Source organism: Nymphaea colorata, chromosome 9 (assembly GCF_008831285.2).
Source record: "Nymphaea colorata isolate Beijing-Zhang1983 chromosome 9, ASM883128v2, whole genome shotgun sequence".
NCBI classification, from domain to species: Eukaryota; Viridiplantae; Streptophyta; class Magnoliopsida; order Nymphaeales; family Nymphaeaceae; genus Nymphaea; species Nymphaea colorata.
In genome coordinates, this window is record NC_045146.1 from 2,954,115 (window position 1) to 3,026,203 (window position 72,089).

Genomic DNA, 72,089 nt, shown 5'->3' on the forward strand with positions numbered 1-72,089 from the left:
TAAATATTGACTATTAGAGACGCCTGACCGCATCAGTAATAATAATTATTTCCGACATCTTAGAGGCCGTTATTAAAAACTATACGGACAATGGACATAGATGTCAGTAAAATTTTTTACCAACGTATAACCTGACGTCGATAAAATTTTTTTATCCACAAATAACTGGACGTCGGTAAAACATTAACTAACACCTGACTAACGTCGTTGTTATAATTTATCGACGCAAATTTATGCATCGGTGAAAGTCTTTTAAGTTTATTTTTCTATCCGAGTATGACATAACTTTTCCAAAAATCGAAAATATATATACAATGTACCTGCTTGTATTTTTCATCTATCAAACAAAATAATTACATATTCATGAACCAAACATATATTTATAACAAATGTGCACACTTGTATTACAATACAATTGATTCGTTATAGTTTAAAGTTTTAACAAGCATTAACATGAATAGAAAGCACTCCCACAATAATCTCATCGTTGATGTGGAAATCGTATAATATTTGATGGTGTCAGCATGTTTATAATGAACATTAAGAAAATATGTTAGTTCTACTAGAAATGAAGTTTAACAAATATAACTCATTATAACAAATAAAATGTTATGTAACCTAGCTTTCTATCACCTTGTTGTTGTGCCATAAATTGAATAACTTGAACCTGACATTCATACAATTATTAGGGTACATCAATTTTTTTGGCAATTGAACCTCAACTCTCTAATAATCTTCTTTGCCTCATAAATTGATTCAACATTTCTACCTCTATAACAACTCAAGTAACAAACCAAAGCTTTTGTCAGTTATCTTCGTATATTTGTTGCACCATGGATACAATAGATGTTCAACATCTTTAATCAATCGTTCGTAATCATCGTTGATCTGACCATCTTTCATATTATCTGCTATTTGAGAAGATGATGCATCCAGTTGTATATAGAACATGTTTGATAATAACCCTTGAATGTTTTTCACAGCTGTTTCCAATGCACATTCATATGAATTTCTTCTCTCCCCATGATATTCTCAATAAAGATACGTCTGTACAAAATCATTACATATGATGTGGTCGATGACATCTTTGGCAACCTGAGTGAGCATTATTGCATCTTACATAAGGACATCTCGTTCTTCCATTTACTATTACATTATGTGCAATAGCATAGCCAAAAAACTATTTCACATCAATTACATATTTCAATTTTTTTTTTTGTAATCCAAGTTCGATTATGCATATTTTAATAAGCATGTACAACCAACTTCAATATGATCAACTCTCCATATTGTCAATGCTAAATTTCAACCATTTGGTTTCTAATTCATGCAAATGAATGCTCGTTGCATAGTTCATCATGAAATTTTTCAAACAAGTACCTACATGTTTTATTTAGACAATCCTACATCATTCGAACAACATCAAAAAGAGACACTTTAACATATATGCAACATAAATATCATCTTATCCTTAACTCAAGTATCCGTAACAAAATATTTATTGCATCTTAGTGTGATGTAATATGCTACATAATTCCTAAATGATGCTAGAATCTAAACGGTTCAAGAAAAATATAACTTTTCACTCGTTTAAACAATTTGTCGAACACTTGATGGGTGGCTAAAAGGTTAGGAACTGAAAACATTCAAGCATCTAAAAAAGAATTTAAATGACAACTGATCAAACTAATAATTTGCAAATAAGTATATGTATATTTGAATTTACGTCCCAAACTGGCGCGGAATCCGGCCACAATGTGCCGAAATCTAGTGATGACAAAAATAGGGAAAAAAATTGAGTGTTTTATAATTGTGTGGAGATTTTATGCAATTAATATATCAAATTGACTATCCCAAGGTCAACAAACATGCTTACAAAGTTTGACGGCCTAATATTACCGAGATCCCACCCAAAAAAATTAGATATATACACTACAATCATGTTATAACTTCAAATCATATAGAATTAGAAAAAATGGAAGAAGTGATCAAGGAACCAACCTTTTCACGACAGTCCAAAAACAAGATGAAGAAAAACAGCTCAAGAAAAAGTTACTGGAAAATCGCTAATGGGAGCAAGAGGGATGTGAAAAGAAAAGAGGAAAGAAGTTGGAATAAGAAGAAGAGTTTGGGTGGAGGTAATAAGTCGGGAAAACCTTTACCGACAAGTGAGACACGTCGATAAAGGTATTACCTAAAAACATCAGCAACATTAATGCAATAAACATTATCGACTTTCGAGATGCACCAGTTAAAAAGGCATTAGTAACATTCGTAGCAACATGTCTATCAAACTAGAGTTTCAACGATGCGTGATGCTCATGTCACTAATGTTTCAATGGAGATACATTTCAACAATGCCAAGAATGTCATGTGTCGGGCAAAACTTTAATTGACGCAAAAACTGTCATGCGTCAGTAAAGGTGATACTTCAACGACACAATAGCTGCACGTGTCGATGAAGGCTTCTTTTAACCCACATCCTCCTTTGGACATCGGTGAAAATTTATACTTGTGGATATTTAGTTCTGAACTTCGATAAAAATCAACTTTCACTGACATTATATCTTCCACATGTCAAGAAAACCTTTTTTTTTTTTGGTAATGGAATGGCCATCTATAATTGTCGATCAGAGTTTTTAGCTGAATAACTTTGCATGCAACATTGTCCTTGCCTGATACTGAACTTCAGCTTAAGATCAAAATGTTGTATGTTCCTCGTTCAGTTTCTAGCATATGGGAGTATGATTCTAGCATATGGGAGTATGAATCGAGAAAAGTTTTGTATGAAGCTGCCCAATTAGAGTCACAGGAAGGGGTGATATGCACCATAATATGATATTAAAAGAATACCATGTCACAGTTTGCATTTTAAGTGGAGGTATGAAGATTCCTCGAAGAGGCCAAAGCTTTCCCTTTCCCCATGCCCCAGTATCCAAAGCTGCTTCCAGACCTATTTAGGAAGCAGGATACCTGTCAATTAGAGTACAGTGTGTCCAATGTTTACAGCATAAATGAGTAAAACTTGTGGAAATCGTACTGATGATCGGACCTTCACCGGGCCCGCCAGCCCAACCAGATGCGCTACACCCCTCAGGCTAATTTGCTTTCTAAGTGATGAGCAGCCGGGCAATTATATGAAGCTTGAAAGGGTTACACTTGTAGTGACAAAGCACATGGGGAACAAAGAATGCCGAGAATTTATTTACAATGAAATGGGAAAAAAAAGTTCCCAGCTGGAGAACAAGCCAGCTCAATGGCACATAAACATTCAGGGGGCTCCAAGTCCTTGCTTCAAGGTCCTCAATACTTTCATATCAAATAAATGATTAATGCAAACTACGGACTTGGTTATTTTTTATTCACAATAGCTAGCGATTATCTCACTAATCGGATCAGAGATACTAAGAAGAACACAGAAAAATAGATCTTTGGTGAGAACGAACAACGAATAGCCTGGTTTTGAATGAACAAATCCACAAGTACTTAGAGCGTGTGAAACTTTGAGAAACAATTGAGTCAGCCTTGTTGGAAAAATGACTGCTACCGTGTGGTTCAAGGTCCTTGTACTTTAAGCTGTTTTTACAAATAACCTAACTATGTGATTTCTAATATTTAACATAAAAAAGCCTAAGAAATTATTATACTTTTGTGTAAAATTGTATTTGGTAAACTGAAAATCTTCAGATAAACCAAGGCGGTGAATTCAAGTTTGAAGTCATGTTTCCGTTGGTCCATCACGTATCTCGAATGGTTTGACAAAGTTATATTTGTAACCTAGATAAATGGAACCACTCTTGGCAAGCACGATTTGTGTTCATGCTAGTCCAGTTATTGGAAATTGAAAATGAGTAGATAAATCCCGATAACGTAGGTCCTTCATTTCCTAACAACAACTCCAATAGTGTAGTTAGGGTAGTGCATCAGGTTGGCCCGGCCCAGCCCGGCCCGACCCGATAAGTAGCTGAGCTATAGTCACTAACCACAGGCCCAAGATTTAGAATAAAAAATATATTTTTAATATATTTTAATATATAAATATAATTAATTATAATAAAAATAATTGTGGTACCAAATCGTGCCAGTCCAGCCTAGCTCAATAACTTATCGGGCCAGCCCGTATGCCTAACTTGCCTAACTTTAGAATCCGGGCCTGGGCCCGAGTCGCCTAGGCAATTAAGGTATACAGTACATCTTAATGCAATTACTGAATGGATCACTCACTGGCAATAACCATATCTAGGGCTGCACAACGAGTCGAGCCAGCTCGGGCTCGACTCGAACTCGCCCGGTTAAACTCGGCTCGAGCTCGACTCGTTTATAAACGAGTCGAGTTTGAGCTTACAATGAAACTCGAATGAGTAAACGAGTCGAGTTCGAGTTTTAAGAACTCGACTCGTTTATACTCGACTCGACTCGTTTATACTCGACGAGTAAACAAATTTCATCCCACGTCATGAAATTTATTAGATATTTTAAAAAGAAGGATCATATTTTATTTAGACGAGCTAATCGAGTTAATCGAGTCGAGCTCGAGCTCGACTTTATTTAATCGAGTCGAGCTCGAGCTTGTGTTAGGTAGCTCGACTCGAGTTCGAGTCGAGCTCGAGCTGGGCAAGCTCGAGCTCGACTCGGCTCGTGTGCAGCCCTAACCATATCTCCTAGGATATAATATGTCTTCCCTTTTTTAACATAATCATGGACTTAATTAGTACACATCCCAAACCAGGAAACCAAGTTTGCAACATCAAGTTCGCCATAAATAGTGTCTTCTTTATTGGCAAATTGAGGGCGACGCCTACCATGTTATAAACATTAAAGAAACTACTTAGGTCGTCTAATTAATGTACGTTGACATCCTTCAACTTCATAAACGTAACTACTCCTAGACAAACGTGGATGGAAGTACACTTGTAGATTGCATCGACGTTTTTATTTTTTATTTTTTCATAAGGCAAGCTTAAGATGATGCAAATGGTTAAGAATTTATGGTAAGGTATGCACCTCAAGAATTGATCCTCTTGGAGGGCCTTAGACAAATCCCTAACCAAGGGAACCAAACTCTTATTTGCTTGCATTATTTAATGTTAGTGCAAATATGACCGTGATCACATGTGCGTGTGTTGTGTGTGTGTCTATATATATATATATATATATATAAAGAGAGAGAGAGAGAGGTAATATTTGACAACTATATAAAAAACCTTTTCAATGTTTACGACTTGAAGAAAACTTGATGTGAGTTTACGAGACAATTAGGGATTGTAAACGAGACACAACGATGTAGTTAGACTTGTTCAAAAAGCTATTGGAATTCTTCAAAAGACAAGATGGGCCATACATTTGAATAGTTACAATTATCCCCTCCAACCCTCTCACCCCCAACAGAGGAAAAGAAAAAAGAAAAAACAAGACACAAAATCATGCATGATGGATTAAGGATGTTGGTAATTCGAATCTGATATGCTCTTAGGCTATTCATATATTTGGATTCAAATATGAATGAGAAAACGTCAGATTGAATCAGAAATCCGAATTCATAATCCAAATTCAATCAAAATTTGATTTTTCTATTCATATCCGAATCTGAATCCAAATTTTGAATCGAATTTGACCCAGTTTCAAAATATGAAAACATTGGATATATGATATTTATTTAAAACTAAATCCGATCATATATACCCGAATCAAATCAGATGCCATTTTTTAAATCTGAATCCGATTCGGTTATTTAGTTGGATATTAACTTTTTTTTAATATCTGATTTTTTGAAACAGTTCAGTTAAATATCCAATCCAAATCAGATACATTGACATCTCTATTGACGCAAAAGAAATATATAGATGCAAAAGAAATATAGTATTGAGGAGAGTATTTGCGTAGGTGTGGACGCGAGTTGGTATGTGATTGGAAGGCTTTTCCTATCCAGGCCTGCCGTGTAAGTTTTAAAGGCTGCGAGAACATACTCAATGTGTCCACTTGTCTGTCCAACCTGAGAAGACCAAAATAGCCCCACCATGCTCATAAAGGAGTTAGATTAAAGCTAAATTAGCGATGTTAATGGATCCGATTTATAGAACAAAAATTAAAACCTGATTAAGAAATTGGATTGGTTTTGACTTAATTTAATGACATCCCATAAATAAATATTTGATTACATTATATTTAGTTTAGTTTATATAAATATGCTACATCCAATATCCATACATTTTGAAAGTTGGTTCTTTAACATATTCTAATGAGATTCAAATTTGGGTTAAATTTAGATTTGGTTGTGCATTTAAAGGTTGGATTCAAAGTAGGTTGAGATCGCGAATTTGGATATATATTTAGACACGGTATAAACTTTTCTTGATTCGTATTTGAATCTGAATCTAGAAGCCGAGCACATTAACATCAGTAAAATTGGATATGGCAATGAGTGCACCGAATTGGAATCCAATCAGCCGATATCGCCTTAAGCGATCCTTGAACCATAAAAAGAAAAGCAAGAAATGAAGCCTTGAAACTTGGTAAATTGCATTTGGCCAAAAGCTTTTGCCTGCAAAACCAATGTGAGCAAACATGCATGATCGTCTTTCTCCTTGGAAGAAAGCAGAGACCATATCAAAAATTCATCATGCTGAAAACATTTTAGAAGTTAAATGAGATACAAGAAAAAAAAAACATTGCGCAAACAATGTGTCTAATACCAATAAAAATGAAGAGTAAGGTAACTAATTGCTTGGACAGAGCAACAGAGTTCAGAAATTCTTAAATCCTGCAACTTTGAACAACGGATCCAGAAACGGACAACCATGTACCTTTCCATCGAGCCATCAAAATTGACCCAAAGAGACACTTTGATTATTCCACAAAAGCATATCAAATTCTGATCAAGTATAGATTTTTTTTTACTCATTCATAGAACAATAACAAACTGTTACTATTGATTTCAAATAATAAAAATAAAAAACCATATGTTTCAAATATCCATCCGATTTGGGAAAAGATTGCTTATTGGTTCTGAATTTTCTACCACTACTTAAAATCACATACAAGTTAAATATCAGATTAGATCCGAAACATTCATACCCGTATTAGATTCCTCCTTAACCAAATAATTCACATCCAATCGGGCGCTCAAGTTTAAAAACCAAGCGTTCTATATGAATCGGGTCAGAATGAAAATCATGCATTCTACACGAATCGGGTCCGGACTTCCTAGGAATCCAACGTCTTGGCCACTGCCATCGGCTACCTGACTGCCAAGCTGGCAGCCGCCGGCCAGCGATAGCACCGATAAGAAATATGTATCGGTACAGACGAGTCGTACACTGTATCGGAAAATGGGCCTCACTGTTCACACGATTCCAGTGCGTTCCGCTACAGATCGACGATATAAATTCCCCACTTAAAAAAATGGAGCGAGTGGGGAAAGGCTCGGTGCTCTCTCTTTTTCCTTCTCTCTCTCTCCCTCTATCGCTCTCTCTCCGGATTTTCGCATCGACTTCATTAGGGCGAGGGGCTTCAGACAATCGGGGTTTCAGATCTCTTGGCGAGTCTAAAAATTTGCTTTTATCTAGTTTTCGAGCCCTAGACTGGCCGATCTAGGGTTTCGAATCATCATTTCCCGGAAACCTCAGAGGGCTTCTCCGGCTTAATTTCGGTTGTTGGATCTCGAATTGCGCAATCATGGCGGCAGCTAGCGCGCCGATCGCGATGAAGGAGGCTCTCACGGTAATAGTCTTTCCATGTGATCTAGTTTTGTTAGATCTTTCTCTTGTCGATGATCTGGGAAGTTCTGCTGTCCTGGACTCGGATTTGTCCTTTTGTCAAGTTCTAACCTTCTAGCTGTCCGAGTGTTTGATAATGTGGTCTTCTCGGGGCTGGATAGATGATACGTTGTTTGATCTGTTTGAGCTGCTTCTTTGCTTCGGAGTGTGCATTGATCTAGGGTTCGGAATGCATTGCGTTTCTGCCTGTGCTGTGTTGTTTTCTGAGATGAAAATCTTTTTTGTGATCTTATTGAGTGTGCGCTCTTAAGAGATCAGTGAGATCTTTGCTTTCTGTGTTTTTTACAGAATCTTAGGGACGATCACTTTTACAGGACAAGTACAAAATGGCGTAATTTTGTACAATTTGGTAGCATTGCTGTTAATATCTTATGAAATTACGAGATCTTATCACTATCTTGACTTTGTTGTTCTGAGGTTCAAATCATAGCATAGATCTATCTGATTCCTTTTTTATTTAGGCTGGATATATTTGCATTTAATTCTGTTTCCATGTCCTTGTTAATTGGTAATCCTACTTTGGAGATCAGGATAATATTTTAAATCGTACTTATCAGGATTATGCTTGCTCTATGAATGAAACGCTAACGTGTGCTTTCCCTTATACCGTAGTTGCATTATCATAATAACTTTTTTTACTAAAGCTGCTTGGATCAATCGTGTTGATTGTTTTCTTATTCCCCTTTTCAGTTGACAAGCCTCGGAATCAATCCCCAGTTTATCACATTTACACACGTGACGATGGAATCAGACAAGTACATCTGTGTGCGAGAAACATCCCCACAGAATAGTGTGATTATCATTGATATGAATATGCCCAATCAACCGCTGAGAAGGCCTATTACCGCTGATTCAGCATTGATGAACCCAAATAGCAGAATCTTAGCTCTTAAAGGTAATTATTGTTCTTATGTATGGCTTCTTTTACCCGTGATTCATTCATCAGAACAAGCAATATGCCCTGTAGGTTAATGTTGATGGTCATATATTCTAAGGTAGCAGTTCTGATTGTCATTCTAACCTGGTTCCTTATCTACACTTGCACTTTTAGTGTTAAATTCCCAGGCTTATTTGGTATTACTTGTCGGCCTTTTCGTCGACAGCAATATTGACAGCATCAAGCCTGTGTTTGTAATGTATAGGATTTTCACTGCTTTCAATGACTTTACTTGATTGATTTGATTATTGCATGTATTAACTTTGGGCGCTCCTTGGAAGATTCCAAAGACTATGATAGTTCTATAAATAGCCTGCTGCCCATATCATACATGGTCACTACTATCTAGGATATATTTCACTTTACTTATTCTGTTTTAAGAAGTTTTAAGTTATTATATGCTCGAGTATCTGTATCAAAACAAGGAGCTTTCTCCTATTATATATTTGTCTTTTTTTATCCCTGGTTTCTCTTTTACAGAGGTGTATGTTCTTATGTGGAATGGTTAAGAAAATGGAATATTGATAGGCATGACATAGATGAATCTAGGAGAAGTTCAAAGGACTTGAAAAGAGGCAGATAATGAATCACCTAGGTAAATGAAGGGGTGCCTACCTTTTAGCAGGTTCATTTTGGTTGATGCTTTGATGTTGTGGCAGAATGCTCGGAGCAAGAAAAGGAGGAAAATGTTCTTGTTTGATGACATTGTAGGTGAACAAGGTCTATTAGATGATAAATAGTGGTAGATTGGCCAGCTCCAACAGTGCAAATTATAAGGAATGCAAAAGTGTTATAAACAGGTGGAAGCTATGTCACACGGATGCTGCATTTTTAGTGCCGCACCCAAGTCGGGTGCAGCTCCGACACACACCCAAAGCCAGTCTACGAGAATTGAGTGCGGCTGACTGCACTTGACCAAGATTGTCTGATTTTGGTGCACACCTGACTCGGTCAAACGTGAGTCAGGTGTGGACAACTGTGTCAGTGTCGAGTCTACTTTTGTCTGTTTTCTTAATTCTTTAATCATTTGTTAAAACACAAAACAAAAAAGGATTAGGGTTTCGACTTAGTCGAAAGCACTTTGTTCGCTCTTGAGATGCCTTGCTGTTGTATGTGTGTCTTGGCGATCCTCACAGTTTTCCAACGACATGAGGCCGGTGTGCTATCTTTCAACAACCAGTGGCAACCTTCAGCGATCTGTGGCACAAGGTAGCCGGCGCAAGACCATCCGGTCCATCTCCGTTTGGTGTTTAGAGGTGCTGGTCGCTGGGTCTCCACCCAAATGTGTCAAAAATAAGCTGGGAGTCTGCGATCCATCTAGTTGATTTCTTGCTGCCGCTTGTGCGTTTGACTTTCATTGCTGTTTCTCTTTAATTCAATTATTGTTTTTGGTGCCCTTATCTTTTGGGAATGATGGCTGCAATTTCGTTTGGCATTTGCTCATATTTGCAGCGTGTTTTACTGTTTTTCAGTTCTTTTTCGTGGTGTTCAGGATTTAATGATTATTTTTTGAAACGTGGAATTGCTTCATCATTGTTTTCATGGTAGACACTATACATGCTTGACTTTGACTGTTAAAGTGTTCATATCTGTCACCTAGATCAGTTTTTTGTTTTGCTGCAATGATGGTTATACTGTTGTTTAATGTTTACTTGCTTAGCATGTTTTTATGACTAAGTTCTGCTGGGTTTTGCTGTTTTTTGTAGTGTCCATAATTTGATCAGTTCTGCTGCAATGACTATTAGCACCGAATGTTTGAACTTTGACGTATATTATAAACATTTACTCATTTACCATTTACAGATTTAGATTTTAGTATTTTACTTAGCACCAAATGTGGATAGTGTAAATTTGTAATTTTTTTTTTTGTTTATAGACAATTTTGTTATGTGTGTGTGTGTGTGTGTATATATATATATTATAGTAATAATAATAATAATAATAATAAATTACCCTTGCCGCACCGGCGTACCTAAATTTTTTGGAATGTGCCGCTCTAGCACCTGCACCCCACACCTATGTGACATAGTTAGTAATTGAACATATGAATCATATTCTAATTATGCTGTTTCCTTGTCTTGTTTGTACGTGACTATACTTTATTTTGACTTTGAAGCTCAAATACCGGGAGCTACTCAGGACCACCTCCAAATATTCAATATTGAGTTGAAGGCTAAGATCAAATCCTATCAGATGCCTGAGCAGGTGGGTGTTGGTCGTTATTAATTATTGGGGCACTGTCAAACATTAGTCATAATTATAATTTATGCTGAACATATTATTGTGTTTTTTGTCATTTCTTTGTAGGTTGTCTTCTGGAAGTGGATTACTCCAAAATTATTGGGATTAGTTACTCAAGCCTCAGTCTATCACTGGTCTATAGAAGGTGAGCTAGAACTGCCTTTTGTGAGGTGCAAATTACATTATGCTGATCTTATTGGAAATGATTTCTTAATGGTATTCATCTGCTATCTGGTTTACCTGCAGGTGAATCGGAGCCTGTAAAGATGTTTGATCGAACAGCTAATCTGGCCAACAATCAAATAATCAACTATCGGTGTGACCCATCTGAAAAGTGGCTTGTCTTAATTGGAATCGCACCTGGTGCACCAGAAGTATGTCTGTCCAGCAGCGTTATATTACGTTTCCCGTCCACTTCTGATGCTTTTACAAAAGCTGTTTAATTTCCCCAAGCAACCCCACCTGACTGCCCCCACCCCTCTTCCGCGCCTCCTCTTTTCTGTCCCTGCTGGTATCAGGTTAACCTGGCTTGGATCGTCTGCCACATTTTAAATGTTTTGTTGTTTTATATTTTAAAGTTCATAGAAAAAAGGAGATTATAGCGGTTGAGCTGCTATGTTTCCCATGTTATGTTGAGCATACCCAATACCTTGAGTTGTTAAGCTACTTCATGACTTGTGCTTTATCCACGTAGTGCCTTTCTTGTCACAGATGGACGAAGTTTCTAGACCAAACCATTTAGGTGTTGGTTTTGGTTTGGAATTTGGGTAATTGTCTGGTTTGATAGGGGAGACCTCAATCATGTCTGACAAGAGCGTTATTTTAAAGGATTATCCTTCATGTCTAATATCAACTTGGGAGATGATTCAGTCAAGGTTTTTGGTGGAGATATGTTTAATGTGAGATTATATTTGAGTTTTTTTTCTGAAACTATCATTCAGTAGTAAAAGTTGGCTAACGTGCATTGCTTTCTTCCTTCATGCAAGGCAAGTTCCAATCTCATCTTGAAGTTTTAGGTTGATTATACCATTCCAGATGGAGTGGTTAGTGGATAGTTAATCTGGTTCTTTATCAGGTTGCGTTTTCACTGGATTGGGTACTTATCTGGGGCACCCATAATCTGCTGATATTTGATATGAATGGACATATGGATGGATCGTACAGGGTTACTGATTTGATTGAATACCTAGTAATTGCTTGAACTTAGTTGGATTACAAATCAGTGCTGCTAACGAGGGATAGATTCAGTTGAGAAAGGCTGCCTAGTTGTAATTTATATCATTGTTTGCTTGAACTCACCATGTCTTAATGTAGCAAAGTGTGTTGAGTTGACTAAGATGGCTAACTGAAATGACTCTTTAGAATTTGTTTGCTTCAGAAAATAGTATCCGTCTCAGTCTCCAACTTTAGATCAATGGCCTATCTAGGTAATGTGAAAGATGCTAACAATGTCTTAGCCTCTTTAACCTTTTAAGCAAGGGAAGTGCTTTTCCTTTTCGGACATATCAATGGCCTATCTAGGTAATATGAAAGACTCAAATGCCTTAGCTTCTTTAACCTTTTAAGCAAGGGAAGTGCTTTTCCTTTTCGGGCATACAGCAGCAGAAAGTTGTAAAGAATTAATGAATGTAACTTCTTCCTGGTAGGGAGGGGATGGACAAGAATAACAATGCTGAACTACTTTACAATCTTAATTTTCTTCTTTAGATATTGCAATATTGTGGTTAATCACTAAGAACTGATGCACTTTGGTATGTTGAATATGTTGTGACACTTTCAGAGGCCTCAACTTGTTAAGGGGAACATGCAGCTCTTTTCTGTAGAGCAACAGCGTAGTCAAGCTCTGGAGGCTCATGCTGCTGCATTTGCAAGTTTTAAAGTGAGTTATTTTATCTACAATCTGCCATCTGTTTTTGTCTTCTCTAGGAACAAAAAATGCCATCATCTTGAGTTTTTTTTTCTTTTTTAATATAAATAAATGCAGGTACCTGGAAACGATAATCCTTCTATTCTTATCTGCTTTGCCACCAAGACGATGAATGCAGGCCAGATTACTTCAAAGTTGCATGTCATTGAACTCGGTGCACAACCAGGTTCGTTTGTTGCATTTGTGAATTGTGGGCTTGTAGATGCACATTAGGAGGAGAAGGATGGGGCCTTTTTTTTTTGGGGGTGGTGGGCAGGAGTGGAGGGCTTCTATATATGTGCTATGTCATGTTCCATAATAGGCTGCCAAACCTGAGTTGGGTAGGCACAAGGTGCACAAGGTATATGGTGCGGTTGTTAATAGTTGGTGGTTATTGATTATTATGCTTTACTTCAAATCATAGCCACAAATGTCACGATATTTTGAAAATACCGTGATATTAACGAGAAAAATACAGGAAATGATAAGAACGGGAAAATATTGCGACATATAGAAAAACGTTAAAAAAGAATTTAGCGCAATTTTAACGCAATTTTTTCCCTTTTTTCATTTATTTTTTATTTCACTTTCTGTTTTTATTTTTTGCAACCTTTGCTTCTTTGTTTTATTCCCTCTTGTTTTAGGTATTTAACATAACCTCCTAAACGCAATACAAATACTTATTAGTTTTTCATTTCTTGTATTTTTACCTAACATTTTGATTTTTTATGTTTTTAAAAATTTCCAAGACTTTCCTGAAAAAAACAACTTTGCAAATGAATACCCGAGAGAAACCTAGCCGATAAAAACCCAAGTATTTGTGGCTATGATTCAAATGCATATATATATATATATATATATATATATATATATATATATATATATGAGGCAACTACTGTTTGACTAGGCTGTGATTTTGTGCGCACAATTTAAGAAAGTCTTAAAAAATTTCTTTTCTTCTACTTTTACCTTCTCTTCTCTTATTTCGTTCTTCATTTTACTATTCTGGCCCGCTCAGGCCTCTGTCTAGGGGCTGCTTGGTCCTTTTTGAAGGGCCACGTCTTGGGCCTGCTTGGCATTTTTGACTATATAGAGAGTTGTGTCTGTGCTATCCATTATTACAGTTAACTTTCTGGGGTTTTTATCAACCATGTTTTTCTCTGGTACTAATCGTGAAATTGGTTTTTCTCCCAGGAAGTTAAAAAGTTAAAACATATAAGAAATAATGAGAAAATTACAAAAAATAGAGTATTTTACTATTTTTCTACAGAAAATAATTGATAACATAACAAAAAACAGTTATTTAATGTTAAAGGGAAACCTCAAAAATTTAAAATATGTCAAAAAACAATTTTTTCCTGAAAAGGGAAGAATATGGGAAAACACTGAAATGTCATTTTGGCATTTTTGTAAATACTAAATTTCCTTTATTATTCTTTTTTCTGCATTCTTTTTGAAAAATAATGATATTTGTAATCGTAGTTCATAAACACACGTAGGGATGCTAGATCTTGATTTTTTACCAATTATTAGCATTCCTAACTACTGAGTCTTTCTCATTTTATGCTCAATAGTGAAGCGTTTGATATATACAAACTTTCTTTCTGAAAAAAGTCGGACCTGCACCATATCCGTATTCTGTACTCATTTGACTTAGTTAATATTGAATTTAGTTTTTTATCATTTGGTTTGATCGGTTGATCTATTTTTTTGGGTCAGGGAAACCGAGCTTCACAAAGAAGCAAGCAGACCTTTTCTTTCCCCCAGACTTTGCTGATGACTTTCCAGTTTCCATGCAGGTGGTATTCTTTGTTTGGTTTTCGCGTTTGTCATTTGTTGCAAAAAAATTGGTGCTAACTCTTTCCTACTGTTATGCAGATATCACATAAATATAGTTTGATTTATGTGGTTACCAAGCTTGGACTTCTTTTTGTGTATGACCTTGAGACTGCTGCTGCAGTTTACAGAAATCGAATTAGTCCAGATCCAATATTTTTGACTGCAGAAGCCTCATCAGTTGGGGGATTTTATGCTGTCAATAGAAGAGGGCAAGTATTACTTGCTACTGTTAATGAGGCAACTATTATTCCTTTCATCAGTGGTCAGGTGATTTTCGACTCATACAGCTGAGCGTTTGACTGAATCAAAGTATATATTGGTTATGTTGCTGACCAAAATATCATACAGTTGAACAATCTGGAGCTAGCAGTAAATCTTGCGAAGAGGGGAAATCTTCCAGGTGCAGAAAATTTGGTATGTTCTTGCCTCTTTGTACATTAGACCAAGCATGGTTTTGCATTACATGGATATTTGATTTACTCAGTATGTCATGCACCTCATTGGGTTTGTTGTGATCTTGGATTCCCTTTCTGCTCATTGAAGACCTGTACCTTAACTTGTGGATGTGTACAAATGAGTCTTATCAATCTACCCATTGGCCTTTAAGTGATTACACCAGTATTTTTGTTTTCTAAGAGCTAGTCTCTTGATTTTTTTTTTTTCGTTGTATGGAAGGTCACAGCATCCTCTTTAGATATTCCTTTCCTAACAGTTCTCATCTTCCCATTGTCTTTTGAAATTAAACTGACATGTGGCTATATAGAAGTGAATTTTTGGTTGCATCATTGCTCTTTGGATCCAGGTCCATGCTTAGTAGTCAAAAGCACGCTTGGTGCTCACCTTTTTGACTAGGTTGGCACCTAGGCACCCAAGTTCTAACATCTAAATTTCTTACAAGTTGGAGGTTGTAGGACTGTAGGCCCAGCTGTCTGTGGAGATTAAAAATGATATAGATGCTTCATGGTTGATGTAAGGAGCTTTAATGTGATTATATGATGAATGCAACATGCATTAATTCTTGAGGGCAGCCACTTATTGCAATATTCAGAAGCTTAACTGACTCCATTGTGCCTGTCCAGAGGATCAGAATGGTTACGCATGCCATTGTATGGCACTTGTGCAGTATGCACTCTTTCCCCCAGAGATTAAAACTTTATCTGTTGGTGAAATCAGATCTAACTGTTAAAACATCGAACAATGAGTCCTGAAGCTGACTTGTCAACTGGTCAATCAGCTTCGCGCCCTCGTACCTGTGCACTTCGGTCAGTGCTCCTTGTCCATGAGAATGGATAGCTTCCTACGAACCGATAACGGCAAAAAAACCATCCGTCTGTCTTTTCAGTATATGCACCAGTCTGATCAGTTAGGGGCTTCCTCTTTGGCTGGAGTTTGGTTTTGTTCATTCTGCTGTCATAGCTGGTTGGGGATGCATTTCTATGCTTATTTGTTTCTTTTGCGTCTATTAATCATGTTCTTCTTCATCTGCTATAAGCCGAAGATCTATTCTCCACTTTCCTTGCTCTTAAACTCTCTGCCTCATAAAGCCATCAAAATGTTAATGTGAATGTTCTCCTTCTGGGTCATTACAGATTTCATACATTCTGTCATCTAAAATGTTGTGGTGCCTTGCTTAGGGTAAAGTGCATCAGTGTGTTTTAGATTCATGGATTTGAATGTTACGGTGGCGTATGGTGCTCCTCAAGACATTCAGCAGTGAAACATGGCCTATTCTTGCAATCTATCTAACTGGTTTGCAGATAATGATTTGGCCAGTTTGATAATTTGATTGCTCTTGTGATTGGGAAAGAAACAAAGGTTGAAAATGGATTCTCATAGGCATGTCAATTGCCGAATGATCATCATTCAAGGAAACCAAAATTGAGAGTGTAGTAGGATATGATTTGGATTTAGGATCCCAATCAACAAGTGGACATTGTGCAGGTATTAACAGTGCTCTTTCATGGTGCAGGTTGTTCAACGATTCCAAGAGTTATTTTCCCAAACAAAGTACAAGGAGGCAGCTGAGCTTGCTGCAGAATCTCCTCAAGGAATTCTGCGCACTCCAGATACTATAGCAAAATTTCAGGTTTATTGCTAGTTCCAATTTCTTTCTGAACTTTTTATAGGTTTCATGAGGTTTTGGTATACAACATGGTTTGCATTTTCGATGAGACTTGGACCTGGCTCCCCATTGTGATGGGCATGGCTCTCATGCTCTCATCATTTGTTTTTCTTATTCTTCCTGAGTATGTCAGTTAATGCTTTGCTCTGACATGCTCATAGTTTTCTATGTCTACTTACATCTTTGAGCTGCTATTTTTTTCCTTTGTTATGTAGAGTGTTCCTGTGCAAGCTGGACAAACTCCACCACTGCTCCAGTATTTTGGGACATTATTGACAAAAGGCAAGCTCAATGCATTTGAGTCACTTGAGTTATCTCGCTTGGTTGTGAACCAGAACAAGAAGAATCTTCTAGAAAATTGGTTGGCTGAAGACAAGCTTGAGTGCAGTGAGGAGTTGGGGGACCTTGTGAAGGTAAATTCCGTCCACATCCTGTGGTTGTGACAATCTGTATATTGGCCTCCTCATTACTCCTTTCATTTGTTCCCTCCATATGGCATGAAATTCAATGGTGTTACTATATATGGCAGTTCACGGATTGTCTGACTATTTAGGTAGTATCTTATTGGAGCAAAAAATATGCTAGAACTCATGCACGATGAAGTGTATGTGCATAGATGTGATTTGCAATTTAGCCATGATGCTCTGCCAACACAGAGTTATTGTCATATTGCCATTGTCTTATGGAGAAATGGTTTGAAGGTGCACAGATATGACAAATAAGAGCTGACTTTATTCTGTTTTGCTTTCCTTGATATCTATGAAGGATCAATGAACCATAACTTTCTTGTCTAAGTAATTTTAATGAGAAATTATGTAGTCAAGGCAGCCTAGGTTCCTGCCTAGGCAGCTGGGTGGCAGCAATGTCGTCTATGCTGAGACACATTGGCAGCCTAGACTAAAAAAGGATTAAAAAAAGAGATAACTGAAACCATATTTTATTGGTTTGTACTTTGTTCTATTTTCTAATGTATGGATCTAGGTAGAGGAGTTTCAAAAGCACCAGGTCTTTCTTCTTCTCCCTTTCTCAAACTTATTTTCATCAAATAAGACTGCCTAGGTGCTGTCTATGTCCAGACTAAGCCTTTTTTGAGGCCTTTCACACACACTGTGCTAAGTCACATGGGTAATTCAGGAAGGTCCACGTACCCGTACCCAAAGTGGGTCCTTGGACACGCTTGGGTACTTTTTAGATCGAAACTGTTTAATTTTACTTGATTTAATTTTTCCAGCTCAGTTTTTATTCTGTTATTAGAGTTATTGTTCATTAACATGTCATGTTTTTATTTGTCGCTTGTTTATTTAAATGTTGCTTTCATTTTAATTTTGTGTGTGTGTGTGTGTGTGTCTATATATATATATATTGCCGTACCCCTGTACCCACATTTTTTAAAGTTGCCGTGTCCATACCCGAACCATACCCATACCTATGTGACTTAGGTAGTGTGAAATCCATATTGGTTATCATGCTCATGTGTTGATATTTTTTTTCTGTTGTTTCTTTATTTAGACTGTGGACAATGATCTTGCACTGAAGATCTACATTAAGGCAAGGGCTACCCCCAAAGTTGTAGCTGCTTTTGCTGAGAGGAGGGAGTTTGATAAAATACTTATTTACTCCAAGCAAGTAAGTGTGTTGCTAATTTGTGCCTTTTCTTGTGATGTTGTTGAAGAATGCATTCTAACATGTTATCTTAAATCTTAGGAGAGATTTTTTTTTTTTTTGCTTTCTTGTGATCTAATTTTCCACTATGTTTTCTTAATCTAGGTTGGTTATACCCCAGATTATCTCTTTCTTCTACAAACTATTTTGAGATCGGACCCTCAGGTACTTGCTTCTTGCTTGATTTGGTAAAACACATTCTAGTTTGTGTATTTCATTGTAAGGTGCTGAGCTTCTGGTTTAACTGGTTATGTGCTTGTTTTTTCAAAATATTTATTACCTGCAAGAACATTACATGCTTATATTGGACAATGATGTTGCTGGTTGGTTCTGACTTACTCTTGTTTGGTTCATTTTATCAACCCTAACTTTGTGGCTGTTTGGACTGCAGGGGGCTGTCAATTTTGCACTTATGATGTCTCAAATGGAAGGGGGTTGCCCAGTTGATTACAACACAATTACGGATCTTTTCCTGCAGGTTCTCTCTCTCTCTCTCTCTCTCTCTCTTTCTCTGTCACGCATGCACACACACACACATGCCCACATATACAAATATGACTGCTGAATTCTCAGTACCATTTTTTTTGTTTTTGCCTGTGGTCTTGACTTGGGTTTCGTTTTTTTATCTTGCCAGATATGTTTTGTTTATATGCTATTCTGAAACCTGCTGGGCATATTGTTTCTCTCATTGCTTGCCACCAAGTTTTTCATTTCCTTGTTTTGCATTGCACACACCATTCCTTATGTTTCCATGACCAGCTCATTCTTTTGTGCTAGAAAAATTTTTGTTCTTTGCTGCTGTTATACTATCAGAGTTCTTTTGTATGGAGTTACATTTTAAGCCACTTTCCTAAAGCTACTCTATTCTATTTCAGAGAAATATGATAAGAGAAGCAACAGCGTTTCTGTTGGATGTCTTGAAGCCAAATTTGCCAGACCATGCATACCTTCAGACAAAGGTAAAACTTGCAGTCAGGCTATGTCTTGTTGCTTCGCTTCACATTTTTTGTTTTTTGTCTCTAATTTTGACTTGAATGCAGGTATTGGAAATCAATCTAGTCACATTTCCAAATGTGGCTGATGCTATCTTAGCAAATGGGATGTTCAGTCATTATGATCGTCCTCGAATAGCACAACTATGTGAAAAAGCTGGCCTTTATATGCGAGCCCTTCAGGTAAGGTTTTGATTTATTCTTCAATCATGGGAATTTTAAGGCGCAATTATTCGCTTTTGCAAGATTTGGACATAATGTTGAGGCATTCAACTAGGATGCTTGGTAAAGAGACCACTGATCAACAATTTGGTCCGAGTCTTCTAGAACTTGGTGAACCTTAAGCTTCAGCTGATTCACAGAGATCAGATGGTATCAACAAGCTGTGTTGTGAAGAACATCTGATTGTTGTATGCTGCCATGTTTTCTTGCAATAGAAAATCTTTGGGACAATGTATCACTTTTATGTTATTTATGATCTTAACTGTTATCCCCGTGCAGCACTACACTGATCTGTCTGATATCAAACGTGTGATTGTGAATACACATGCCATTGAGCCTCAGGTCAGTGTCTTTTTATTATTACCTTTTACTCCCAAAAGCAGAAAGTATTTTGGCATATATTGTAATATTTGTTTCTTTTGCAGTCACTTGTAGAATTTTTCGGCACACTCTCAAGAGAGTGGGCATTGGAATGCATGAAAGACCTCCTGTTGGTGAATCTCAGGGGCAATCTTCAGATTATCGTTCAGGTAAATGCATTTCCATTATATGGAAGTCATCTTAGGAAAATCAATTGTTAATAAGTTGAATATTTCCACAGACAGCGAAGGAATACTCAGAACAGCTAGGGGTGGATGCATGTATTAAGCTATTTGAGCAGTTCAAATCCTATGAAGGGCTTTACTTTTTCCTGGGCTCATATTTGAGTATGAGGTATGTTTTATCTCAGTTCTTTCTAATTTCATTTAAGGATTTGCTATGATCTGCTTGTGCACATCTCTGTCCGTTAATTGAATGATCTTTTTGGTGCCATCATGTAGTGAGGATCCTATTATACATTTCAAGTACATAGAAGCAGCAGCAAAAACAGGCCAAATTAAGGAGGTGGAGCGTGTGACAAGGGAATCTAATTTCTATGATCCTGAGAAGACGAAAAACTTCCTTATGGAGGCTAAACTTCCAGATGCACGTCCTCTCATAAATGTCTGTGACCGCTTTGGTTTCGTACCTGATCTCACCCACTACTTATACTCAAACAACATGTTGCGGTATATTGAAGGCTATGTACAGAAAGTAAGTATCTCAAAGCACTTTATCATGTTTGTTATTTTTCATTTCATTTGTTCCTTGCTTTTATGCACATTGTCAAGACAGAGAAAATTGTTGACATCTTAGCTGGTAGAAGTAGCTTCATTTTAGGAGGCGCAGGAGGACCTGTGAGTCACCATTACTTTAATGAGTGAAAATCGTTATGTTCTTTGCACTTGACTCAGTTTTAGGATACTTACAGATTCATCTGAATTTCATTGAACCTTAGTGTTGTTTTCTAAGTAGCAACAAACTGGGTGTAAAGGAGGGAGATACAAAAACAACTGTTTACACACATAAATTAACAAATTGAACCTGCTGGGTTATCATACCATGGTAACCTATAGGTAGTCAAGGACCAACTCATCCCCACTCTAGGAGCAGCCTTTCATGGGCATCTTGAATTGTTTTTAGCCTTTTGGGCGATTATAGAACTCATGGTTATTCAGAGAAGGGTCAAAGCTTGCTGCTGTGCATTAAGTCATTTTCTGGCGTTGATGGGTAAGAAGTTTATGGTATGATAATTTTTTGCAAAGTCATGCACGAGCAGCTTTTTTTCTTAATGGGCTTGAGATTTGGACTCAAGCTTGGATTTCTCATTGTACGTATTGAGCTTGACGTGCTAAGGAAAGAAGCTAGGGTGATTTTTGCACCGATACTTGTTTAGCTGGTTCTAGCTATTGCACTTGGTCATGAAATGTTATTGATCTCGTCCACTTCAATTGGCGTGTGGAAGTTCTGTGCTACCTTATTTTGGTTAAAATGAATACAATTTTCTTGTTTTGTGTACTAGTGAATATTGCTTTTGCTTTGCAGGTGAATCCTGGCAATGCGCCTTTAGTGGTAGGCCAGCTTTTGGATGATGAATGCCCTGAAGATTTCATCAAGGGCCTTATTCTTTCTGTTCGTTCCCTTCTTCCAGTTGAGCCACTTGTAGACGAGTGTGAAAAGAGGTCTCTCTCTCCCCCAAACACAAACACAGACACACACACACACACACACAGAGGCATGTGTGCCTGCATATACATGCCTACATATGTGAGTTCTAGATCAATGTTTTCCTGCATGTTGGTTTACAGCCTCTCACTCTTTTTCCCCTTTTGTTTGTAGGAATCGCCTCCGTTTGCTTTCTCAGTTCTTAGAACATCTGGTGAATGAAGGAAGCCAGGATGTTCATGTCCATAATGCTCTTGGGAAGATCATCATTGACAGCAACAACAATCCAGAACACTTCCTCACTACTAATCCTTACTATGATTCACGAGTTGTTGGTAAATATTGTGAGAAAAGGGATCCTACCCTTGCCGTTGTTGCTTATAGGCGTGGACAATGTGATGATGAGCTTATCAATGTCACGAACAAAAATTCTCTTTTCAAGCTTCAAGCAAGGTATGTACTGGCAGTCTGGCACCATTGACTATGTCGTATGTAGTAAATGATTTACATCCTCACTAACATCTTGTAACGATAACCTAGGTATGTTGTGGAGAGGATGGAACCAGACCTTTGGGACAAAGTTCTTAACCCTGAAAATGAGTATCGCCGCCAGCTTATAGACCAAGTGGTGTCAACTGCTTTGCCTGAGAGCAAGAGCCCAGAACAAGTATCTGCAGCAGTGAAAGCATTTATGACTGCAGACCTTCCACATGAACTTATTGAGCTTCTTGAGAAGATTGTTCTTCAAAATTCTGCATTTAGTGGAAATTCCAACCTGCAGAACCTGCTGATCCTTACAGCTATTAGGGCTGACAAATCACGAGTCATGGATTATGTGAACAGGCTAGATAATTTTGATGGCCCTGCTGTTGGAGAAATTGCTGTTGAAGCAGAATTATATGAAGAAGCATTTGCTATATTTAAGAAATTCAACCTGAATGTACAGGCAGTGAATGTTCTGCTGGATAATATCCGAAGCATTGATCGTGCAGTTGAGTTTGCTCTCCGTGTTGAAGAAGAAGCTGTTTGGAGCCAACTGGCTAAAGCTCAATTGAGGGAAGGACTCGTCAGTGATGCTATTGAGTCATTTATCCGTGCTGAGGATGCTACCGAGTTCCTGGACGTGATCAATGCAGCAGAACAGGTGAATGCATACCAGGACTTGGTTAGGTATCTTCTCATGGTTAGGCAGAAAACAAAAGAACCTAAGGTGGATGGCGAGCTCATTTATGCTTACGCAAAGATTGATAAATTAGGAGAGATTGAAGAATTTATTCTTTCACCAAATGTTGCTAATCTTCAAACTGTGGGAGATCGGCTATATGATGAAGCATTATATGAAGCTGCTAAGATTATATTCTCATATATCTCAAATTGGGCAAAACTTGCATGTACCCTTGTGAAATTGAAACAATTCCAAGGTGCTGTTGATGCTGCGCGTAAAGCTAACAGTTCAAAGACTTGGAAGGAAGTTTGCTTTGCTTGTGTTGATGCAGAGGAGTTCCGCCTGGCTCAAATTTGTGGTCTCAACATTATAGTACAGGTAAGTGTGCAATGCAGCTTATTTGTGTCTTGCTTATTGCTTTGTTACAGCAGTGTTAACACCTGTACTTAATGTTTCAGTAAGTAACAAACCTAAGGTTCCTCTGTGTTGTCTGTTTCTGAATACATTTTAGGTGGATGACTTGGAAGAAGTCAGTGATTACTATCAGAACAGAGGGTGCTTTGATGAGCTCATCAGCCTCATGGAGAGTGGTCTCGGTCTGGAGCGGGCACATATGGGGATATTTACAGAGTTGGGTATCTTGTATGCAAGATATCGTCCAGACAAACTTATGGAACATATCAAGCTGTTCTCCACAAGGCTTAACATTCCAAAGCTTATCCGTGTATGTGATGAGCAACAGCACTGGAAAGAACTCACATACTTGTATATTCAGTATGATGAGTTTGACAATGCTGCCACAACAATCATGAATCATTCTCCTGAAGCATGGGACCATATGCAATTCAAAGATGTGGCTGTCAAAGTCGCCAACGTGGAGCTGTACTACAAAGCAGTGCACTTTTACTTGCAGGAGCATCCTGACCTAATAAATGATCTTCTTCATGTTCTTGCTCTTAAGGTGGACCACACACGTGTTGTTGACATAATGCGAAAGGTAACACATTTTTTTGCCCTGTTTATTTGAGTTCCTCAACCTTTTTGCCTGCATGGACCTGAGCCTCTGTGATTTTGTGGAGGCTTGATTGCTGATGTTAGATTGGTGATGATTGCAGGCAGGAAACTTGCATCTTGTCAAACCATACATGGTTGCGGTACAAAGCAACAATGTTGCTGCTGTAAATGAAGCTCTTAACGAAATTTATGTTGAAGAGGAGGATTATGAAAGGCTACGTGAATCAATTGATATGCATGATAACTTTGACCAAATTGGCCTTGCACAGAAGGTTAATTATATTTTTTCTCTTGCCATCTTTTTGGTTTCTTTGTCTGTGCTGTTAGTCATCTAGCATCTTTATGAACAGGTTGAGAAGCATGAGCTCCTTGAGATGCGGAGAATTGCAGCTTACATATATAAGAAGGCTGGTAGATGGCAGCAATCGGTTGCACTATCTAAGAAGGACAACCTCTACAAGGATGCAATGGAGACATGTTCTCAGTCTGGAAACCGTGAGCTTGCGGAAGAGTTGCTGGCTTACTTCATTGAGAAGGTCTGTTCCACTAAATTCTTGTTTGCTTACCTCATGGCAAGGCAATCACTTGCTTTTTGTACTTCTGGATAAAAATTGTCTGCTTAACCTGTAACCTAGAAGGTACCTAGCTTGAATGTTCAAATAGACAGGTGGACCATCCATTTTTTCTTTCTTTTGAACTTGTAATTGGCATCTCACAAAAAGAGAAAAAGATTACATGAGACATATTCCTGGTTCACATATAGCAAGCCTTGCCCTCACAGTATGTTGACCTCCTAGTTGATCTAGAGCTACGTGGTGACTGTTTTATAATGTAAATATGACTTGAGAGACAAAAATCTACTGTGCAGGGGAAGAAGGAATGCTTTGCTGCATGCTTGTTTATATGTTACGACTTAATCCGTCCTGATGTTGCTCTTGAGCTTGCCTGGATGAATAACATGATTGATTTCACATTCCCATACCTTCTACAGGTATGTATTTCTTATTCTTTTCAACATATTGTTTACCTGGTAACCTTCAATAATTAAATTTTCTGCCATGTGAGCTGCAGTTCATTCGTGAGTATACTAGCAAAGTAGATGAACTAATAAAGGACAAGCTGGAAGCGCTGCAAGAAGAAAAGTCCAAAGAGAAGGAGGAGAAAGATTTAGTAGCCCAACAGGTAGGCATTGGTTATATAACTGTGTGAATGGGTCAACGTGTATTGCTTGTCTATGCCATGTCGCGTAGGAATTTTAGTAGGGATCTTCATTTTCCGTCAACCGTTTCGCATCACGGTGTTTATATCTGAACAACTAAGTTCTGAACTTGGAGGTGCTTCTGGGTTGATCTGCTTGTGAGTTGCTACGTCCACTTGAGACCTAGGAGCTTAAAATGTGCTTATAATCATATCATGTTTGATACAATAATATGTTTTTTTTTTTCACAGCTTTGTTTTGAATAAACACAACGGTGTAAAAACATTCACAGCATGTAGGGAGACAAGTAATTAGCTTTTTGGCATTTGCTATCATAATAAGTTAATATAGCAACCAGGGCTTTCATACAAGTTTCAGATTTTGGTTTTTAGGGGCCTGGCTAATTTTGCGTTTCTGATTTCTATGCAGAACATGTACGCACAGCTTCTTCCACTTGCATTGCCTGCACCACCATCCATGGGTGGTATGGGAGGAGGATTCCAGCCCCCACCGATGGGAATGCCACCGGTGGGTGGCATGGGAATGCCACCGATGCCTGCTTTCGGGATGCCACCAATGCCGCCTATGGGTGGGTACTGAAGGTGAAGCTGTACCTTTCACAATCTGGGGAAAGAGCTTTTTGGCTTTTGCTGAACGACTTAGACGCCATAGTAAGGCCTGTAAAGAGGAAGAATTTCTACTCGAGGTTACCACTTTGTTGCCACTAGATCTCCTAATTGATGACCTTTTTTGCATGCTGTTCATGGTATGACGCATGCCTCTGTAGTATTCGTTAAACCCTGAATTGTAATTTTTTTTTTCTTTTTTGGGTTTGTGTAGAGGTTGAGAATAGGTTTGTCTGTTCCCATTTGCATTTTTGCTTTCTGGAAGAACTGAGTTTGTTGAGCTTTTTTCCTTCTCCCCTTCTCTTTCCACTTCTGGCGATGGAAGGCTGGATTCTTTTTCTCTGTCTCTATTGTATTGACTGAGATGGTCTTTGTATAATTCATGTTCTATCCAGAAAATTCGTCACTATAACTTTTGATGGATTTGTAATTTGTCGAACTTTTTGGTTGAGGACAGTGAGGATGAGGATCACGGAGTTTCTAGGGGTTTTACTATTGACAGAAGGTTCAGATCTGGATTTATCTGATCCCGTCGTTAGAGAAGGTAAATGACTTCCGATGTTTTTTATTTTTTTGTATATTTCCGATGATAAGGAAAATGATTTACGGTGGTTCAAAAGAAATAAGTCACGTTGTCCCAACTGTGAAGCCAAAAAGGGGAATAACCCGACAGCAGATGGTGCTGCATACAATCATGATTCTCGTAAAGTTCTGCAACCAAGTTTCTGCAACCAACTGTGATCGGTATTGTTGTGGTCTCTCAGTTTTCTTCAGTCTATTTGGTGGCAACAATTTTACTTGGATTGTGAGAGGCAGTGCCACGGCCTTGCCTTTGTAAGGTATGGCGGTCTGAAACCACCAAGTTTTACTTCTCACCGAGAAGATTCATCAGGTGTTAGTTTTCAGAGGGTCATCCTACATGAAAAGACACCAATTAACGTTTTCAAGACAAAATGATACGTACAAGACGCCAACTGCGTTGTAGAAATGGGTGTTTGAGCCAAAGTGGCGGAGTGTCTTTTTACACAAAGAAAAGACCAATTAGTGAGGCAGGAACATATTTTACCAATCATCTACAGGGAAATTGCTAATTTTCTTTCAGTTTTTTACGTGAAAAATTTAAAAGATAATTATAATATTTTATCTGTAATCAATTTGTGGGACCATGTTGCCGATTCGGTTGAACGCATTTCGTCAACTATATCAGGTAATGGCTCCTTCAAAAAATTATGGGTAAATTTTAAAAATTTTAGTTTAACATATATAAAAAATTTGAAAAATATTTCAGCCCCTGTTAAAATTTTGAAAGCATGGTTTGACTTGTAACAAAAATTTCTAACTCTGCCCATGGTTTTTCCACTGATACACAATGTATCGGTCTATAGGAATTTGATGGTTCACTCTTGGCGATTTTATATATATATGACACGGAACGGTTTTTGACTTCCAAGGTTCATGAAAGTTTGATGGTTCATTATTGCCGTCTTTTTTAATTTGGCGATGGAGTTCTTAGATCCTATTACTTGGAGCATGGTATTTATAGTTTAAAATTTTTTTTTTTTGAAAGTCATTCAAGAAATATATTTATGCAGATCCAACCTTTTTCATGTCATTACCCTTTAAGCCCTTATAGGGTCCGATATAGTCACTGAAAGTTATGTCTTATTTGTTAATCTTAGATTCTCTACGTGCAAATCTCATTTTAGTTAGATTCAAACTAACCCCAAAAGTTTTCTTCTTTTAAATAAGAATGGAGTGAAAATGCTGGGTTAGGCATAGTCCCGTCAAATCCCAGTGATACAAGCCACGTAACAACACCAAAGTAATTATGGTTAGTTCCAAATTTTCTAGATGTAATGGACTGCACCCAAAAGAAACTTTCATATATATATATATATATATAAAAGTTTGTCACACACGACCAGCCCACTTTGGAACTAATTTTTCCAACATTTTTCTTTTTTCTCACGCTTAGCTACTTTTTTCTCTCTTTTTCTTGGAACTTAAAAAGGAAAATTAAATTGAAAAAGTAGTCTCATGCTAAGACTGGTTTTACTTATTTTGATATATATATATATATGTGTGTGTGTGTGTGTGTGTGTGCGCACACACACTCATACTTTGGCTTTGTAATAACAATTTTTATGTGACAGCTCCTTCAACCATCAATTAAGTTGATCAGACAACTTGTAGTTAGTGTACATAATCCTTACATTCTGTTAGTGCATATGCTCTGTTAGTGCCTTTGTGGAAAAAGTTATTTGTTGACAGAAATAATCCCAAAAATGGTTTTTTGTAGAAATATTGGAGAAACGCAGTCACCTCTTAAACATCCTCGAGTCAAAAAGAAAATTCAGTTTGGTTTGTGATACGACGAAGGCCATATGAAATCTTAAAACAGTATACCAGGGCTTGATATCTCAAACTCAGGTCAAGCTCTTGAGCAAAAAAGATTCATCAGTGTGGCTGTAATTTTTTTTTTATTTGCCTTGAAGCATGATGACGATATCACCATCATGTTTGTCCATGTTGATGATATTGTCATCATTGAAAGTGATGCCAAAGAGATTATTGCTAAAACTAAAGAATGGCTGTAGTCTTTGATATAAAATTGGGGGTGACTTTGGTGTTTCTTGCGATTGAAATTGCTCACTCTAAAAAAATAATTCGTTTGTCCATAAACAACATTAAAGAATTGTAGGGAAGTTGATTTACCAAAGATTATATCACTGATGTCAATGCTCATACCTCGTGTCATGTGAATGTCATCAAAAATGGAAATCTTAGACTTGGTCTGGTACCAAAAAGAAAAAAAAATCCTCAATCAAGTTAAAGTATATTTAGATGCTAATTGAGGAAACAGTGACCAAAAGTCATATGATAGATTATTATATTTTGGCTGGTGAAAATTTAGTAATCTATAGGAGCAAGAAGCTAGAACTGCTTTAGATCTAATGCTGAGTTTGAATATCATGTTACGGCTGCAACAATGTCTGTTTTTAGTTGGATAAAATCTATCCTTAGTTCAAGATTAAGCTGTCGATGAACAACTATGTTGGTAATTAATCAACAATTCATATTGCCTTGAATCAATTTTACAACAATTAGGCAAAAATATATGGATAGGTTATCACTTCATCAAGGAAAAAATGGGAGGGGACATGAGCACACAAATTCAAGTTCAAAAAAGCTAGTATATCTGCTACATCAAATGTCTTCTTAAATTACTACTTTTAAGTTCATCTTGAACAAGTGGTGACTGCCACAACCGAAACATTACACTTGAGCGTGTATGACAAGACGATACCCTTGGCAACTGGATCTTGTTCCTGATTAGCCGTTGCCTATCTTGACGTTCTCACTGACTTATTTCTTATATGCATCCATTACGGCATTAAACTTTGTTTATTCTTGGTTTACTCTTAACAAATACATCCAGCTGACCGTTGTATATGACATCTAAATAAATGCCTGAATGTAAATCATCATAAGGAAAATTATAATTTAGTTCTTGTACATGTAAGCCTTTTATTACTGAACCACTTAAAATTCATTGTGTATGCCAGGGAGTGTTGTTTTCTTCTACTTTTGCTCCGGGTTCATAGAGATTGAGGCCGCTTCCCTTGACCAGCTTCCACATTCCTTTCTTGGTAACGAAATTCAACTCTTTAATTCGATTCTTATGACACTATGTCATTGTATTTTAAGGTGGTGAAACACAATACTTAAGAAGGTACTCTGCCACAACACTGATGCTGACGCTGATGTAGCTTAGAATCCCAAAGGCAAATGAAGTGAAGGGGCTTTCAAGCCTTTTTATCGCCGATGTTAATGCAGCTTAGAACCTCAGAGACAAAGGAAATGGAAGGGCTTTCAAACCTCTGTTTCAAGTGGTGGATTGTTAACCCTCTCACTCACCTAAAACTCTCCATCAAAATAAAAGAGAAGTAACATGTTTTCACTCCCAAAGAGTTCAGCCTTGGAAATGGACTCCATGTACTAGTAGGTATGAATTTGAGATCAATTTCCTTCTCTTTGACTTTCTGTCAGATAAAATGTTGGTCAGTTTCGATACATTTTGCATGGCTGTGATTAATAGGGTTAAAATACAAATTAATTGCACTTTGGTTATGACACAGTAGAACACACCAAGATATTCTTTCTCCAACTTCTGTCAACAAATGTCTAACACAAACGACTTCAGCAATCGCAGTTGCCATTGCTTTGTATTCAACTTTTGTGCTTGAACGGGCTACAACCTTTTGTTTCGTTTTGCTCCACGATACCAAGTTGATAGTGTATCTTGAGATTGATCTCCGTTCATTAGGATCACCTGTCCAATTTGCATCACTATACACAGTCAGCTCATGAGCACCTACACTCATTTTGTGATTGAGAATGCTTGGCATGGTTATAGGCTTACAGTCTTTCATACCGGCCAAAGAAGTAACCAACATATTATAATCAGGTCCAAGAGCATTGAATACTTGTTGCATCTAATCCACATCACTAATAGAAGAGCCTGCAAGGGCCAACTGATTTGTAATCAGCTTCGCCTTGTTGAGATATTCTAACATTGGCATCATCATCTGAAACTCCCTCTTCAAGAATATAGTTTTTGCCTATGAAGCTTGTGGGTATGTCTCCACAAGCATATTCCAAAGTTCCATGGCTGAGCAAAACTCATTAACCTCAACAAGAACCTGTTGTGATAAAGTTGATGCAATGTATGCCACAAGACATTGATCTTTTCTCTCCATTGCCTCATAGTCAAGATTTCTAACCTGCTTCCTAGAAGTTGTCTCTTTCTCATCCTTTTCTTCTTGATAAATGAACTTTGGTGGGATTGGCGTGGTTCCATCCAGGTGGTCGAGGAGACCGTAACTTCTGATAAAGGGAACAAATTACTTCTTCCAGGTTAAGAAATTAGAGCCATTCAATTTCTTTGACAGAAGATGGTATAAGAAGCTAGAAAGGGAACTAGAGGAGTCCATTGAAACTGAAATGCGAAAGGGAAAGTTTACGCAATCAGGACAAATATAAGCAATGTACTGTCTGATCAGTCTGTAATGTTTGGCCTGTTAGTACTCATCCTCTTATTCTCTGTTTTTTCTGGGTTTTCTTCTGCCCTTTTTTTATATATAGCGACTTTTTTTTCCTTTTTTTTTGAAGGAGGATGTCTATATATTCTACAAAGCAGACCAGAACTGAATTACATAGAGCTGGCAGTCATAATACTTAGAATTCACATATTCAAGTGCTTATGATGATATTTGACTGGGCTGACAATGAAAGTAATTCACAGAACTAAGACAAACATGTATGCTTTCAAGCTTTCAAGATAGCAATTTGAAAGGGGAACTTAGAACCAACAATACACAACAAAGGTGAGGACAGAACAAATATTGAGTTTTGCCCCTGATGTCAGGTCAGAATCCAACTGACAGTCCTAAACCTGACGTCAGATAAGGTCCTGACATTAAACAGGTGTGAGGTTGATGACAATTAGGATATATTAAGAAAGTCGATCAGATTTCAGACAGAGAAATAGGGATGGGACACAATAAGAAAATAACTCCAAGTATGATGGCCTGACTGCTACCTATAGGATTGAGGTTTTTAAAAAGGGGCTTTTCAGGTTTCAGCAGTATGAGGTCTAGAAAAAGTGAAGTAGGATCTGATGGAGAGAAAAGATGGAATAGAAGAAGAATAGAAGGAGAAACGGTGATCTAACACTTATCTGAAGAAGAAAGAATCTCCCAGGCCACTCCTTTGCAATTCACGGTCCCTTGAGCCACCATGCTCTGATACCATGTTGGTTTTCTTGATATCTACAGCCATTCATTCACGAGAGTTGAGATGAGAGAACGCAGGAGAAGTTCTAAAAGACAATTGACAGCCTCTCATGTTGGTTATGTCCTAATCCTCGTTTATTAAGATATAATTATTTAGAAGACAAAAAAAAAAGACCTTACTAAAAATTTACAATACGACACCGGCCAGACCATAACACACAATATAACAATAAAACAATATATTGCATCGGGTTCAAGATGGAACCAGATACTAATATAATAAAAATAACATGATTTTTCAGACACGTGGTATGTGTATTGACTCCTTTTACTGCTCTCTAACTTTGAATGTCATGGATTATGATCTCAGGTTGAACATTTAAATTCTTTATCCTGCAAGTTCCCTGATAGAATATTTGACCCCAGTGGGCTTGTTGTAAATGGGAGAGCTGTATAGGTGTAGCTCTGAAATTTCTGCAGGTTTTCTGTAGGATGCCCAGTCATTACATGCCCAAAAGCATCTCTGCAGTATCATAGTACAGGCCTGTAGTCTGACTGGTTGGTTTTGAAAATTTTCTTTCTTTATCCAACCGGCTGCCTCTTACATGCCTGCCTCCAATTGCTGTCACACTTTTCTATATCAATTCAGATCCTTAATGAGCCTTTGGCTGTTTTGTGCTTTTGAAGTTTGAACTTTTGAAGTGCTTGATCTCAGGCTGTAACATTTTCTTGTGCTGAAACTTTCCTGATGGAATTGATCTCTGGAGTGAGCTGCAAAAAATAGCTCCATAATATCTGCAGATTTTCTGCAGGATCACTAGCAGCTGCATGAAATCAGTTTGTGCCATATCACTGGTTGAGTTTTTTGTAATTGTTCTGGCATTGTGTGTTATCAAGTTCTTTCTGACTTGAAAATATGACTTTGTTGCATTAAGGACCATTAATTTGTGAAGGTTTTTCTAACCCATGTATATGGCATGTTTTAACCATACCAATGTTTATGAAAAAAATAAGAAAAATGAGAAAACGAAAAAAGTCATGATATTTTGAAAAGATCACCAAAAAATGTATATCTCATTTTTATTGATAAAATCACGAAAAAAAGAAAATTTGGGTCTCCATTTAATCCTGAGCTTAAGAACAGTCTTGGTCTTTGTTAAAAAAATTTAAAAACTTTAAATTGCACGTGCTCCATTCTTTTTTAAAAGGGGTAGTATATTTTAAAAAGAAACTTTAAAAGGGCAGTTTTGGACTTGTTTTTTTTTTTTGTTAAAATGGTAAAAAGCGAAAGCTCAAACTTGATTCGGGCTTTTAAGCCAATGTTTTCCCTTTCATGTTTTGTTTTGATTGCTGCTCCTTGGAGACGTGGGAAAAGTTGAAGATGTGGGAGAAGGGAGAAGGTCAGCTATGGTATGTTTCACTTTTTCCAATAGTTTTTAATTTTTTTTTTATAATTTTCTTTACAGATTACACTTCACCCCTAAAGATTTGTCTTTTAAAGTTTTGTTTTATTGATTTGATTATGCTATTGAACTGTAGAGTTTTGTTTTATTGAGAGAGGAACATTTGACACCTACTTCAAGTTCTTTTTTTTTTTTTTTTTTTTCCAAGTTCTGTTTTATAGCTTCATTGAGCCGCTTGATTTCTAGGCGTGTGATTTTTTGCTGTAGGTAGATTTATGGAAGTAAGCAGTTTAGAGTCTCAAATATGCTTTAGTTTAAGTTGATAGATGAGTCATTATGTGGACTCGGTTGGCAGTTTGACTTTCAGTATATAGTTTGAATTGTGATTGTTAAATGTTAGCTTTAGATTTTTAGTTAACTTTGTGAGGATGTACATATATATATGTGTATATGTATATAAATAATGTGTTACATAGTTATTTAACTGTTTAGTAGCTTTATTTATCTACATTTACATTTAAACTTTTTTTATGAGAGTTAGTTATGTACGCATTTAAAATGGTCAGTTTTGGCCCGCTTTAGCTAATGAAACCGGATGTGCTGTGTTCGAAAAACACCAACACCAGTACCGGCGTCAACACTGGTGCAGCAGCGTTTGATTACTACATTATTTATTATCTTTTTTAAGATCAGAAAAACATTAATTTTATAAGTTCATCTTTCTAGTTGGATATTTTTTTTCTTTAGTTTTTTGTTAATTTTATTTTTACCTGACTTTTTTATTTTCTTTATTTTTAAGAAAAATTGCTGAGATTTTCCTGAGGTTTTTTCGAGAAAAATAGTTTTGCAGAAAAATACCCGAGAAATCCCTTGCTGATATTTTCCCAAGAACGGTATTTGTGGCTATGGTTTCAACTCTGACATGATTTTATATATTGGAAACAATTGTTCAGGCAAGCTGCTTCTACATGGACATCTAACATTTTCAAATGTGAATTTTATGCTTTATGAACCCTTGATTATGAAAGGCTCTTAGCGTATACAAGCAATATTTCAGGATCAAAATGTCTCTTGCTAAGTAACCCATAGATCATGTTACAGTCTTGAAATTCCAAGTAGAAAAATGTTGCACATGGCTGTTGGTGTTGGTTTCCTTTTGCCAATATTTGTTGCAATTTTGATCGTGCATGCAGTTTCTAGGTCTTCCATCCGCGAAGACACGTTTGATATGTGTATTGAGATCCTGCTATGGTTCATGCAGATTGAAGTGTTGGGGGAAGGGTATTGGAGCATGATTGAGGCTGCATATTTTCTGAATTTATTCATCCATATCTCTGCTGTCATGTTCAGGATTCATAACTGTTCAACACCAACATGATTGTGTTCAAGAAAATCGTTTCCTGATTTTGATTACATATTCTGATGAAAGTGAACTCTTTGTTCTGATTAGATGCTTAACCACAGGTAGTCCTTGTACTGACAGTCTGTTCTTCACTGAAAATTGATTCCTTTCCGGTCCGGTTTTGTAGTTTCAGAACAATAGCTTCTCAGGTGGGTGGTGAAGTCCCCATACATGGAGCTAGTTCAACTATCTTTGCTTGCCTTTAGCACCACATAAGGCTTGCATCTCTTTGCCAGCTTGAAACTATTGCTTCCAGAAAGCTGTGTGAAAATTTTTCGATCCATTAGTGTGAAGACATTACTTGGAGTCTGGCTGGTGACTGGTACATGTCTCGACTGAACAACCGAACTTTTGGAATGCTTTCCTTTCTGTTTGCTAGGTTTTTTGTTCAGGTTCTTCCTGACCAGTTATTGCATGGGCATCCAAATGGACGTAACACCAAAGGATGTCTGCTTATGTGTTTTAACTTGCGACAAAGTGAGCTTCAAGTTCGGTTATCAATGGATTCAATTATCTGGCTTTTTACTGAATGCATGTCTTGAGTGTCAACTGACTACTAATTTTGACCTCCATTCTTCCTTTAACTTTTTACCCCTTCCCATCAACTTCCCTTTTTACTTTTTTTGGCTGGTGGTTTATCTTCATGGTCAAGGGTGAATAGATCAACCGGGATTTTGTTTTGCAACATTGCCACCCAAACTGTGCATCATGCAACAGAAGTCGGTGCTATGAACGTCATTGTGCCTGTGATAAGATGAGGGCTTTGTATGGCCACAGTAAAAATTCTGCCCACAAATACTGAGGCTGTAAGAGGAAGATCTTTTAGGTGTTGGATGGACACAGTTCCTTGCTTAACTGTGTTATGTTGTAATATTCATGTTTTGGTAGCAATCAAAATCTTCTAAGATTTTATAATGAGGGGGTGAAAGCAGGCATTGTAATGCACGTATCATGGTTGGACTGAACTCTTGTCAATTTCTACTTGATGTAGCTGCAGAGTGGGATAGCATGATCTGAACCGCATTTTCATCTCTCAGTTTGCTTGATTTTGGAGAGGACTTCTGAAGCCACCTGAATAGGAAAAGAATTGTTGCTACATCTCTTCGATGTCATGTTAGCCTTGTGAACATTTTAGTAGACATTTTGTCAGCATTGTGGCTCAAACTTGTTTAGTGTGGTTAAGTTCTTTCTAAGGTGAGAAAATGCCAATTCTTATGGATGTCAAAGCCTGGATCATAAACTGTGAGGTGAACAACTCATTTTCTTACATTTTCCAACTATTTAAGTTTGTGCAGTTGGTTAGAATGTTGCCATGTTAATGTTTGCAACTTATATTTCATTTCTGCGTTCATTTTATGTGACATTAGAAAAAGCGAAAAGGATATATGGATGAGTGCATCTGATTAGGCCTTTGCTATTCATGCGAGATCAAGCTGGTCGGCCATCCATTGGAAAAGATGGCTTGTGCAACAATGACATGCACGCCTTATTTGATGCATTGACATGCAAATGTGAGTCGGGGGGTGGCAAATACAGTACTTGGATGTTAATAAACAAGGAGGTGGTTCATGCAACAGTGACAGCTAAGTGATATCCTAATTATTTATAAGGCCAAGACTTGATGGTTGCTGTGCTGATTAGTCCCTTTGATAACAAAGCAAATTCATACATTTCTGCATTTGATGCCCTGTAAATTCTCTTGTAGCGAACATCATCTCAAATACGAAGGTCTACGATACTGTGCTAAGCTGAAATTAGGGAGACTAATCGGATTCTGTGAATAACTAGTCTAAAATGACTAAATATACAGATGCAGAAATTAGATGGCAAAAACCATGCTTTTTTGTTTCACCATTTCTCGGTAATATTATAGCCGTCAAAGGGTCATCTGTGGTACAGATCCAACAAAAATTAAAAAGAATAGAAAAGATTGTTGTAAAAAAATGGTGAATAGGTTAGATGTATAATTACAACAAAAGAACATGGCACTTTGTTTAGCTCAATATCAGGCCATCATCCCAGATTCAGCACCTTAATAATAATCGCCAAGGGACCCTTTTTAAAAATGGAAAGATATTCACAACATAGTGGCATGTGCATCTTGCTATCAGTTCTTGTTTCCATGGGGGCCATTGCAGGAAACTTCTATTCTCCACTTGATCTAGCACTAATCAAATTAAGTGTGTTTTTGTTTTTCTGGAGGACCACTGAATCATACTTGGACCGCAACTCTGTTATGCGTCAGCGCTGTGTTGGAGTTCCTGTACAAGACTCCATCTGATGAAGGGTCAGTAGTTGCTCTTCTGGATGGCAGAGTCCTGCATGGATGAAGGCAAGAAGTTCTATACTCTTAAACCATCAAGTCAGTTCAGATGCTTCACAAGTAGTACTAACTTCAAAACCAGCAAAAGGAATATAATTGCTCCAATTTAAGCACTTTTGGGCTCCAAAGACAAGCATGGACAGAATTTTTAGCATCGTCAGACCTTTTTCTTAAACTATTCCATCTATGATTCCATGAAAGTTGTGTTTCTGCTAGTAAGGGTGGGTATATGATAGCTTGGACAAGAATGAAGAAAAACGCAGGACCATGAAAGCCTGCCTGACCCACCACGGGATGTTTCTACAGCTTGATTAATCAACTACTGGGTTGATCAATTTAGCTTGTTCAATTTTGGTATGGAATTTCCATTTTGTATTGTTAAAGGGTGTTGTTTTTACCCCCAGAAGTATGTAAACAGAATCTGACAATAACTTGTGAGAAGCTCTGCACTGACATTGATGCAATAACCAAATAGAGTGATTAATTTGCTCATTGGATCAGATCATGGCGTTGCCTTTCAAAACTTACACAAAATGAGAATGAGGTATGAACGGTCATGTTCAGCCACATGCCCACTACTTACCAAGGTCACCGGAGTCAGCCAAAATAAAATCTTTTTCCAGGGATGCACAAATGGAACAGGATAGAACAGATATGAAGGCCTAGCATCATTGTTCCAGGAAGCAGTTCGTGCTAAATAAGTTGCATAATTAACTAAGATAACATGCGTATGCACCTTTACAATGAGAGCATTGAAGATTTCATGTAGAAGATAGATCAGATATGTTTCTGCACAAAGCACACATTTCAAAGGCAACACAAGAATATGGAGAACATTCCTGCGAAGAATTTGATATACATATAAATCTATATCAAGACAAGCAAATTTTTTTCAACGGAGGCAAGCTTATAAATAAAAATATGCATAAAAATCTATAATTCTAACACTAATGCTTCGTAAAAGAATACTCATATATGAAATGAGAAAGGAGGCTGTGCTGTAAGCCACAAAAGAATCCAATATACACTCAAAGAAGCTTGAATAAGGGCCAAAAAGGTCCATAGAAAGTCATCCGGTCCCCAAATGTGCTAATCAGCTGAGACCTTCAGCTGCACAAAAATTAAAAAATACAAAATACAGAAAGACAAGGAAAAGGAAAAAATGGTCTACTATTCCTAACTTCCTAACAATTCCACCCAAGCAAGAACAGAAGAGGTTGAAAAGGAAAAAAAGGGGCTGAGTTTGGAAGTAAAGCCAAGTTAATCACCTAAGTGGTGAGAGAAGCAGAAATAGGAAAATAGTTTGCAAGCAGCATGTGTGAGGCTGACTCCAAGTTTGCTTAGATCTGATTAAGCTGGTACTTGTGCAAGCTAGATCCTGCCTAAGCATGACATGTCACCTACTAGGATGACATTTTGCACAAGAAATTGCTAGTATAACTCATGTTAATTTAGAAGTATAAAGGATCATATGAAGCACCAATGATGCACAAGAAAACATTATAATTGTAGTTGAGGTAAAAGAAATTAGACGCTTTGGCATTTTACTGTTTGAGGAAATAAAAATTCTAGACTAACCTGAGCACGTTGGGATATCCCATACAGCAATTGAAGAAGTTGAACAACTTTTCTCACATAGTGCCATATTGTTTTCATGGTTGACATTCATGGCAAGCATCCACACACCAATTGTAACATCCTCATTGCTAAACATCCTAAAACTGAAAGAACGGAAGAAAAGTCAGCTTTTGCAACAGAATAGCTAGAGAATAGGAAAATCTACACTTGGTATCATAGATGATCCACTAGTTTAACTGAAAATTTTAAAATCAACAAGTTAGCACAAAACATAAATATCAAGTTATCGTTCATCATCTTCTTTTCAAAATGTTTGAAACAAATTATATATTATCCTTAATGTATAGAGGCTCTTTGTCATCATTTCTTATGATCCTTCAATATTGATCCTTTCTACATCTTCCTCTCAGAATGTATCAATAGGTTCTTCTTTAACCCATGCATGTAAGATGAACCTGATCTTTATGTTTTTATTTCTAATCTCTTTTAGTTGCCTAAATGAGTGAAAATAATTAAACATATCATAAACAAGTAAATTGTTAAGAAATAGGGTACATGTATACAGATATTACCTATGTTTATGTATGAACAATACATATATGAATATAGGTTAATATTTGTATTCAGGATGCCTTAGTTTGAATTTATCTTAGTTAGGTTTTCCACTTTTGTTTCTTTTTTGTTTTGTTTTTTCATTTTTTGTTCTAGCCATTGGCTAGTCCCAACGGCTCTTTTAGTAAATAGGAATACTGTACAGATTCAAGCTGTTGTGTACAGCATTCATCCATTCATTTGAATAAAGACTATACTTTTTACTTGGCCTTAGTGCCTATTTCTGCTGTATGTTCCATTAGGGCCCCGTTTGATTGCAGGGGAAAATACTGTTGAGAGGGTGAAATTCGTACGGGCGGGTGAAGTTTAACGCGCTGAAGATGTTGCCTCTCAAACGTCGCGAAATTTCACCCGGTAAAAGGCTAGAAACAGGTGAAATTTAACTTGCTAAAAAGTCCGACCTGTGCAAGTCGGACTTTTTAGCGGAGACATTTTGGAGGGCCATTAGGGCTCTCTCGTTCTCTCATTTTTTCCCCTCTTTTCCCTCTTCGTCGATGGCCTTCTTCCCCTTTCCTCTTTCGCTGCCTCACCTCTCTCGCTCTCTCGTTCCTCTCCTCTCTCGCTCTCTCATTGCTCTCCTCGTCCTCTCTTCTGTCGCTGTTATCTTGCTCTCTCGTTCCTCTTTTCTGTCGCTGTTATCTTGCTCTCTCGTTCCTCTTTTCTGTCGTTGTTATCTTGCTCTCTCGTTCCTCTCCTTTCTCGCTCTTTCGTTCCTCCCGTCTTTTCCCAACGTCGCCCGCTTGCAGCAACAGGTGAGTCCATGATATTTAACACCTTGTCGCTCTCTCACACGCTTGTTGGTGAAAACCCATCTCTCTTCTTCTGTTTTGGCGATTTTTTGCATTGGCTGCTAATCACACTGGTTGCTTCTTTCCCTCTTTCTCCATTTTCCTTACCATTGTTGCCTTTGAAGGCCTGCACTTTTTGTGATGGCTCTGTCGTCGGAAGGTAAACAAGTGATGTGTGTGTGGTTGTTTTGTTTTTCAAAAGACTATGCAATCCTTGCCATGTGGTATGAATGTTCTGTTTGTTGTGTTTCTATACCTTTTCGTTTTTTTCTGAGATACGCTGTAAATTCCCTATTCCTGTTTCTGGTGTTTGAAATTATGAGGTGCGTTTTTATTTAAGGAATCTAATTACTTTTTTGAGAATGACAAATAGTAATTACCGGTTGGCAATTACAACTGTATCAAGGCTCTTTCAACCCTTACCTCAAATTGTGTTTCCTTCACAACTGTATCAAGTGCTCTTTCAAAGATTTCCTCAACTCACTGGATAAACAAATCCTTTAAAAGTTGTGTGTGAATTTCTTTTTCCCTTTTGTGTGGAGATGCCTTCAATTTTCTGGGATCATTTTTTACGATGTGTAAAGATTTTCAGTAGCTTCCACTTGTCTACTCCAGTTACCTGTAAGTATGAACATTTGATTTTCTGTGGAAAAAAAAAAGGAGAAAATCGATCTAGAGATTGCAGGGATCCAAGTATGGTCAGGCTAATGTAGCTTTGTTTGCCTTCGCTATGCATGTCAATTTAGTTTCCACCTGCCTATTCACTTTCTGGTAATCTGCTTGTAATTGTTCTAAGAAAGATGAGAATAGTCACTAGGATGTACAGAAGTGAGAAGTAGCACTGGTTTCATTTACTTCTTTCCTTCATTACTTCTCTGGATTTTTTACGTTGTCTCTTTGGACCACTAGATTTATTAACATTTTTCACATATATGGGATTCTCCAGCGACAAGAGTTTTGAGCAGGTTAAGGATGATGTTAAAAGAGATTTCCTGCCAGCACTTATTTTAGAAGGTGCTGTATGGCCGCTTGCACAGGCAGCGAACTTCCGCTATATCCCAGTCAGATACCAACTTTTGTATGTCAACGTCTTTTGGTTATCGGAAGTGGATTCTTGTCATGGGTTGACCAGCAAGAAGATGCACCATGGAAGCAATGGATTACTTCTCTCGTAACTCTGAAAGAAGAGGAAGGGCAGAGATGACTCTTTTCATTCTTTCCTCTGCTGTTGTGCGTAAATTGATGTTTTTCTTCTCCCCATATTAATTCATGTACATGTGAAAAAACTACATGAATACTTGCTAAAAGTTGTTTCTGAAGGGGCTGATTGTTTTGTATACAATTTCTCTATCGACAAGTGTCCCATTTTCTGGCTAAGTTGTTACTTCATTCATGCTATTGCTTTTTTAGATGAGATGAGCGCTATGGCAAATTCATTCTCTAAAGTGCTGCTTCATCTCATCTGACCTATGTTTCATAACCATGTAAGTTACACACCTGGAGTAACCATGATCATGCAATGGTACAACCTCTTGTACAAGAGGCATCCTAATTCACTGTAACAGTTTCTGCTGCATGTTAGGCACACGTAATTCTCCAGTTGGTCATCCGATGAACGCAAGAAGACGTTCCTCTTAGAATTCACACCTTGACAGATAGATTCTTTCCTCTCAAGCGTATGAACTAAAACCCCCTCCAAGTGGTACCCTTGGCTTAAACATAGCAACTGCTGACAAGTACCGGCAGCGATTGAAGCAAATGCTCTGCATATAACACATCAGTATGTTTACTCTCAAATTTTTTACCTTGTGCATCAAACAGGGTTAATTTTACCCTGCAAAAAACTACCATGTGCATCAAACCTGGTTAACTTTACCACGTTAAATTCTATCCTGTCATCAAATTGGGCCTCAGATTGAAAGAGGGAGAAACTTCATCCTGGTAAATTTACCATATTAAATTCTTCTATGTCATCAAACGGGCCCTTAGTGACTGTTGTAGTCACATTTTCATGGTATTAGAGCCATTTTTGACTGGTTCTTTTTGTGTTGGTTCTTTTTGTAGAATTCTGAAGCTGGGTTGATGCTTTATTTCTGAAAACTGATTCATCAAGAATCCACTTGTTCGTTGTTGTCTAAAGCTAAGTGATTTTTCATTCATTTCTGCTGTTTCAATCGTGGTTCACTGCTGCAACTGGTTATCATCCACCAACTGTTCGGTAAAACGTCCAAAACTATCACTTAGTCCTCTAGAGCAGATTTCATGGAGGATTCCAAAATTTCGATCGAAGGAGGAAGATATCATGCTCCATACAAGCTTGATGGAATCAACTATACGCTATGGACAAAATATTTGGAGATGCATATCAAAGGAAAATACTTATGGGGTTTCATAAGAGGTATGTCCATTCCCCCTTCTCTCAAGTTAACTTAAGTAGAAAATATGATTGTGAAAGAATTAGATAGGAAGGAAAGACAAAATGCTATGAATGAATATTATAAGAAACTAGATGATTGGGAAGCCAAGAACTCTAGGATTAAAGAATTGACTTATGGAAGTATTGAACCTAGAATTACTCAAAACCTCATGTACTATGAAAAGACAAGTGAAGCATGGGAATATCTCAAAGGAATGTTTACTCAAAAAAATATGGCCCGAAAGTATCTATTGATTCAAAACGTCCAAAATATCAAACAAGGAGAGAAAAATGTTAAGAGATTATTTTATGGAAATCTCTAGTGTGTGGAATGAGTTACATCAACTTAGTCCTAAACTAGGAACGGATTATAAGTGCCACGAGATTAGAAAAGATGAAGTTGATGAATTTAGATTTTTTCAATTTCTTCAAGGACTAAGACCCGAATTTGAACAAATAAGGTCAACTCTTCTATCATTAGCTTCTCCTCCACTCATTCATAAACTTCTTACGAAATTAAGTGGAGAAGAAACTAGAATGAAATTATCCAAAGAAATGGATAGTGTTATCATTTCCAAACAAGAAGAAGAAAAAGTTTTAGCCTCTCCTAAACCCGAAAACAACATTAGATCTTTTAGATCCCCTAATTTAAGAATCAACATAGAGGGGAATATAAAATTGTTTGCCACTTTTGTCATGAACTGGGTCACATAAGACCTAGATGTCCAAAGTTGAACAACAATGAAGGACAATCACGAAATTATGAAGGGAATTTTCTCAAAGGAGGAGCTTCATATCCTCAAGGCAAGCAACACAACCCTAGACAGTTTGATCAAAGGAAGGTTGCAAATGTTCAAAATGAAGGATGTGATCTTGCGTCAATCTCCACAACATTGAACCAAATCATGACGGCTCTTCAACCCATAATGAAGGAGTCAAATTTCAGAGCACTAGTGACAACCGCATCCACCTCCAACACTCCCGGTATGATTCCTTGGCTTTTAGATTCTGGTACATCTTTTCATATGACACTTCTGTCACACGGGTACTCCTCCTTAGGAGGAGTACCCGCACGGTACGGGTAGGACACAGGTACGGGTATGGCCCTGGGTACGGCAGGGTACTGCGTTGACCGTACCGGGTGCGCTCAACGCACCCAAGGTCATTTTTGACCTTTTTCAGACTCGGTCAATGTTGACTGAGTCCAAATTTGTCCAATTTTAATGTTAACGATTTTTACATTTTAACTTCTTAAACCATTTTAACGTTAAAATTTTCGAAACCCTCATTTTAATGTCCCACTTCCCTATTTTTTCTTCATTTTAACTTCTATATATGTATGTGCATGTGTGTGTATGGCCGTACCCCCGCACCCAAGTTTTTTAAAAATGGTCTGTACCCGTACCCGCACCCGTACCCGTACCTATGTGACATAGTATGACACCTAATATGTCATGTTTGACCAATTTTGAACAAGCAAGAAAAGAATCAAATGTAGTTAACGCTGATGGAACGTCTTTGAGTGTTAAAGTAGTTGGGAATTTTGAAAAAGAATTTGGAAAACAAAAATTCTTTGTACCAAAAGTTAGTTATGTCCCTAGACTTAATTTAACTTACTTTCTGTATCTCAAATGTCAGATCTTGGTTTTGATATAGTTTTCTCATCAAATAAATGTTTGGTACAGGATCACCAAACCGAGAGATTGATTGAGGAAGGTTTTAGAAAAGGGGACCTTTACTACATGAACAATTTATGTATCCCCAAAGAAAAATTTTGTTACTATGTCAAAAATGTGGACATCAATGTTTGACATCAAAGATTAGGTCATCAAACATTAGAAAATTATCTATGATGACTCCTACCAAGGATATTTGCATTGAGAACTTTAAATGTAATGATTGCATACATAGAAAGATGAAATCTTTATCTTTTGGACAAAGAAACTTCTTTTCTTCTACGCTCTTTGAGCTTGTTCATTCCGATGTATGAGGGTCATTTCCTATCATGTCAAAAGGAGGACTATCTTATTATGTGATATTTGTTGATGATTTCACTAGATATTGTTGGATATATTTTCTAAGATTCAAATCTGAAGTTTTGGAGATGTTCAAAAATTTTTACAACTTGGTAAAAACATAGTTTGGTGCTAAATTAAAAATTTTAAGGACTGATTCCGGAGGTGAATATATTTCCAATGAATTCAAAAAATATTTGAAAAACTATGGAATAATTCATCAAAAATCATGTCCAAGGGCACCTCAACAAAATGGACTTTTTGAAACAAAACATAGGCACATAGTTGAAACAACAAGAAATCTTCTTATAGCAAAAAATATACCTAAAGACTTTTGGGCTGAAACAACCCTTGCTTCTGTTTTATCTCTAAATAGAATGGCTTCAAAAGTTTTAAATAATACAACTTCTTTTGAAAAATTGTTCAAGTATGAACCCGATCTCAATCACACTTCAATTTTTGGATGCAAATGTTTTGTTCTAAATGACAAGACTGACAAACTAAGTTCAAAGGTTATTGAATGTGCCTTCATAGGTTATTCTGAGACACAAAAAGGCTACAAATGTTGTGACCCAGATCATAGTTTCAAAGAATGTAAAGTTTAATGAAAATGGAGAATCACAAAACAACAATGATTATTCTTTTCTATTCAAGTATCTCTCTCAATGTGATGATGAAATGTTTGATATTGATTATAGTAACATTAATAATAAAGATGACAGAGTAGCCAAGGACATAATCACACATCATAGAAGAAACCAGCAACAAGACATTGGTGAAGAAGAACATCATGAAACTATTGATCTCCAACCAACTTCAAGTGAACATAACCTTAGAAGATTCACTAGAAACGTAAGGCAACCCAATAGGTTTGTGTCATATGAGACATTTACCCCTACACATAGAGCTAGAATCAATGTCATTCACTCTCACTTTGAACCATCTACATTTAATGGAACCTTTAAATATACTGAGTGGAAGAATGCTATGTTAGAAGAATAGAATGCCTTGAGAAAAACTCAAACATAAGAAATACAAAATTTACCTATAGGAAAAAAAAACTATTAGATGCAAATGAGTATACAAGGTGAAAACGAAAAGTGATGAATCTCTAGAAAGATATAAAGTTAGGCCTGTTGCTAAAGGTTATACTCAAGAATATGGTATCGACTATGAGGAAACATTTGCTCCTGTAGCTAGAATGCTACTGCTAGGACTCTTATTGCTTTAACATCTATTAAAAACTAGAGTATCTATCAAATGGATGTTAAAAATGTCTTTTAAAATGGAGATCTTATGGAAAAAGTTTATATGGAAGTACCAACAGGTTTGTCTCTCCCACCTCTAAGAAGGCTCTATATGGTCTCAAACAAGCACCTAAAGCTTGGTTTGATTGTTTTAATTCTGTTATCTCTAATTATGAATTTCATTCTTGTATGACTGACACTGCTTTGTTTGTTAAGAATACTACTGCAGGTATCATAATCCTCCTATTATATGTTGATGACATGATCATAATAGGCAATTAAAGAATGTAAGAACCTATTGCAAAAAACTTCTGAAATGAAAGATTTAGGTTTTCTAACGTACTTTTTGGAATTGAGGTTGCATATTCCACTACAAGTTATTTTTTATCACAAACTAAGTTTGCTGCAGAGGTTATTAGTTATTACTAAGTCAGTATAATAGATAAGATTACAGAAACTCCAGAAGCAGTAGGAAGCAAAATGAAGCTTGTGGAATCTTTAATATATCTTAGTATCACTCGCCCTGATATTGCTCATGTGGTTCATACGGTAAGTCAATTTCAACATGCTCCATCAACTATTCATATGGGAGTTGTTATTCGTATTATTAGATACATCAAATGAACAATAAATAAGGGAGTATTTATGGCTTCTTCTTCCTCTCTAAACAAGGGAGTATTTATGGCTTCTTCTTCATCTCTAAACTTGATTGCTTATACTGATGCTGATTGGAGAGGAGATCTAAATGATAGACACTCAACTACTGGGTTTTGCATTTTTTTTTAGGAGAATCACTCATATCGTGGAAGTGCAAAAAACAACAAAAGATATATCTTTCTTCTACTGAAGCTAAATATCGAGTCATAGCCTCCACAACCATGGAAATTGTCAAGCTTCATCAAATGCTCCTCGATATGGGAACAACAATAGAAGAACTCATTGATTTGTGCTGCGACAACAAGATTTCTATCTACATTGCCCAAGAACCAAATATTTCATGAACGAACCAAGCATATAGAAATGGATTGTCACTATGTTCATGAAGAATTTTTGAAGAAAACTATCAAGCTTCCATATGTCTCCTCATAATTCCAGGCTGATTTTTTCACAAATACACTATGTTCTTTCAGATTCAACTTTCTTTTAAATAAACTTTTGATGATAGCATCGTAAGTTTAAGGGGGGGTGTTAAGAAATAGAGTATATGTATACAGATATTACCTATGTATGTTTATATATGAATAATACATATATGAATATAGGTTAATATTTGTATTTAGGATAGTTTGATTTTACTTTAGTTAGGTTTTACACTTTTATTTCTTTTTTGTTTTGTTTTTTTATTTTTTGTTTTAGCCGTTTGCTAGTTCCCAACGGCTCTTTTATGAGCCGTTGGAACTAGTCCAACGGCTAGTTCAGTCTTCTCTCTTGTATAAATAAGAATACTATTCATTGTACAGATTCAAGCTGTTGTGTACAACATTTATCTATTCATTTGAATAAAGATTATACTTTTTACTTGGCCTTAGTGCCTATTCTGTTGTATGTTCCATTAGTGACTGTTGCAATCACATTTTCATAAATATTATTGTATTAACTTATAAACCATATGATATTAGTTTCATATTGGAACTAATAATCACAGAGCACTCAACCTACTACTAGGTTCTCTGCCAGAAAAGTTGCAACTGCCACTCCTTTTTACCTCCATCTTTTCCTTTGGGCCTAAAGTTAGCCACATCTGGTCCTACATTAGGATCAGTAGTGAATCACTAATGGGAAGCTATAAATCCTCATTATCCTCAACCTCAAAGGGTTCACCATATTCATCTCTACATCTTCGTTTTGTCAAATTTTTTTTACTAGAAATTTTCAATCATTTGATGGTATTGGAAAGGTCCACGCGACAACATTGTCATGTGTCCCAACTAGAGATCCCCATAGACATCATATTTCTCATAAAACTACATGTCATGCTTAACTAATGATCAACTTCAACACAAATGCACCAATGGCATAGAGAGTCCATGTGAACGGTTCTTGTCAAAATACCATAATTCATAGTAAAAACTAAAAAACAAGATTGTAGCCTTGTACACCTTTCACAGGGAAAGGCACCTCCTAGAAACAGAATAAGCAGAAGCCTCTTTTCCCAACATGAGTATTTATTTCTCATGCACGGCTTTGACATCAAATTTAAGTTTTCCTCCTCAAAACAGCAACACTCGCCTCTACATTGCTCTTCAGACTTGGGATTGAAGTGTTTCCAAAAACTCAAAATGCAGAAATCGAGGTTCAGGCCCCCTTAAATTTCCAGATAGGCCATAGCTCGTAATATGGTGTGATACAGATATATTACACCTAAACAGGTATAGAGGTGCCCAATAATGCATCATGATCACTACATTACGTATCAGATGACACCAAATGCTATGATATGATATCTGCAAGATTCTTGTAAGTTTGACAAATTTTTTCATCAAAAAGGTCCTTGTATGAAGAGTTTTCATTATTCCTCTTAATAGAACTTAAACTGATTTCTTGCAGGAATAAATCTTCCTTTATTTTTTTGGCCACATTAGTTAAAGCACTTATACATGAGAGATAGGTTCACAGTATGTATTAAGTAACATGGGTACATCATTTGTGCTCACATACCTGTGTCATGCAGAGACACATGGACGCAGTTAATTGTTCCATACCAGGTACGTCTGAATCCATACTGACTCGTTTCTTTTTCCTGAGTTTAAAGTTCTGTCTTTTTTCATAAACCTGATCCCCAGAAAAAGGATGCCACTTCTTCCATGAACTGCAGCTTGCACTAGCCTCTGGTAGCCTGCTACGACCTCTGACAACTAACCGCTAATTCCAGAAACAGGCTGCATTTTTCTGGTAATCAGCGGCCACCCTCTAACAAGGTTGTAACTTGTAATGCATTATTTTTAGTTTTGCTTCTACTTTTGTTTATCTATTTCACCTTAATCTTTGTTTTCAGATTTTCCAACGAAATAAGAATTTAAAGAGTTCTTTTGTTTAGTTTTTCATGTTTTACAGTTGGAGTTGGTTTTACCTCCTTTTTTTAAACCCTTTACTTTCTTTGAAATCCCTACTTTTTGTTCTCCACAAGTTTTAAAAATCCATTTCTTTGATCTTTTGTGGCATAGGATTTTTATTGCTGTGTACATTTTATAAATGTAAACATGGTTTAAAAGAAATCATAGTTCAAAAGTTTCTAAAGCTTCTGTTCACTAATCTCTGACACAGCATTATCTTCTAGAGCTGTTCACTAATCTCTGTCACAGCACTGTGTTTGATCATGACAAGCTCAGCCTAGTGCTCTATTTGCACAAGCTGAGCACAAAACAGTCAACTGCACAAGCCTGACCTCAAGAAAGGTTTCCCTCTTATTCCGATTTTGCTGCACTATTTGTTTAGTTTTCACGGTTTAAGCTTTATTTTTCTTTATTTTTCTGCATATTATTCATTTTATACAACATAAATTTTGTGAACTGTTGGATGGCTTTATCTTTTTTCTATTAAGTGTTGATTGTTATCAGTTAGTTACTCAGCCATGTGTATTGTTCTTGATTACAGGTTGCCTATTGTAATATGGTGCACAAAGGAAATGGAAAAGCAGATCGTATAGAAAAGCAGATCGTATAGACACACACTCCTGGCCATACCCCTGCATTCATATTTCTTGAAAGTGCTGTGTCATAACCTATGTGCTTCTGATGCAAAGCATAACGATATTGAAAATATTTAGCTGTGAAAGCTAATTAATGTCAAAAAGGCTCTTCCCAGTAATTTCTAATGCATAAGCTTTTGGTTGTACTTGTATGAGTTCATGCTATATGATAGCAAGAGTGTTATAGCAATGCATCTTAATGTTGTGTAACGGATTGAGTTACATTTGCAGAGAGGAAGAGTGCATGTGATGACCAATGTTACTTCAAAATTCAAAGTAAAGGAAGGTTCTACAGATGATCGACTTGGTTGAATCACTGGTTTAATGACATCAAATCTGCGTCAAAAGCATATAAATGGAAGCAGTATAAGGGTACTATTTTGCATATCTCAATATGCTATATGAAAATGGGGTGCCTCCCTGAGGGGTTTCTTTATATCAATGTCAAACTAGTACAACCTTGATGATTTTTTATTTACTTAATTTTTATTTTTTTATTTTTTTCTAACACTTGCAATCAAGTATCTTCCTTGCATCCTGCACCTTATAATGAATAAAGAGGAATATTTGTTGAAGAACCTCATGAAATGGCAAAGGACTTCTGGCTGAGGCTTTTTGAAAAAAAAAAAAGGAAAATAGCAGCCAAAATAAAAGAAGAAAAAAATTGCTAAACTTAACTTGCACCATTTGTAAAAAGACGGAGTATTTTGCAAGAGCAGCATGTGTTTAAGTTTGCTGGTGAAACCATGTGAATAAGAGCAAACTGTACTTGCCTGTCATTCTTCACAGCTACCATGCTTGCAACAACATCAGCAGACAGAGCATATATAGGACCATAAGCGTGAAGAAAATACTCTGAACCAAGCAAATAGGATAAAGGCTCATACCTGCAAGAAACAGACGATCATGGACATTGACTTGACTGGTTCAAAACTTATTGGGCAATGTTCAACTCTTAAACATAGAACTATGTCCTAAGCAACTTGATAACCATGACAATAAGAAAGAACTGTGCTGTTGTGCAGCGCAACTTATATGAATTCCTACCATTTGAGCTTCGGATCAGTGAAAACTGGACCTTTTTTCATGCATCCCAGGTAAGTTAAAGGGTGGGACCGTTCCTTTGCCAAGAGTACTGATAAGCGATCTGGTAAGAAAAGGACATCATCAGAGATGATGGAAGATGAAACTCCACTGACCTAGACTCTCGTATGAGCGCCAGTTGGTTGGTCACCATTGTGTGAAATCATCCAACTGATTCTAAATCTTGATTCAAGTGCAGTAACATAATCCTATACGGATTTCCTCAGAAAGCATTTCAATGCACTACAAGTAGGCAGTTGTGAAAACAAGGTGAAATAGAAGATTCATAAGGTCAATTACCTGGCCTTAAATAGATGTCATCATCAGCTTTAACATAGAAGTCAGCATCATAGAGTCCATAAGCAGATCTGAAGAACGCTAACCTAGAAAAGAAAGACTACGTAAGAGTTGTATGTCTTGAGGACACAACTGCAAGTCCCCTGAGGCAGAAATCAAACAGCTCTCACGTTTTGTGAGGAAGGTTGCTGTACATTTCCTCGATGTCCAAAAGCATGAAGTCATCATATTCCTCCACCTCCTTCCTGAGATCTGACATTTTCTTGGCATCACTGGTTTTGCCAATGACAAACCGGAATGCTAAACCTGTTGCTTCTTCTAAACTGCAGAGCAATTCATGTAATCAGAAAAAGAAAGACTGAAAAAAGACAAATTTTACCGACACAGCAAATAAACAAATGCTGGACATCCGTAAATGTCTGGTAAAACAAGCATTACGTTTAGTCAAAAAACTAAAAAAAAAAAAAATTGACATTCCATTCATGATAAGTATCAGACAATTATTAGAACCACACAAGATTCAAGTGTCCGCTACATGATTCCATTTCCAGATATACGTTCATAAATATTTATCGATGATACATATGCAGCAACAATGAATAGACGAAATATCTGTGCCAACTGCAAACTAACAATCCGTCACTCGGATGCAGGTCTTATCGTTGGATTCACAGTCAACAAGGAACAACCAAGAAAGTATAAGGGAAATATCGGTAGCCGATAATGAATGAGGGGATGTTGGAGATGAAGGTTTTCAAAAGCTGAGCATGTAGCGACAAGATTAGCATCTGCAATTTCGAGAAACGCCATTTTTTCTCAACTTGTTGTCCGACAACAAAAATATTAATAAATGAACAATCGTGGGGAAGCATGAGTTGAACGAGTTTTCGTTGTCTGAGAATAGCAATTTCAACCAAAAGGAGAACTAAAATGTGATCCAAGAAAGAACAGCCAGGATACATTGTCATAAAGAACTCTTTTTTCTCTAAGTGGACAAGCTCAGCGCTTCTAGCTATGAAAATCAACAAAGTCCATACTCCGAAGGACAATCTTTTCAGCAACAACAGGTCACAGTTTCAATATCACATTTGCATATTATTCCCTATCAATCAGAAAAGAAAAGAAATTCTTCCACAAAAATTGCACAAATTACAGAAAAAGGAAAGGCAAAAACGAGAGATACAGGATCAGGAAATTTAGGCGAACAAGGTTACCGTTGAAGACCATCGTGATCGGAGGGCATCCATGTCTTCCTCAGGGATCTCCTCCTCCCGAACGACCCGAATCCCGTCTGGATCCCGACGAACCCCATCACCTTATGCCGCTTCGCTCCCGTAACACTGAGCACGCCAGCAATCTGCTCAACTCCACCGCCAGAGACATCCGACAAGACCGACACGGTCCTCACCTCGAACTCCTTGCACTTGTGGCCTGACGTCGGCCTCCACATTGCGAAGAGTCCAAAGACGATTCCGACGATGCCGACCGCGAAGCAGAAAAGTGAGATCGCCGGTCTCCGAAGGTAAGAACGCCAGGATTGGCGGTGGTAGAAAACCTTCCTGTTCATGGCTGCCCGGTTAACACCTGAAGAATCCCTAGAGATCTAGCGCTTCTGTTAGCATTACCTCAGGATCCAGAGGAATGTTTTCCTAATCTGGGGCTTTTCCCGTGAGACGGGACAAAGTTTCAGTTGGTGGGATTTCCGAGAGAGAGAAAGAGAAAGAGACAGTTACTGCTCGAGAAGCCGAATTACAGCAGAGAGAGACAGAATGTCAGTTACTCCTCGAGAAGCTGAAGCACAGAAGAGAGAGAGAGCTCGTAGCTTTGAGAAGGAATTTTGGGACCTCCTCCTTCCGGGACTCTGCCAAATCATATTTGTAACGAAATCTAAAATCTCGCGACCGTCCATATTGGTAGACGTCGCCGCTCTGAAGGCAGTCCAGTGTTGTCAATGACTCAACTTGTTCTCTATCGAAGTGTATCGTCTCCGCCTCTTGTTGGTATCATACACAGAGCTGACACGAGTTTATATATCTCTATTTTTATTTCAAAATAAACTTCCAATATTCTAAATTATTTTTAAATCTCAAAAAGGAAAATAAAATGCTATGAAGGGATATATTACCTTACCAACCAGCCTTGGCGTTGCCAGCACGCATAAACAAGGCACACGTTGAACGCATGTGCACTTCAACGTGAACAACACAATTTATTATTTAATCTGTTAATAAAATATAACTAAATATTTTAAAATTCAAAAATATTTTTTAGACATGTAAGAGCATGTGCATCAAAGTATTTTAAGGGTTGTTTGACATTAGGAGCAATATAGCGAAGTACATTCATTTTACACTTGTTTATATGGTTCATGAATTTGTTTCAAAATTGAAATTGACCCATCAAACATTGTTCGCATATTTCATAAATCTACTCTAATTTTGAAACAGATTCAATAGATACTTGCATGGTATTCTCAAAGTCAAACAACCTTTAAATGGTATGCCGATATAAATAGGTAGATTTATGAAATACTTACAAAGTCTTTTTGTTGTCATAGTCCTTTAAGGAGTCATTTGGCAACATTAACAGGTTGTTATCTCATGAATCTGCACTAAAAAATAAGACCAATCTATTAAATATTATAATAATACAGCATTTCATGAATCTTTCATAAATTTTGGAACAAATTTACGAAACAATAACAATTTGTTACTGTTGCCAAACACTCCCTCACTAGAAAGGGTGGGACGATTCAACCCTATTTGAAGAACATTGTTAAAACCAGCAGGTTGACTGACTCTAGTGTTTGCTTATTTGGATTGCCAAAGTTCATGAATATTCCAGCTGTTCGACATGCCGCCATGTTCGAGCTTGCGGGGCTCAACTCATTCCCTGAAATCAATAGAAAAGCTATCTTAACAAGTATGTTGAAGCTAATTGGCTTACTCATGCAAATGGAAAGGGGATTCCTAAACAACTTTTACAGCTTATTGCTGTAGTCTTTTTTTCTGAATGTGTAATTTGATCAATACAAATTAAGTTCCTTTAAGAACACCAAATTGGTGGTTTTCTTTGTGAATAGGAGAGGTCGAATTGAGGCAGATAACTACCCGTTTGCAATGAATGGATGCTAGTGGAAGGCCTCCTGTACAAATATTGTGTACAGAAAATGAATAAGGGAAAGCCATTCTGGAACGATAAAGAAAATCAAACAGTATAAACTTTGCTGTTCAAACACCACTCCACCCGAACAGATGAAAAAACACCCACTACATGGAAGGACATCAAACAAAATCATCCGAGTTCATATCTTCCATCAGTTTCCCTATAACTGCAGGGCATCATTTCCAAGTTGAACTGGTCAATCAAGCTAAACCTTTCACGGTTACAAGCAATGCATGTCCATCAAATTGGCCACCTTCTTCTTCCTTCCTCCTTTCTGTCAATCTCTTTCTCCAGCTTATATTGTTACATGAGCATAGATATGATCTCGCTTAGGTCGCTGACACACAAGTTGAAGCACAGTACCCTAAGGGGTTGTTTGGCAGCAAAGACACTCTGTGAGTATTCCATGAATTATCATAAGGATTAGGTTAGATTCATGAAACATTAGTTTTAATGTTCTATGAATCTATTCAAATTTTTGGGAGAGATTCATGAAACACTAACATAATATCCCTACTGTCAAACGATCTCTAAAGTACAAAAGTAGGTTTTGTTTCCTAGTTAGGTAAGAGCTTTAGCTTTTTTCTTCATGGTAGAATGAAATACTCATGCTCACCCAAAATAATTCAATCGATCATTCCCCGTGACTCCCTCTTTCATCCCATCCAAGCAACATCCTTCATCTTTCTTCACTAGAACTGCACTAACCCATTTGTTCTTCATTTTCTTAGAAGTTACCACACACACACACACAGTTAAAAGAGCATTTTCTACTATGTGCTTTTTGGGCAAATAATACATAAAAATAGGCTGACATACATTGTTCTTATCACCGATGTGAAAGGGTCCATTGAAATTGTGAATCTCTGATGTGAAGACAAAGCATTGTCGTTATCAATGACGTGAAGAAAAATTGTCACTGTTACAATCGGCGAAGATTAAGCTATGATGCGACTTCCGCCGACGCCCCTGGTGATGCATATTTTGCGTCGGAGCTAGTGACCTCCAATGAAAAAACACCATGAGTGAATCTTATTTTTTCTTGCAGTATGTCTATCAACTCCTCTTTTTTATTCCTAATCCATTTAACTACTTTGAAAATCTCTTGGCAACACTTTGAAACGATGTTTGCTGACACTCTCTTCTACTTGGCCCCATTGGGGGTGGAAAGATGGTTACATGCACCATGGTAAGTGAACCCTTAGCCCACTTTCAGGATTCTAACCCATGCAAGTGTCATGCATAGAGATCTGTACACCTTTGCATTTGCATTATGCACAAGCCCACCTTCCTTGGCCATAGAGCATCATTTTATGGCATGTAATACCCCAGCGCAGAGAGATTCATTTCTAGTTGAATTTAATACTTATCCGCCATTGCCTTGATCTGTCTCCAAGGGATTCTCTTTGATCCAATCCAAACTGACTCACCACCATCTGCCATACCGTTTGAGCAACTGCACATCTAATCCAAACGTGGTAATTGCTCTCCTCTGTCATCCTACAAGCACTACACCAAATGATAAAGTAGTAGTTGATTCTTTTCAGACTTTTTCACTTGTAGGGTAGTAAAGGTTGCGTGTGACGTTATGCATGTGCAGCTTACTTACGCAGTAAAAAAAAAAAAAGGGATGTTTTTGTAATTTAAAAAAATATACCCTTTGTAATCATTTCACTTTTTTTATTTTCATTTTTATCTTATCAAAAACTCTCTTTTTTTTTTTGTGATTGAGGGGTACTTTTGTCATTAATTATATTGGCACATGAAATTTCATGCATGACTCATATAACCAACTTTGCTTGTAGGGAAACTTTTTTTTTACTGATCAGGTGTACTGCACCTGGTTATATGCGTTTTTTTTATGTCAATATGGTTAATGGTTAAAATATCTTTAGTTCACACTAAAAAAAATTTTTTGTAAAGATAAAAATGAAAATGAAAAAGTAAACAAAACTATGAAGAACATTTTTAACAAAATGTTGTGTGCACGGTGCTAGTAACTTTCTCTCCACAAGTATGCGTATAACGAGCTTCCAAGGAAGAACCCCTTGTATGAACGAAATAGTCTGGTGACAAACCCCAAGCACACATTTCATTGGACAAGTTAACTATGTACAAATCTCACAAGCAAATATACATGCAGATGAGGATTACGATCCTCCATTTGACAAACCTTCAACGCCGGACCAGGGTTAGTTTAGAACTATATACCAATCATGGATCATAATAACCAAGATTCACTCAGATATGCTCGATCTAATTAATCTGTCTCATTTCCTTATACGATCTTACCTGGCCTATAAATTGGCAAGTCTCAGCTGTTCTACGTAATATATATATATATATATATATATATATATAAAGACTAGGACTGACTCGAGCTCTTCTATATAAACCTCTCATACAAGATAGCCAAGTTAATTAAGCTTGGTTTTTCTGATGCTTTGGCTGCAGTAAGTTCGCTATGTGGAGTCCTCTGTCGAATACTTCTGATCCCTCGAAGATAATGGAGACCATGGTATCTTTTCTCTCTTGCTTTGGAACCTTCACATGTCCAAGAAAGCCAGCAACCAGGACGGGGTCGTGCGGAAGAGGCTGAAGATGACACTGCATGAGGAGAAGGTTACATCATCTCTGTCAAATGAAGGTCACAGACATGAGAAGAAGGTTACTTCATCTCTGTCAAATGAAGGTCACAGACATGAGGGGTACAGGACATCAGAGGCTGTTGCGAAAGGTTTGCAGCGTCATCCATGGAGGAGAAGGTAGTTGTAGTAAGAAGAAAAGGGAGAAAGGGTCAGGGACGGAGACCATGACGCTTAATCTGGGGAACACTGAAGAAAAGAAGAAGACGGGTGCTGACATTACGGATAGCTACGTCGCTCATCTCGTGTGTGAAAGAAGAAGCAATGGTTGGTGAACCAGAAGGATGCGGAGCTCGCAATTCATTGAACGACATGCATAGTGATGAGATATAGCTTAGGTGCTACTACCGTCGGAGAAGAAGCTTTAGCTTTCCTTGCCTTTAGTGACAATAAAAAACAAGTTGTAACAACTCCGTAGCATAAGGAGAAACATTGGATGCATGGCTTCTTTAATACAATGAGATGTTGAACAATGTCAACTCTAATGACCTGTTTGAATGGAGGGAGAGAGAAGGAAAGGATGGAAAAGGATAGTCAATATGTTTGGTTGGTTAATTAAAGATGAATGAAAGAAAAGTAAAATACAAAAACATGTTTAGTTGGAAAGGAACAGAAATAAAAAGAGGAAAGGATAACGAGAGATTGGGATGGAAAGGAAAAAAAAAAGGTTGCTCATTTCCTTTCTTTTCCTTCTACCCAAACATTAATCATCTCTTTCCTTGCCTCTCATTATACTCCTCATTCTCTTCCCTTTTTTTTTTTATTTCCATCCCTCTATTTCCTTGTTCATTTTTTTTTTTTTCAAAATGGTGTCGGAGTAGGATGAGCATTTTAATTGAATAAAATGAATAAAAAAATTTACCAAAAATTGAATAAAAGGAACATATTCTTTCGTTTTATTTGAATAAAAATTTTACCAAAAACTTAATTTTTGAGGAAAGATGGAAGCAATAAAATCTGGCGTCAGGAATGGAAGTAAGGCCAACCTAAAATAACCTCAATAGATGATTTTTATGGTAGAAGATCATGTTGCTATAAATGGATAAAAGTTCGCCTTTTAATGACAATAAAAAAGATGATTTTGTGCAGTTTATTTTCATTAGACGTAAGTAAGATTGAATTTTTCAAATGCAATTTAACATTCCATTAGTGAGGTGTGCTTGGGGGTTATTTTATGAACTCAAGTAAGTATTTTTTAATTCCTCGAAAGTTAATTAGGTATTTGTTGTAGCTCTCTCAAAACTTGGTGATCACTTAATCCCAAAATGTTTGGCGCTCCGGTATTGATACATTAATATATCTAATTAACAACGCCCTTTGCACATCTTTAATTAAAAGTTATTATATGCAGGGACAAAGGCAGGTGTCTGATAAATGTGGGCAATTGCCCACATGGACCCAAAAAACGTCTTATTTTCATATTGATGTTTTAGGATAATTTTTTCTTATTTATATATTGGTGCACCTTAAAAATTTAAAATTTTATACATGATGACCTTAGTCAAAAAATTTCTGGCTCTGCTCCTGAGTAAACGTGACTTTGTTCATCATGGTTACCATGCTGGAGTCCCATTTTAGAAGCTTAACCATATCTAAGTACCTTTAGAATTTTAATTTTCTTATGTACCGGCCTTATGGTATACTGATCGAATGAGCTTTTAGAAATAAATCATATTGCAATTTTGAAATAGCACAATAAAAGATGAGAACTCTTGGCCAGCAACTATAGATTTTTCCTTTTTGGTTTCCAAACAGCTTATAGAAAAGTTCAAAAACAAAAACACATATTCCAGTTGATTGTCATTCACCAAGCCATAATTAATCCTAATATAAATTTAGCTGTGTGATGCGCTAAAGTATTTTTTTCAATAAACGCGTCAATTAGTTTAAAACACTGTCAAAGGCCAAGCTAAAATCAAAGAGAAAATTTCAATAGAAGTTTATTATGATAAAAGATCATGGTGATGTAAATGAAAAAATACTTTGCATTTAGTGATAATAAAAAAGAAGTTGTAACAGTTCCTTTACATAAGGAGTAATGTTGGATGTATGGCTTCTATATAATGAGATGTTGTACGCTATTTACATCCATGGATATAGGTGAATAAAGACTGAACCATGTTAAGTTAATTGCTTCTCATTCTTATTCATTTTATTTTCTCAAAATGGTATCAGAGTAGGATGCTTTGTATACATTTGACTTCAAGACCTGTATCAACAAATTTTCTAAACTCCAGGAAAGTCAAAGGGCTCTGAGGTTCAAATCTCATAGTTGCTGAGTGTGCTCATCCTCATAACCATAATAGGTTCAAACTCCAGTAATGCTTTCTCCCCTTTGCCCATCACCCAGGGTTCATACGATTTGAGTTTGGACCTATTATGGTCATCAGGATGAGCGCACTGAGTCGTGACAACAACTATGAGATTTGAACCTCAGATCCCTTCGAAGTGAACCAAGTTGCTGCCCAATGCACTAACTGTTACTATATTTTAAAAATAGGGGCATCACATGGTATCCTCCAAAAGAGGATTCTGGCTTCCGCTTATAAAAGAAAAGGAGACCACATATAAAAGGGGAAAAAGGTATCCCCAAACTTTTTGGGATCTGACGACCTGAATACCATGCAAAATCAGATTGTTTTCGAGATATTTTTTTCTCCTTTTATCTATGGTCTCCTTCTCTTTTATAAGTGGAAACCAAGGTCCCATTCTCGAGGATACCGTGGGATGCGCCTAAAGATGACCAAAGACATAGCTGCCTTCTTTACTACAAAAAGGTCTTGTTCTAGTTGAATAAACATTTACAACAAACTTGAACTTTCCTTTCTCCCATCCAATTTGAGTAAAAATTTACAACAAACTTCAGCTTTCCTTTCTCCCATCCAGTTTGAGTAAAAATGTGCAACAAACTTGAACTTTCCTTTCTCCCATCCATTTTGTGGGAGGATGAAAACAACCAAATATGGCGTACTCAAGTATGGAATGAACATATTAAAGGCAAAGCTAAAATCAAGGGAAAAAAAATCTCAAATGATGATTTTATTGGAAAGAGATCATGGTGCTTTTAGTGAAAAATTTTGCATTTAATGACAACCCAAAGGTCGACAGTTAAGGTCCTCCATGAATGTAGGTGCTTCACAACTTCAGCACCAAACCACTTTAAATTTAAATAGCGCCTCATTCTTGTTCATTTTTTGAGAAAGATTTAGTTGCACAACATAGACCAATAGCCCATCTAGCAAATTCCTGTTATCCAGGTGATTCGGGTGAGCAGGAGGTTAACAATCCATTACTTAGAAGAGAAGCCCAAATACCCTTCCATTCTCCTTGCCCTTGAAGTATTTGGGATGCATCGAAACCTGAGTAGGGTACGATACACCTATCGACTTGAGTATCACGATTCTACCTTTTTTATGATTTAAAGGAGTAGCACCCATAGTGATTGAACCGATGATGCATTTCTGATGCACCACTTACCCAACCAACTATGTTATACCCTTGGTGCAGCAGATTCCTGTTATCAAATTTGCCTGCTGATAAATTATTCTCACATAGCTTGAATGTTTATCAGATGTCATACTTTCCATAGTTTTGAGGATGTCCATGCTCCTGATCCCGCCTCCCCACAAAGCATTTTTCATTTTACCTTTTCAACAAAATTTAACAGCGTTATCATTGTTTTGCTATATGTTGGACAGCTGCATTGTGGAAGCTGATCTCAAGCAATCAAAGGCAAGGATTCTGAAAAGTAAGTAAATTAACTTTTTAAGTCACATGGGTGTCCCAACTATGGTGGTGCACCCACACCCATATCGGTGCGGGTGCTGGTGCTAGTGCTGCCTGACACGGTGGAAATGAGTTTTGGCCGTTTTGAAAATGTTTTGGCCGAGTTTTCATTAATATATCGGTTCAAGGTAACCTTGCTAAAACAAAGCTTAAAAATATTGACAAATAAAATTACTTATATAACAAATAACACACACACACATAATATATATATATATATATATGCTTTCGCCGCACCCGCACCCTTTTTTTTTTTAAACTTACCGTATCCAACACCGGCACCAGCACCCATGTGACATAGTCATCAGTTTAGTGATAGTCGTCGTTTCTTATGCAGAGTAAAATGTCAATATGAAATTGTTACGAATGTCACATTCACAGTGAACTGAGTTTTATGATTTGCGACCAAAGTGAGTTGAGCAGTAATCCCTTAAACAATATGCTTACATGATGCTGTTGATAAACTTAAACTCATTAACTTCTATTATTAATCAGCTGGCTGCAGTTAGACCACCAGATATATTTCTAGCTCCTGTTTTCTTTTTTTATTCTAATCACCCTCAGCCCTCAGAGAACTTGCATCTGGACCTATTACGTTCAAGAGGATACGTCCATAGAGTCTTGACAACGACCACAGGATTTCAACCTCAAATCCCTTTGAAGTGAACAGCGTTGCCGCCCAATGCACTAATTCTTATACATTTTAAAAATAGGGGCATCACATGGTATCCTCAGAAGAGGATTCCGGCTTCCACCTACAAAAGAAAAGGAGGCCACAGATAAAAGGGGAAAAAAGTATCCCCAATTTGAGGATCTGATGACCTGAATACCATGTAAAATCAGATTGTTTTCGGGATATTTTTTTCTCCTTTTATCTGTGGTCTCCTTTTCTTTTGTAAGTGGAAACCAAGGTCCCATTATCGAGGATACCGTGGGATGCTGACCAAAAACATCACTGCCTTTTTTACTACAAAAAGCGAGGACTTGGACTTGCTTTAGTGGAATAAAAATTTACAACAAACTTGAACTTTCCTTTCTCCCATCCAATTTGAGCAAAAATTTACAACAAACTTCATATTTCCTTTCTCCCATCCAATTTGAGTAAAAATGTACAACAAACTTGAACTTTCCTTTCCCCTATCCATTTTGAGGGAGGATGAAAACATATTAAAGGCAAAGCTAAAATCAAGGAAAAAAAAACTCAATAAATGATTTTATTGGAAGAAGATCATGGTGCTGTTAATGAAAACTTTTGCATTTAATGACCACCCTAAGGTCGACAGGTAAGGTCTTCCATGAATGTAGGTGCTTCAACACCAAACCACTTTAAATGGCGCCTCATTCTTGTTCATTTTGTGGAAAAGATTTAGTTGCACAACAGAGACCAACACCCCATCTAGCAAATTCCTGTTATTTGGGTGAGCAGGAGGTTAACAATCCACTACCTAAAGCAGAAGCCCAAAGCCCCTTTCATTCTCCTTGCCCTTAAAGTCTTTGGGCTGCATCAGAGACCTAGGCATGGTACGATACACCTATCAGCTTGAGTGTCACGATTCCACCTTTTTATGATTTAGGAAAATAGCACTCATAGTGACCGAACCAATGGTGCATTTCTGATGCATCGCCTGCCCAACCAACTTGGCTATGCCCTTGGGGCAGCAGATTCCTGTTGTCAAGCTTGCTCTGCTGATAGATTTTCAGATTCTGTCAAATTATTCTCACATAGCCTGAATGTATCAGATGTCATACTTTCCATAATTTTGAGGATTTCCACGCTCCTGACCCTCTCCCTCCCCACAAAGCATTTCCCATTTTACTTTTTCAGCAAAATTTAACCATTGTTATCATTGTTTTGCTAGATGTTGGACAGCTGCATTGTTGCGACTGAAATTAACTGAGTAGAGAGATTTTACTAATCATTGTTTAAGACATGGTTTGTGGAAGCTGATCTCAAGCAATCAATCAGAAGGCAAGGATTCTGAAAGGTAAGTAAATTAACTTCATCAGTTTAGTGACAGTCGTCGTTTCTTATGCGGAGTAAAATGTCAGTATGAAATTATTACGAATGTGGCATTCACAGTGAGCTGAGATTTATGATTCGCGAACAAAGTGAGTTGAGCAGTAATTCAATGAAGCTGTTGATAACTTGAGCTCGTTACCTTCGATTATTAATCAGCTGGCCGCAGTTAGACCACCAGCTGGCCGCAGTTAGACCACCGCAGTTAGGACGTCATGGGCTCCTATCTAAAGTGGAGAACCCCTCATTGTTTGATAATTCCACTGAATTGATTTATTGAGAAAAAAATGTGTCCTTGCTATTTCAGTAACTCAAATGCCTCCCATTGGTGTAAACTTCTTTGATCTTGTTTTGTATTTATGCGCATCATTTATTTCCAATTAGAACGATAAATTGAAAATTTGGCTGGAAATATTTTTGATGACATGGTGCAGAACGCATTTGATTATGTCTTAAAAAATTTACTCTCTTGAACAGCTCCAAATGCTGGCATTTACTGTTTAAGACACGTAGTCCATCCTTTTCATGTGAAGGAAACATTCAAGAAGTGCAAGGGTTACCATGTGTGAAGCTGTTCCATCTTATTGTCACTATGAAATAACATTTAAATATAAGGATATAGCACTGTCACATTCATAACGTTATTGTGATTTTTAAAAGATAAACTTATAATTTGGATACGCAGCCAACCTGTTTCCCTTTCCTTTGTATTTCATTTGGTAGGAGAAAATGATTGTATTCTTCATAACATTTCTCCATTTTATTGAAGTTTAATGTTTCTGAGGTTTTCTGAAGACTTTTTTTTTAATGTGCTACATTGCTCTCTTGTTTAGAAAAAACTCTGGAAAACTGAATTTGTGGCTGCACCTTTTCTTTGTGAATATGATTCAAGAATTGTTTGCACTAGTCCCTAACATCTCTATTTTTCACTTGTGTTCGGCAGCTTTTGGATCTAGTAGAACGGCAAGCATACTCAGTTAAAGGCGTGGTTCTTGTTAGTGTAAATAATGATATTCTTCAGCTACAAACAAGAGGCTCCAGAACCGAGTATGAGTGCCTGTGGCAATCAGCTCATGAAAACTTTGAGTAGGAGGAGGCTTCATTGATGCTATTAGGTTTTTCTACTATGTTGACCATGCTTGTCTTTTTAGTGGATGATTGTTCACCATGTCAGAAATTTTAGCATTAGTAGTTACCATGTTTTTCTTGCATGGTATAGACATTCTTTTATCTACCACAATTGTCTCACATGCTGTAGGTCACTTACTGTGTTATTTACATTGGCTTATATCTACAATCTCTATGTGTGCTATTTCAGCAAGAGAGGGAGCTCTATGAATATTCACCCTCGAATGGAAAAATCATGAGTGGAGAACTTCTTAACACAATAATAGGTCAGCCTCGTGCGAAAGGCAGCTTTGTCATGAGCACCAATAAGAAGCTCTGTGCAGGCGTGGACCTCTACATTCTTTTATTTATCTTGAGATTTAGCTGAGAAAATATGCTGGTGTTGTAGTTCTTCTTGTCAAGCACTTGACTGTAAAACGTTGCAATTGGCCTTGTAATACTCAAGATGCAGTTCATGTATCTTCCAGGAGTTCATGACAACTATTGCAGGCACCGCTGCTGGAAAATTTCTGTGGTAATCTTTTAGTACTTCACTTTAGTTGGTTATCCATAAAAGCTTATTCATGTATAACAAAGCAGTTGTTCTTTTGGTTGGTACTGTCACTTTGTACACCAAACTTAATCATATGTATTAATTGTTCATGAACAGAGAGTGCTACGTTATCAACCAGATGCTTCTCTGTTAATCAAGAAGAATTATTTCACGTTTCTTACATTTCTGAAGTGGTGTTACTACTGTAAAGGCAACCGTCTTGTTGGTTTAAAAACCATTGAAAATACAACGGTAAAAAAATTTATCTGTGGTTTTTTTCTCCTGCGCACCAAATGTAGATAATTTTTTAACAGAAAAAGCTTAAACATGGTCTCAAGTTGGGAAAATAAAAAATTTTCCTTCTGAATTTTTTTCCATGGTAAATTTACCACTCAAAAATTTACGCTGCCATCAAACAGGGCCTTTTTTGCATGCAAAGCTTCTAGCACTTTGTTAGCTGTGGCTGAGGAGCTGGTCAAATTGAATGCAATACGAGTTTTCTTGAGTTAGAACCTAAGTCAAGTAGGTACATATGTGGTTTTGGGTACGTGTATGGTGATTTTAAAAAATTTGGGTATGAGGTATGACAGTTTATGTATGTAACTATATTATATATAAAATAATCCACAAGAGTTCTCAAAATTAAAGAAAAATGAGAAGAAAATATAGAATCTTGGTAAAATGAAAACATAAAGAAAAAAAAATCAAAATTTGAGAAAAAATTATGACTCAAAATATAAATTTTTAAGTTTTAAAATAGAGACATACCCACATACCCATGTCTTTGTACCCGTGTGAAAACAAGGGGGCAGATCATACGTGCCCATGTGAACTTAGGTTGGAACAAATAATAAATAATTGTTAAATAAGAATGAGAGTGAAAGATGGTCGAGCAATAATTAGACAATGGTAGCCTAGATCAATGGGCCTATGCATTGGTTCAGCTTGCTGATTTAGGCTATTTTGAACCCGTTTCACTGATACAAGTTCTAGCGTGCAACAACTTTTTCAGGTCCTTAAATCTAAGAGATCCTTGGTTGGATCAGATCTAAGCTTATTTTTCTGCTTTCTCAGTTGACACATGACTGGGGGCAGAGTTAGGAGTTTTTTGTCTAAGGGTCAAATTATAGCTTCAAAATTTTAACAGGGGCCGAAATAAAAAATTTTCAAATTTTATATATATATTAAACTAACATTTTTTAGATTTGCATATAAAATTTTAAAGTTCTTAAAATTTGAGGGGGGCCAAGGCCCCTTCCAGCTCTCCCTTTCCTCGGCTCCTGCACATGACTAATAGAGATATTTCTAGTTTGGACTAAATCTTTAGATAATATAATGACAATCCATTTCAATATGTTTAACTTATTTTCATGGTTCTTATTATCAGGCCCTCACTGCTTAAACCCACCCTGAAAATGTGGATAAATGCAATTTAAGGTGCCTTTATCTGCGCATTCAGACACTACCTAAGGTTTTCCACACGCAGCTTTGAATCGTGAAGCTACCTTTTTTGGGTTTTGGATTCAAATAGACTTTCAAATGTGAAATTTTGTAACCATCAGTTCCAAATCCAATCTAACTTAATTGGTTGTCTATGTTCTATCACACTTAAACTGCACTCGTTAGCAAACTTACCAACTTGATGACATTTGTATTTAAAGATAGAATCATGAAATTTTGATTACATTTTATAATTTTATTTATGGACTTTATTTTTTTATATGTAGGTGGACAGACATACAATTAGTAAAAAAGAAGATGGAGATAGAGTTGGAGTTGGAAGAAATAATACAATTAGGAAACGTTTTGTGTATGTGATTTTTTCTTGATTAAAATGTAAAAAATGTATTATCCATTCAAAATTAGGCATATTTATGTTTCATCAGTAATTCTCATGTTATATATATATATAAGCTCCGGGCTAATGTCAAGAGCCGGGAGAGACCTAGCCATTTGCCGGTGAACAGTTTTTAGTGGCTCTTATCTGCCATCAAATGTTAATAGTGCCATGTGGTGTGTTTCACTATATAACATTCAGTGGCACTCACAAATTGCCACAAAATATCAATATGGGAATGTGAATATGTGCCACTCAAAGAACTTTAGTGGCAATTCCATTCAGCCATTGAACGTCAATGATCGACAGCGTCTGTTATGTGTCAGCGAATAGCCTTTAGTGGCGTGTGAAGTATAATATTTACTATCAACAATGACAATAGGTTTCTGTCCCCCAGCATTTATTTAATGACTTTTTTAGCCTACCAAAAGAACTATTCAGTGGCATTTTTTCTTTGCCAGAGTAAATCAATTGTAGTATTTTTAGAAATATTACTGAAAGCCATTTCAATGACATGCTCTAGCGGCCATAAAAAACCATCAATGACACTTTTTGAATACCAAAAGGTTTTCAGTGGCGCATTTTCTTTGCTAGAGAAGGTTTGTACCTGTGGCATATTCAAATAATGCCACTAGAGTGAATCTCCACCTCTACTCCCAAAGGTGTTTTTAATGTTATAATATTCTCCGCACTAAATACTTTCAGTGGCATACAGATAAAATTATATAAAATGCAAATTTAAAACGTTCCAATATTGCTATTGAAATATATATTTAATTTATTATCATTAGCCAACTTAGGATAAAACAGAAAGCCCTTGATGATACTAGGGCTTTTGTCCCCTAGAGAGCCGGTAGGGGCCTTGGCTCTCCTTCAGATTTTAAAAACTTTAAAAATATCTGAAAAAAATAGTTTAATATATATAAAAAAATTAAAAATTTCTATTTCGGCCCCTATTAAAATTTTGAAACTATAGTTTGGCCTCTACAATAAAAAATTTCTAGCTTCACCCCTGCCTGCATCACCAAGGAGCATTCTACTCTTGCAAAAGTAAAATCAGAGTGCTTGTTTGTTTTTTACCAGTCAGGCAAGGCCCAAGTTTGGCTTGTGTTGGCCTGAACAGGCCCTCTGCAACATGTGAGTCTCGGGCTGCTGGCAAGAGTCAATCGGCCCAGTTTTTCCCAGTGTTGCCGGGCTCCGGTTGGCCCTGCCCAATGCTCAGCCTCAATTGTGGAGTGGAGAGATGTACAATATTGAAATTCTCATAATTAATAATAAAAATCATTTGAGAGAGAGAGAGAGTGAGAGTTGTGCAATCAGGTTCTAGTATTTGATCAGCTAATTGTGGAAAGATCCAGAAGAAAGAGAGAGATAAAGCCAGGGGCAGAGGGAGGGGGGGGGGGGGGCCGCCTAGGCCATGGCCCCACCCTGGCAAAATGAAAAAAAAAATTTACATTAAAAAAAATTATTTTTTAATCACTCTATGTATTTTTAGATTTAAATTTAGTTTGGCCCTACCCAGATCCAGAGGTTGGACTGCTCTGGCTCCGCCACTGGATAAAGCGAATAAGGGAGACCGATAATTGGTACAATCAAAATCAGCAGTGCGAGAAGCATGTTTCACAAACTAAGTTAAACCATTTCTTTTCCTTTTCTTTTTTTTTGCGCACTAAAAGAACATGAATTTTTTGCATCTCCATTCATTTCATTTCATTTGCTTTCTTTCATTCGCTCTTTTTTTTTTCATCCATCCAAACATAGTGTGACCATCAAGAGGAAAAGCTCTGCAACAAGAATGAAAGCGCTGAAAAATGTGGATCTAGATAGTAATTTTCTGATTCTTTCAAATATTTATTTATTTTTAAAAAAACATTTATAGCAAGATCAATTCATGAATGATTCCCATTCACTGAATTATTAGGCCTTCCGATTCAATCCCTGATAAACTGATTTTGATAAAACAGAAAAAAACAAGGCACGTTTGTCCTACGGAAGAGAACAAACAAATCAATTTTCAACTTTATAGGGAAACTAGTTGTCTGTTTTGTTGAACCAATTCGTTTTTCCTCCTTCAAATATATATGACAAATTTAATAGCACTTCATTCCTTTGCTCATGTTTAACGGTTGAAGAGTTGGTTATATTTTCAGGTACACCAGTATAGCCCGAACAAGGCGGGGACCCTCACCTAACCCTTTATCCTTTAGAGTACATAGTCTACTTTGTTGTCTCGAGGTGCCGCCCCTACTGCGCTTTAACTTGCATGTCGGTAATTCTTCGTTTGCAGCACATATAGTTGGTACTCCGAAAATTCAAAACAAAAACTGGTCGTTTGCCAGGCCTTACTCAATCCCGTTAAGGCTGGGCAGTGTGTCGGGTCGCCGGTGGGTACCCGGTACTTGGCAAGACTCAGGCCCAAGCCCGGGCTCAGAAAAAAGGGTACCGGGCCGGCCTGATAATTTATCGAGCCGGCCCGATTGGGTTCGATAAGCCCAGGTGGGCTCAACATTTTTTTTAATATTTATTTTATTATTTATATATATAAATATAATATTTTATTACAATTAATTACATTTATATATTATTTTATATTAAAAATATATTTTAATTTAATCGAGCCGGGCTCAAGCTCGAGTTTGAATGATTGGACCGGACCTGGGCCTGGGCCTAGGTTTCGGGTGTTGGGCCAACCGAGGCCTGGCTCCTTACAGGTCGGGCCGGGTCGAGCAGATGCCCAGCTTAGATCCCGTTGTGCCAACCCCCTTGAGACGAAGAGTTGGTTATATGTTTAGAAATTGGTGTCAAAGGGTAAGTTAATATGGCTACCATGAAAAGAGACTATATTTCTTCAAATTATATTCATTAGAACTCGACCACATTTTTCTTCTATAACTTTTCCAGTTTCATGTCTTCCAAACCTTCTTAGGACTCAACAATGTTTATAATTGTCAAAGTGGAGGTTGTTTCCTTGAGAGGCTTGGGATGTAAAATGGGTCCAAAGTATTTAATTACCAATCTCATTCCTGATCCGATTAATTATTTTTCATAAATTACAATCCGACGAGAAATGCAAGTCCAGATTTGATTAAGTCAAATCTGCTAGGCTCATGCTTGGTACAAAGACTAGATCGCTAGTTTGACCCTTTTACCACGACTAGCGCATCTACTTCATGGGCAAATTTTGCCTTTCTCAAACTTTTTATGATGATTTAGTAGTAGGAATACTTTGTGAGTGTTTCATGGAACATTGGTTGTATTGTTCCACGAATCTGCTGTGATCTTTAGGTCGATTTATGAGATATTCAAAGTGTCTTTGCTGCCAAACAACCCTTTAAAAGCTAGATCACCCAATTTGACCTTTTTAGGGCCCGAGAATGAGGGTACTCCTCGTCTAACACACATTATAAATGAGCGGGCCCATGGCAGACGGACTTTCGTGCATGAGAACCCGGGCCCCCAACAACAGCCCAATTTTCGAACATTCTATTTGGTACTTGGATCTCTATCAAGGGGTGAGGTTTTACTTGTCAACAGGCTACATTGAGGTTTGAACCATCAACCCTTAGGGCAAGAGGAAGAGAGGGTCTTCGGCTGCTATTACGTGAGTAATAAGATGAAATGCTCCTCTTACTCACCCGATGGTTTGAACCATGGATAAACTTCAGCACATCGATCACAGCACATAGTGGTGCCGACCCCTTGGGTTAGTTAAAATCAAGAGACATGAAAGAAAAGGATTTCACATCCTTGAGGTTGCACTTGATTACCGTGGATCTCAGAGCTGCAATGATCTTAAATCACTATGGATTTGAAATCCGCGGTTTTCAATCCAACCACCCCTTCCAAATCCAATTTCAAATCAACACTTTTTACATTAAAGTGTGGATTTGAAATCCACAGTTGTTCATCTATCATAGATTTGAGATTCCCTCGGATCTGAGATCAGCGGGGAATCAAACGCACCCTGAGGGGTAAACAACTTTCTCCTTTTAGTTTATTGGGTTCACGTAAATAGCCTGATCGGGAGAAGCACTCTGCAAGCTCACGGCATTCATGCTTCTTTTAATGGCTGGCCATACAGAAAGCACATGCAAAGCACATGTCTGTTCCCCACACTAACCGGAGATGTCAATAAATTGAAAATATCTGATTAACCGTAAGATTTATAAGGCATGTAGCCGAATCTAGTAAGAGAAAATTAACTGGATCTGTTTATAACTGGATTCACATCTGTTATGCGGTTTCACAGTTGAATCTAAATCCGAGTTCAGAACTGTATTGGACTTTGGTCAAGATTTGAGCCAATCTTATGCAAATACTTCATCTTATTTTAATCCAATCTGGGTTTTAGTTTTGGATGGAGAAATTCTTTGTTCTCTCATACCACACCGCCTGATGCAAATGCATAAGACAGTGTGTTTGATCATACAGTCTGATGGGCAGCCATGATTCAAAGGAGATTCGGATGGCAGGATAATTTTTTAACTCGGAAGATTATTATTATTATTACTATTATATATATATATATATATATATATATATATATATATATTTCAGTTTAACTTTCTTTTGGCAAAAGAAGAGAGATACATTGCCACAATTAGAGAAAAGAAGGTTTTGAAGGAAATATGAGTGTTTCAGATGCTCTATATGGTTGTCTGTATTCAAAGCTTAGACCAATTGGGAGTCAAAAAGAAACTATGCTTGACATGCTTATTCCAGCACCTAAAACCACCTTTGAAGAAGATTGACAATGTGTTTGGTCTTTAATAGATGATGCTCTTCACTAGGCTTTCTCTATGTTTCCCTCCTTTCTGAAAAGTGGAAATCTGTATAATTTTTTTTTTATTTTTAATAGTTTTTAATCGTGTTATCAAACAAAAAATTTTGATTTTAGAATTATGATTCTATTCTAAGAGGTGAAATTATGATCTCATTATTTTAGAATTTTTCATCTCTGTTTATGATACACGTCAGGATGGTTTTAATTCGTCAATTCTAGAATTTTGATTCATGTTTTGTCAAGAGCACCATTTTCAATTCTCGAATCAAAATTCCATATTATCAAACATAAAGAAAAAACTAGAACTGAAAAAAAAATCGCTCTAATTCCAATTTAAGATGAAATTTTCTTTTCTAGAATTTTACAATCAAAATTCAAGGGCATCAAGCGCTCCCTTAAGTTTCTACATCTTGAAGACGACGAAAGTTTAACACTCCTAGCCAAGCGGGTGGAGCTCTTGAGGGGACCTTCTGTTTTTAGGTAGTAAAAGGTGCAACTTTTCACCGGTTATCTAACACAAACAGTTTACTTTGAAGGGAGAAAGGAAAAAGTAATTTAGCTTTCCTTTCCTTTTGTATCTATCTAAGCATTTATTTGCTCCATTTGAAGAAGCAAAAACAAAAACAGGAGATAGCAAAACGAAAGGTTACAAAACAGAACTCACGGATCAGAGAGAAAGAGAGAGAGAGAGAGAGAGAGAGAAATTGTACTGGTACAAGCCAAAAATATTTTCCTCTTCTAGATTCCCACGGATAACAACTCATATACGGCATTGAGAGAGAGAGAGAGAGAGAGTATGTATCATGTCAACATGATGTCATATTAAAAAAATTTATGTTCATTGGTTGCTTTCACAATATGTGAAAAATGACATGAACCAAACACAAATTTTTCATTGTTTAAAGTACACAATTAATTTGCAAGGTGTATGTCGATCCAAAAGAACATAACCATGCAACCTTGGCATTCAAAATAAACAAATGTAGTTCACGTGAGGACCAATACAGATGTTGGTGTTGAGTTGAGGTGCATTTAATGTGATTTAAGAGATGGGGTGGGTGCTCCGTCCCCCACCACATTTCTCTTCTTTTCTCCCTTATGGAGGGCTCCACAACAAACCAAATCAATTCGGACTCGACTCGAACTTGCTTGAAAAAACATGGTTCGTGCTCGATTCATTTATAAACGAGCCGAGTTTGAACTTACAAAGATACTCGAAAAGATAAACGAGTTGAGTTTAAGTTTCAGGAACTCAACTCGTTTATACTCGACTCAACACGCAAAAGAGTTAATGCTTACATGAGTTAACGTTAAACGAGTTAATGCCTAAACGAGTTAAATGGGTTAAACGAGTCGAGTTCGAGCTCGATTTTGTGCAGTCGAATCGAGCTCGAGCTTGTTATAAGGAGGCTAATGTGTTTGGGTCTTTCTCACCTTGCCCCATCTCTCTCTCTTTTTATAACATTGGCGTGGTTAATTATTTTTAAATTTTCAACCGAAAGAAATTTGATAGAACTGTTTATTGTAAGAAACTTTTTTGTTTTTGCGTAGTTAGGTTTGGAATTAAAGAGGTATAACTTCGATGAAAGTATTGCGAAAACTTTTGCGTGGAGGACGTCAGTAAAACTATAATTACCAATGCACACACCGGACTTTGTGCAAAGCTTATTTTTACCAACGTCCACTTCCTAATCATTGGTAAAAACATATTTTCAATGACATATATCTGCATATGTCGGTAAAGGCCAATGTTCATTGACGTCCATTACCGCTAGATGTGGATGTCGACGTCGATGAAAGTCAATCACATTCACCTCCTGAACAT

The 72,089-nt window shown here is 37.1% G+C and overlaps 2 protein-coding genes across 2 annotated transcripts; one reads left to right on the top strand and one right to left on the bottom strand.

Annotated features, from left to right (window-relative positions):
- The first annotated feature begins 7,416 nt into the window (after positions 1–7,416).
- Positions 7,417–26,147, top strand: LOC116260046 (clathrin heavy chain 2). Its single transcript, XM_031638122.2, has 30 exons — positions 7,417–7,719; positions 8,466–8,670; positions 10,829–10,917; positions 11,020–11,098; positions 11,200–11,327; positions 12,734–12,832; positions 12,938–13,046; positions 14,579–14,658; positions 14,738–14,965; positions 15,047–15,112; positions 16,668–16,784; positions 17,036–17,233; positions 18,330–18,446; positions 18,588–18,647; positions 18,874–18,960; positions 19,358–19,441; positions 19,523–19,657; positions 19,976–20,038; positions 20,122–20,226; positions 20,298–20,410; positions 20,518–20,770; positions 21,602–21,738; positions 21,896–22,174; positions 22,262–23,264; positions 23,398–23,883; positions 24,002–24,172; positions 24,251–24,436; positions 24,769–24,891; positions 24,972–25,082; positions 25,528–26,147. Exons 1-30 carry the CDS (start codon positions 7,675–7,677, stop codon positions 25,696–25,698), a joined length of 5,127 nt encoding a protein of 1,708 aa, XP_031493982.1. The 5' UTR covers positions 7,417–7,674; the 3' UTR covers positions 25,699–26,147.
- Positions 26,148–36,143: 9,996 nt separating this feature from the next.
- Positions 36,144–52,338, bottom strand: LOC116260446 (probable beta-1,3-galactosyltransferase 14). Its single transcript, XM_031638792.2, has 7 exons — positions 51,586–52,338; positions 50,542–50,694; positions 50,375–50,457; positions 50,039–50,138; positions 49,765–49,878; positions 38,226–38,368; positions 36,144–36,642 (listed from the first exon to the last, which is right to left on the bottom strand). Exons 1-7 carry the CDS (start codon positions 51,936–51,938, stop codon positions 36,566–36,568), a joined length of 1,023 nt encoding a protein of 340 aa, XP_031494652.1. The 5' UTR covers positions 51,939–52,338; the 3' UTR covers positions 36,144–36,565.
- Positions 52,339–72,089: the final 19,751 nt, after the last annotated feature.

Excerpts from the sequence above, each read along its gene's own strand:
- LOC116260046 (XM_031638122.2), top strand. The coding sequence starts at position 7,675 with ATGGCGGCAGCTAGCGCGCCGATCGCGATGAAGGAGGCTCTCACG. Across the intron at positions 14,659-14,737 it reads ACTTTCCAGTTTCCATGCAG|ATATCACATAAATATAGTTT; the intron begins GTGGTATTCTTT and ends ACTGTTATGCAG. Across the intron at positions 16,785-17,035 it reads ATACTATAGCAAAATTTCAG|AGTGTTCCTGTGCAAGCTGG; the intron begins GTTTATTGCTAG and ends TTTGTTATGTAG.
- LOC116260446 (XM_031638792.2), bottom strand. The coding sequence starts at position 51,938 with ATGAACAGGAAGGTTTTCTACCACCGCCAATCCTGGCGTTCTTACCTT. Across the intron at positions 50,695-51,585 it reads GATCACGATGGTCTTCAACG|TTTAGAAGAAGCAACAGGTT; the intron begins GTAACCTTGTTC and ends ATTGCTCTGCAG. Across the intron at positions 36,643-38,225 it reads GGATATCCCAACGTGCTCAG|GACTCTGCCATCCAGAAGAG; the intron begins GTTAGTCTAGAA and ends TCATCCATGCAG.